The 69191-nt window shown below is 36.0% G+C and overlaps 10 protein-coding genes and 1 pseudogene across 15 annotated transcripts in view; 4 read left to right on the top strand and 7 right to left on the bottom strand.

The window, feature by feature from the left end:
• Positions 1-5848, top strand: part of LOC18607250 (extra-large guanine nucleotide-binding protein 1-like) — a 6074-nt gene extending 226 nt beyond the window's left edge. Inside the window, exons 1-8 of the mRNA XM_018115045.2 lie at positions 1-1582; positions 1716-1853; positions 1939-2043; positions 2131-2295; positions 2959-3136; positions 3701-3942; positions 4352-4512; positions 5038-5848. The exon at positions 1-1582 is cut by the window's left edge and continues 226 nt beyond it. Coding sequence (XP_017970534.2) covers positions 347-1582; positions 1716-1853; positions 1939-2043; positions 2131-2295; positions 2959-3136; positions 3701-3942; positions 4352-4512; positions 5038-5632 — 2820 coding nt within the window. The 5' untranslated portion in view covers positions 1-346 and the 3' untranslated portion in view covers positions 5633-5848. The remainder of the gene's footprint in view (positions 1583-1715; positions 1854-1938; positions 2044-2130; positions 2296-2958; positions 3137-3700; positions 3943-4351; positions 4513-5037) is intronic.
• A 4422-nt stretch (positions 5849-10270) lies between these two features.
• Positions 10271-28039, bottom strand: LOC18607246 (uncharacterized). The gene is made up of 15 exons (XM_007041307.3): positions 27610-28039; positions 22312-27328; positions 22043-22231; positions 21016-21130; positions 19615-20668; positions 18136-18583; positions 17760-17813; positions 14814-17679; positions 14609-14722; positions 14328-14458; positions 13481-13573; positions 13020-13289; positions 12268-12931; positions 11216-11291; positions 10271-11133 (listed from the first exon to the last, which is right to left on the bottom strand). Exons 1-15 carry the CDS (start codon positions 27912-27914, stop codon positions 11034-11036), a joined length of 11496 nt encoding a protein of 3831 aa, XP_007041369.3. The 5' UTR covers positions 27915-28039; the 3' UTR covers positions 10271-11033.
• A 1738-nt stretch (positions 28040-29777) lies between these two features.
• On the top strand, positions 29778-30742 carry LOC18607245 (diphthamide biosynthesis protein 3-like). Of its 2 annotated transcripts, none has more exons than XM_007041306.3 (2): positions 29778-30159; positions 30469-30742. In XM_007041306.3, the coding sequence occupies exon 1, from the start codon at positions 29901-29903 to the stop codon at positions 30147-30149; it is 249 nt and encodes an 82-aa protein (XP_007041368.3). In that variant the 5' UTR covers positions 29778-29900; the 3' UTR covers positions 30150-30159; positions 30469-30742. The 2 variants fall into 2 exon arrangements, with proteins under 2 accessions (XP_007041368.3, XP_007041367.3); XM_007041305.3 differs by having other exon boundaries at positions 29779-30159; positions 30453-30742.
• A 626-nt stretch (positions 30743-31368) lies between these two features.
• On the top strand, positions 31369-34938 carry LOC18607244 (Pentatricopeptide repeat (PPR) superfamily protein). 3 transcript variants are annotated; one of them, XM_007041300.3, is made up of 3 exons: positions 31369-33477; positions 33566-33597; positions 34561-34938. In XM_007041300.3, exon 1 carries the CDS (start codon positions 31513-31515, stop codon positions 33463-33465), a length of 1953 nt encoding a protein of 650 aa, XP_007041362.3. In that variant the 5' UTR covers positions 31369-31512; the 3' UTR covers positions 33466-33477; positions 33566-33597; positions 34561-34938. The 3 variants fall into 3 exon arrangements, with proteins under 3 accessions (XP_007041362.3, XP_017970537.2, XP_088659810.1); XM_018115048.2 differs by having other exon boundaries at positions 34503-34938; XM_088803684.1 differs by lacking the exon at positions 33566-33597.
• A 654-nt stretch (positions 34939-35592) lies between these two features.
• On the top strand, positions 35593-37293 carry LOC18607243 (transmembrane epididymal protein (DUF716)). The gene is made up of 2 exons (XM_007041297.3): positions 35593-35931; positions 36100-37293. Exons 1-2 carry the CDS (start codon positions 35897-35899, stop codon positions 37022-37024), a joined length of 960 nt encoding a protein of 319 aa, XP_007041359.3. The 5' UTR covers positions 35593-35896; the 3' UTR covers positions 37025-37293.
• A 156-nt stretch (positions 37294-37449) lies between these two features.
• Positions 37450-39341, bottom strand: LOC18607242 (strychnine-10-hydroxylase-like). Its single transcript, XM_088803873.1, has 2 exons — positions 38787-39341; positions 37450-38362 (listed from the first exon to the last, which is right to left on the bottom strand). Exons 1-2 carry the CDS (start codon positions 39180-39182, stop codon positions 37739-37741), a joined length of 1020 nt encoding a protein of 339 aa, XP_088659999.1. The 5' UTR covers positions 39183-39341; the 3' UTR covers positions 37450-37738.
• Positions 39339-39731, bottom strand: LOC148763908 (demethylepipodophyllotoxin synthase pseudogene; annotated as a pseudogene).
• Positions 39732-41417: 1686 nt separating this feature from the next.
• Positions 41418-42929, bottom strand: LOC18607240 (xanthotoxin 5-hydroxylase CYP82C4-like). The gene is made up of 2 exons (XM_088803842.1): positions 42636-42929; positions 41418-42449 (listed from the first exon to the last, which is right to left on the bottom strand). Exons 1-2 carry the CDS (start codon positions 42705-42707, stop codon positions 41826-41828), a joined length of 696 nt encoding a protein of 231 aa, XP_088659968.1. The 5' UTR covers positions 42708-42929; the 3' UTR covers positions 41418-41825.
• On the bottom strand, positions 42766-43208 carry LOC148763907 (cytochrome P450 CYP82H23-like). Its single transcript, XM_088803294.1, has 2 exons — positions 42861-43208; positions 42766-42810 (listed from the first exon to the last, which is right to left on the bottom strand). The coding sequence occupies exons 1-2, from the start codon at positions 43206-43208 to the stop codon at positions 42766-42768; spliced, it is 393 nt and encodes a 130-aa protein (XP_088659420.1).
• A 3559-nt stretch (positions 43209-46767) lies between these two features.
• LOC108660423 (cytochrome b6f complex subunit (petM)) lies at positions 46768-47456 on the bottom strand. The gene has a single exon (XM_018114461.2). The coding sequence runs from the start codon at positions 47326-47328 to the stop codon at positions 46963-46965; it is 366 nt and encodes a 121-aa protein (XP_017969950.1). The 5' UTR covers positions 47329-47456; the 3' UTR covers positions 46768-46962.
• Positions 47457-48094: 638 nt separating this feature from the next.
• Positions 48095-51096, bottom strand: LOC18607239 (B3 domain-containing protein REM20-like). 3 transcript variants are annotated; one of them, XM_088803839.1, is made up of 6 exons: positions 50783-51096; positions 50580-50697; positions 49512-50019; positions 49224-49369; positions 48486-48816; positions 48095-48375 (listed from the first exon to the last, which is right to left on the bottom strand). In XM_088803839.1, exons 2-6 carry the CDS (start codon positions 50643-50645, stop codon positions 48347-48349), a joined length of 1080 nt encoding a protein of 359 aa, XP_088659965.1. In that variant the 5' UTR covers positions 50646-50697; positions 50783-51096; the 3' UTR covers positions 48095-48346. The 3 variants fall into 3 exon arrangements, with proteins under 3 accessions (XP_088659965.1, XP_088659963.1, XP_088659964.1); XM_088803837.1 differs by having other exon boundaries at positions 48095-48816; XM_088803838.1 differs by having other exon boundaries at positions 48095-48816; positions 50803-51096.
• Between the last annotated feature and the right edge of the window lie 18095 nt (positions 51097-69191).

Raw genomic sequence — 69191 nt, 5'->3', positions numbered from 1 at the left:
CATCTTCCTTTTTAGTTGTTTTGTCTTTTAGACCACAAAGAAAGAGAAGAACAAAAAAACGGAGGGTCTTTTGTAGGTGATGAAGGGAAAGAAAATAGCTTTATTTGATTGTTTGAATAGGTTGTTAGCAGATTGTAGTTCTGGTGGCTAATGGGTGTTAAAGTTTGATTCTTTTGGTTGTCGGGGGATATGCTTCATGGGTTTCTGATGTAGGCTGTTTTTTCTTCATGGGAATTTGAGGTTTTTTGGTTTGCTTCATGGGTTTTTGAGATAATTGGTTATTTTTCTTGGGTTTATGGGATTGGGATTGGTGACTTGATTCTTGAAATTGAGACTTAAAGAAGCGATGGCTGGCCTTTTAAGGAAAATTCTTCCTGTTGGGAAATCAACTGCTCAAGATGACGATAATGATAACGATAATGTTGAATACTCATTTGCTATTGAGTACCATGGTCCTCCGGTCCCTTATGATATCCCCAAAGCAGTTCCGGTGGACGTTGACCAACTCCCCACTGCTGCCACAGTTTCCTCTTCCTATGTTTTGAATGAGAATTCAGTGCCAGTTATCCAACCAATTGTAAAGGCTAATCCAGTGAAGCAAAAATGGTCCGAAGATAAAAAATTTGGTTCTCGACCTGGCTCAGCTCGAAAATCCATTGATCGTCCTGGTGTGTCCAATGAATCATCAATTCAAGTTGATAGCTTGGATACATTAGGTCAGGGAATTGATGGTGGGTGCAGAACGAAATTATGTGATGGAATGGGAAGTTCTGGTAACCTGGAAATTTCTGTTGTTCATGATAGTTTGCAAAAATCATCAGGAGGGTTGGCAGAGTTGGAGCTTACTGATCATGGTGAGGAAGGCTTAGGGTTGCAGAAGTATATGGATCCTCCTGATTCTGATACAACAGAGTCAGTTTCAAGCTCACCTGTGCTTTCATCATCTGATGTCTCTTTCCAAAAGGGGGAGGATGCTAACAATGAGACTCCTTGCCATGTCAGAAGACCATCCGTTGTAGAGGATGCTAACAATGAGACTCCTTGCCATGTCAGAAGACCATCCGTTGTAACTTTCCTTGATCCTGAATCAGGTGCAATGGTTCAGGAAGATTCCAGCTATTATGAGACAGAAAGCATCGATGCTGCACAACCCATTGCAAGGAACGGGAAAAAGGGGTCATGCTATAGGTGCTTAAAGGGAAACCGGTTTACAGAAAAGGAGATTTGCATTGTTTGTAATGCTAAGTATTGTTATAAGTGTGTACTGAAAGCAATGGGGTCGATGCCAGAGGGAAGAAAATGTGTTACTTGCATCGGTAAGAAGATAAATGAGTCAAGGCGAGAAACTCTTGGAAAATGTTCTCGGCTGCTCAAGCGGCTGCTCAATGAGTTGGAAGTTCAACAGGCAATGAGTTCCGAGAAAACGTGTGAGGCAAACCAGTTACCACCTGAGCTGGTTGTTGTGAATGGAGAGCCACTGAGTCAAGATGAGTTGCATAATTTGCAGATATGCCAAAACCCGCCAAGAAAGCTAAAACCAGGATTCTATTGGTATGATAAATTATCTGGTCTTTGGGGAAAGGTAATAACCAGACTTTGTTCATGTCCTTCCTTTCCTTTTATTTTTTTCTATTTTTTCAAAAAAAAAAGAAGGAACTATTCTAACTTCCAATCTGTTGCATTAACATTGAACTACTGTTCTGTTAAACAATCAGGAAGGACATGGGCCTTGCCAGATTATTACTGCGCAGCTAAATGTTGGAGGTCACCTGAAGGCTAATGCTAGCAATGGAAATGCAAATATAGTTATAAATAATCGAGAGATTACTAAAAAAGAGCTGTGGATGCTGCAGGTTGTTATACTGTACATGATTAAGTTTTTTAAATTATGATTTTTTAGACATGTAAGTTCAATGCCATTTTGTTAAATATTTGCAGTTGGCAGGAGTTCATTGTGAAGGGAAACCTAGCTTTTGGCTAAGTGCAGATGGATCCTACCAGGAAGAGGGTCAGAAGAATGTAAAGGGGCCTATATGGGACAAGGTATATATGCACGTGGATATGCATACAGCAGGCATTATATTTTCCTTATATCATGTACCAATAATAACATTAGGTTTTTATTTTCAGATGGGAGTTAAGCTTTTTTGTGCTCTCTTGTCTTTGCCGGTTCCTCCTGTTACTGTGAATCCTGCTGGAGAAGATGTCAGCCGGGAAACCCTAGAGCAGCAAGTTCTTCACAAACTTCTTCTAGTTGGCTATCAAAAGTCTGGCACAAGTACGATATATAAGCAGGTAATATATCGATGGAGGCAACTCATTTCAACTAACATTTACCCTCATTTTGGTGGCTGTAAATAGAATTTATGTTACTTTTGCTTTTTTAACATATACCTTTCTTCTATCATTCATCCTAAGATGGCGATCTTGGACCTTGAGCTGACTTACCAATGGGCTTTGTCAACCAAAATTGATAGGTCTCATCAGTTCAGCCATGAAAAGAGGCCTTTGACAACAACCTAGATTGTTTAAAGGATTGAGGAGCTTGAACAAGAGTGATGGAATTGGGAAAACACAATGTATAGATTTAATTTTCTGTTTTCTTTAAAAGATAAGTTAAAGTAATTTTTGTCCGTAGATTTACCCTGGAAAATCTAAAAGAAAAAGGAACATATTTGCCTTCATTTCATCGCTAGAAGAAGAGGCCCTGAATTCTAACTTGTTCCAATAACCTTTTGAATTGTTTCTATTTCTTAAGCCATTATAAATGTGTTAAAGTGCAATTGGTGATCAAGAAAGTAAATCAATCCTCATTAATGCTTCTATACTCACAACTATCTTTGATTATGATTTAAAATTTTCTTCATATTTATGACAATTAAATTTGGTTTTGTGACACTGGAAATGCAGAATAGGCTTTCTAAATGAAGCATTAAATTTGTTACTTGCTTATCTCAGGCCAAGATTCTGTATAATATTTCTTTCTCTGAAGATGAGCGCCAAAGCATCAAGTTGATGATCCAAAGCAATTTGTATGGGTATTTCGGCATATTGCTTGAGGGTCAAGAACGGTTCGAAGAAGAAAGCCTACAAGAAACTAGAAAAAGCCAGATTGCTGATGGATCTGGTTCTTCAGGTACAATAAGTAGTGGTTTGTTCAGTACTCAATTTCACCAATTTTTTTTTTCTTTTCTCTGAGAATTTTCTTATTAAATTATAATTCTAAACCTTTTTGACATTAGTTTATAATTTATAGATACATTTTCAAGAAAACCTTTTAAACTTTCTCCCCTGTAATACTTCAATCAGTTGTGATAAGCCTCATAGGTAGCAAGATGATCTGTAAAAGCCTTAGTGGACAGGCTTCAGGTATTTACTTTTAGGTTTTCCCACTATTATTATACATAAAGAACAAGAATGTCAGCAGACTAATAATCAAATGTTTAATAGACAAATTTACCAGTGAAATGGATTTTTATTGGTATCTGTTGTATCTAAATGCCCTTAGTTATATTACTGTTAGTATATTATTTCTTTTTTTTTTTTTTTTTTCTGAAAGTGTAGTAGTAGCTGTGCTCTTGCACTTTAGATGTGTATTATTTGGATTTCTTGTAATATATTGGGCTAGAGGAAACTTGCATTTGGCATAGAATAATTGACTTTATTATGGAATAGAGTTTGAGCTTTCTGTTTACTACAGGCAGTGCAAGCCAGATTGATGGTCAAACAAAATATTCCATTTGCCGAAAACTGAAAGCTTTCTCAGATTGGCTTGTACAAGTGATGGTGTCTGGTAATTTGGAAGCCATCTTCCCAGCTGCTAGTCGTGAATATGCACCGTTTATTGGGGAGCTGTGGAATGATGCAGCCTTTCAGGCCACGTATAGCAGGAGGCATGAACTAGAAATGCTGCCCAGAGTGGCTACTTATTTCCTAGAACGGGTAAGCCCACTCTATGGGGTCCAACTTCTAACCTCCCCTCTCCCTTTTAACTTTTTTTTTCTTTTTTTGTGCTTTTTGGATATTAAAATATGCTTGTCTAATTTGTTTACTGATGCTTTCCTGGTTAGCTATTCTATATACTGTGGTATAAATTTTATAACATGCATAGTTTGCCGTATACTTCAAGTTTGCTGCCACTGCCAGTGAGCAATTTCTTTATCCTGCCAACTAAAACTTTTTGATAAAACTAAATTCGCAGCTGAAATTGCTAGTTTTTTAGTTAATTTGTTGAAGCTTGAAGAAGAAAGGTGCAGGATCTGGCAGCATTGTGACTTCTATGACTACTCTTCACTTTATTGAATTCTGGTTTCTTAGCAACTCTGATAGTTTAAGGCTATCTTCTTCTCAGGCTGTTGAGATCTCAAGCATGGATTATGAGCCCTCTGACATGGACATCTTGTATGCTGAGGGAATTACATCATCCAATGGAATTTCTTGCATGGAATTCTCTTTTCCCACAATAGAACAAGAAAGCTCTATTGATGGTTATCAGCATGACCCATCAGCGAGGTTAGTTATATTCTATTTTATACGTAAATTATTTACTTTTATTTGCTACAAATGCCTTAAAACTTGTTTAGATGCCTTGTGATGTCCCGAGTAAATCTCATCTTGAAAAAGAAAGACCGAGTTGTTGGTGATGTTGATGACTGATCAGCTGCAATCTCAAGCAACTCAAATTATTTTCAACCAAATTACAGTTCATTGCATCTAACACATCCTTAAAGTAGGAAGAGTGCATCATTGGAAGATTTCATGTTCGTCTTTGGTGAATTTAAGCAATCCATTTTCCTATTGTATCAAATAAAGATTTATCTTTCATACAGGCAAAAGTAGGAATCTTTCATAGGGGCCTTTCTGTTATTTAGAAAAAAGGAGGAAAACAAAGGAATGCTCTTTATCTCCGTCTTCATGGTAATGAAAGGAAAGAGAGAGGTTTCCTTCATATGCTTCAAGCCTCAAAGCTGAGCAGATCTACTACTGGGCACTCACATATATTTATGTAGCTTAGCCTTTCATTCTCTGAATCTGCAGGTACCAACTCATTAGACTGCATCCCAGTAGCCTTGGGGAGAACTGCAAGTGGGTGGAAATGTTTGAAGACGTTAACATGGTCCTGTTTTGTGTCTCCTTGACCGACTATGATGAGTTCTCACTAGACAGAAATGGAGTTCTCACAAACAAAATGTTGGCAAGCAAGCAACTTTTTGAATGTATGGTCACCCATCCAACCTTTGAGGGAAAGGACTTCCTTCTAATACTCAACAAAGCTGACCTGCTCGAAGAAAAGATTGAGCAGGTTCCCCTGACTCGATGTGAATGGTTTCATGACTTCAATCCAGTTATCAGCCATAATTACCATAACCAAACAACCAACTGCAGCAGCAGAAATAATCACACCACACTAGGACAGCGTGCCTTCCACTATATCGCTGTGAAGTTCAAGAGATTGTTCAGTGATCTTACTGGTCGTAAGTTGTACGTTTCAATGGTTACCGGCTTGGAGCCTGATTCTGTTGATGAAGCTCTGAGATACACCAGGAACATTCGTAAGTGGAATGACTATGAATATAGCTTTGTTAACAATGAATTGTCCTCTACGGATATTGAGGCAAGCTCAACCTCATGACCCCTTTTTTTTCTCTTTCAAATGGAAAATAGATAAAACCCCACTTGAATATGTCAGATGTAGAGAAATCAGATTCTTAGACCCGAAACCAAGGTTCTTTCTGCCATTAGTGCAGATTCCTTTATTTATTGGTTTTTTTGTTCTAAATCCATATAACTCAATGGTGAAACAGTGTAAGACATGTTGTATGCTTTAAATCACTGTCAATGCTTCAAATTTAACTTGCAGAAGAATACGGTGAGAAGAAATCAGAAAAGCTTTTGACTTTTGTGCCAAGAATTCCTTTGTTCTATGAACAGCTAATCATATACAGAGCTAAGGGTACAAGATAAATGAACATTGCGAAGCAAAGCTGCCATGAACATATTAATGAAACCATATCCACAACAAAACAACTCTAATTACACAAAGCACGATAAGAAACCTTGTTTTTACTTAGAAGCTCGAAAAAAAGTTACAATGGAACTTCTTAATCACTTTTTTTTTTCTCTCAATCACCAAGGCACAAACCGATCCATAAGCAAACAGACAGTAGCTTCTGACATTGTGGTTTCTTTGTTATCTTCTTTAGCTTCCTTCTCTTCAACATGTCCTTCCTTGGCAAACTGCTGGTCTTTTTTGGCACTTGACAAGAATGGCCTTCTTGCTCGGACTTTCTCTTTGAGCTTTGCTAGCTCATCCATCCACCCTCCTACGACTGCAGACATTTTTTCTCACAAAAAATTGAAGAAAAAAGAAAATTTCTTTTTCTCTCTTGGTAATGTGTTCTCTTGCTTTTGCTTTTCCTCTTTTTGTTTGAGGAAAAGAGAGGGGAACTAAATGGGTTTATATAGAAGAAAAATGAGAAAGAGTTGTGGTTTTTATAAAACCACCGAAGTGTTTTATTAGTGGTGTCGAGGATGTGGGCTTTGACTAGTTGGAAAGGAAAAATCAGCGTGTGGTCGGCCCCCAGATACGGTTAAAACTGGTAGAAAAGGATGGGGGACTGGATATTCCCCAGTCCCAGCTATGAATATCTCCTATGTGAAAGTTCTGCCATGTATATGCTCATACCGTCTTCACTATTTAAGAAAACGAGAGATTCTCAATCTCTCCTCTCTCTACAGCTTGACCTTTGATACCTTTCCCGTACGAGGATCAGGCGCCTGATTGGGTACAAGCAAAGTAGACACAAGAAATTCTTCTATAATGTTGTGGGCTGCTGGTGTGGTATCTTTTGTCAGTTTTAGTTAGAGCCCATGTTTTCTTCCTTTCTTTTTTCCTCTGGAAGGTTCAATAGAACAGCCTTTAGTTGTTCACATGGCCAGGGAGGTAAGCAACAAAATAGTTTTCCTTCTCGGAAGGTAGGAAAGTTCAACAAAATACAGTGGCCCTGAGCAATGAGCACGTGGCCCCGGTTTGAAGTAGACTTGCTGTAGTATCCTATCAGGCTGCAGATTCTAGTTTTCCCGAACTCTATTTGGCTACAATTCTGCATTTCTGCTTCAGTCCTCAGGTTTTTGATTAGCCAGGGGAAGTATCACCTTGACAAAATCTGCAGTCTGAACTGAACTGACAGAAGTGACAATGAAATGGGGGAAGTAAGGACACCCTCATACTTACATATTTTTCTTTTAAGTATCGTATCTTGTTACCCTTGTGGAACATAACTTTATCAGAAGTTTGATTTCTATTCACCATGAACTCTACTTAGCAGTCCTGTCTTAGACCACTTGACATTTTAATCAGGTCTGCCGTCTTCCTCCTTGTCCTCAGTCCATTGTTTTTCACTTTTTCTCCTGATTATTTTGTTATATTGATTGACTCACAAACTTGATCACTTCAAAGTGTTATGATGGTATTGGGATTTTCTCCATGATATTCAAAGATGAAGGAATTGGAAGATAAAATTCCATGATTTACTAAATGAAGATAAACTATGGGTTTAAGACAGTTTAATTTATAGTAAAAAAGTAGAACAATTATTAGGCTTAGCGGTGTATTTACACAAGCGAATCATTTCAAAACTTAAAAAAGAAAAAAGAAGAAAAAAAAGAAAAGAAAAGAAAAGAACACCATGAATAAACGATCAAGCTCTGTTTCAAGGGCTAAAGCAATGGACAAGCATGGAAACAGAACCCTCGGAGCACATGACTCGGGTAACAAAAACTTGCATTAACCCATTTGAGCTTCTTTCTTGTTGTTGTTGAACCACCTGGCCAGACTCAACCCCACTGGCAGCGGCAGGGCTTGAACCACTGGAGAAAAGGGTTTGACCCTTTTCACGTAGCTTGGCGAGCTCAGTCCTCCACTTATCCACAAGCCCAGACATGGTTAGCAATCTTCCAACTTAAATGCAAACGCAGACAACAAAGGAACAAGGTTGTTAATGTAAGCAATGAGAGATGGTTTCAAAGTGTTCTTCAGATGTTCAGGCTTTTTTGGGAGATTGATCTTCGAAAGTGTAAACTTGGGGTTGGATTTTTATAACAGGCGATTGATGGGTGGTTTTGTGATTGTTAGTCCACGGCGCCCACCTTCTTCAATGGACGATGTATTCACTGTATGCACCTTGCTGTGTGCTTTAAGATAAAGATGACCAAGAAAAGAATAAAGTATTGTTTTGCTTTAAACTATGTTCTCTCTCTCTCTCTCTCTCTCTCTCTCTGTCTCTGAGAGTCAACTGAACTGAGTCCAGCCCTATTGCTTTAAAGTATTTCTTTTCAGTTACAGAACATAATCGATTGACTTTCACCTTGCCTGTCTGCTTTATGGTCATAAGATTTCATCATGCAATTTCACATACTGATGGCAATGAAATTTTCAAATGCAAGTCCCCAATTCTGTACTTTGCACGTTAAATGCTAATATTAGCATACTTCATCAATCTCATACCATTAAAAAAATATAAATTAAATCGATTTGCAATTAATTTGTTACAATTTATATTGTTTAAGATAGTCTTACTATCTTGTTTTAAAAAATATAAATACATTAAAAGTGATGTGAGTATTTAAATATTTTATCTCATTCTAATACATAATTGATTGATACGATATTTTAACACATAGCCAATGCCGATGGGCATGGCTTAAATTTGGTTTTTTAGCTGAAATTTGGCTTGTTAATCTTGAAAGGCTCTCCATCAATCAAAGCCAAAGCATCTTGAAACAGCAGCACTATTACTTTGTTGTGTATCAGGATTCAGGAGAGAAAGGGGCCGAGACAGAGACAAGGTCTAATTGGGTCTTCTCCTGTTCACAATATGAAGTATATGGCTCAAATGCCATGAAAGTTGAAACTTTTGTTTGGAGGTGTCTTTCACTGCCTAGCTTTTTCAGTTCTCAAACATGCCATGCTCTGGCTCTGCCTCTGTTAATTATGTTGGGCCAGTTTCAGGGTTTGTGAGAACTGGGAAGATATTAATGTTATCCCTGTCATTGTCAAACTAAGTCCGTTTCACTTGTTCCGATCAAGAACCAAGCAGGATTTCATAAATCACATCTTTACACAAAGGGTTTTTATAATGATCAGTAAATAGAAAGCAGACACAAAGAACAAAATACAATCGTGTTATACTTCTTCTTCTTCAAGGGCTAAAGCATTGAACAAGCATGGAAACAGAACCCTCGGAGCAAGGCACTAGAGTTGAGCTGACTCGCATGACTCTGCCGACAAAAGCTCGTGCTACCTCAGTCGAGCTCTTTTCTTGTGATCCTACCACCTGTGTGGACTCAGCAGAAATGGGGCTTGAATCACTAGAGAAAAGGGTTTGACCCTTTTCTCGCAGCTTGCCGAGCTCGTTACTCCATATATCCACAAGCGCGGACATGGCCACACAAAAAAAAGATCTTCCTTGACAACAAAAGGTTAAAGCAAACAAAAAGATATTTGGAAGGGTTTTTTGAGATATTTGAAGATTTTTCTTAGGTTGATATTTTTGAGATGGTGATGGGTAAGAGTTGCTTGATGTTTGTTTATAAAAGGAGGTTGATAGGTGGTTTTGTGGCTGTTTGTCAGCGGCGCACACATTCTTGGGTGGAGGATGAAGTCAAGTGATAAGCATTAGTCCTCTGTATTTGAATCTGTGTGCTTTGGGATAGAGACAAACGACACCATTGGGTCGGTTAAGTCACCCTTTTGTTTTTACAAGAAATTTCGAAACCGCAGCATGCAGATTGTACATCACTTATTTTATGCAGTTTACTCTTGGTCTGAGTCTATTTCAACGTGATATTTTTCGTGGAGGGTTTCACATTATCACTTATTATTACGGATTTATATTTTCCATCTAAAATATCTTTTAAATAAAATAAAATCTTTACTTATAAACTAAAACTTCATTCTATCTCTTATTGATGTGAAATACGTAACCCGTATTTAATCATCATGCTCAATTAGATTCCATATGCACAAGAAATGAAGTTGTTACTAAGAATTAATTGAGAGTATATAACAACTCATTTATAAAAAAAGGCTTATAATTCAAGAACTTTTTTGTTATAAAAATGAATTCCAAGTGCATTGCATTTACGATGACATTGATTTTGTTGATTTAGGAACAAAAGTACCCATCAAATTCAAAGCTTCCCTGTCCACAATTTCTCATATGCTTCTCCAGGTTTTTCCTTCCAAGAGGGTATACATAAAAACATAAACTGATAATAAGGGGATGTGATTGCTGCAGAGACTATAAATAATTTATCAGTATCTGTGATTTTTACATATAAGAAGATAAAGCTATCGTGGTCGTATATACAGTTAAAAACGATTCTATTCTTGGATTTTTTATTCAGTGCCAATATGATACAGAAAAACGAGACATCATCTTCTGAACTATAAAGCAGAGATGGAAATGTCACCGTATTTGCAGCGGGGTGACTGCTGATGGCCACACTCAGGGAAGTCTTGGGCGCTTGATTTGCATTCTGCCCATCTTCAGGAATCATGAAGCTTATCCTCCATGTCGATAAACTATGGCTTCTGTCCTCCAGCTAAACATAACAGGTTATAGACTGGTAATATTGAAGGCTTTCATCGAAGTTCCCCATCTGAATAAACTCGAGCAGAGGCAGAGGAAGCCAAAATAAACTCGAGCTTGAAACCTCAACACAGATATCCACATTTGATGCTATAGCACCTGCTGGTTGAGATATATTCTGAAACAGGGCTGTATATGCCCTTCATCTCAAGGAGTGGCAGTAGGCCAGGCTTTTTTTGAAGCCAAAAGATGCATTGTAGTCGTAGCCGGGGAAATACTTCTGATGGCTCCCTCCCATTAAAGGAAAAATGTTCAAGGTTGAAGCCCAGTCAGCCAACATGACAAGTAATTGGAATACCTGCCAACATACTTGATAGTTGACACCGTCTTGCAAGGATCGTTTGCTATTGATGCTAGAATACAAAGGCTTCATTCGTGATTTCAAATCCATGGCGTCCAACCTTCATACATGCTGCAAAGATTATCAACACTAGTAGCTTGCTTAAGTAGATAATCCACTTGCTCTGCAATGCTAATTTCCCTGAAAGAAGTACAAAAAAGGACTGGCTGTTAATATATGATTCACTTGATACCTATTTGCACTATCAATGGAAAGTAGATACCTTCTCTCCGTAATGTCCTGTCCATCTAACTTCATTTCGACACGTTTTAGGACTGACAGTGCATAAGCATTTTTACCTGCAGGCAAAAATAGTTTACCACAATGGAAGTAAAATTGAAAACTCTAAATTTCTTCGAACAATTTTCTTAAACTAAAAGATCAAAGAGTATCCTGAAGAAAGAGAGAAAGCCAGAAAAGAGGGGGGAGGGCATGGAAAAAAGCCATAGCAAATTTAGAATTTTTCACTAGTTGGTGGAAGAATAATAGTTGGTATTTAATAAAGCCCTTAAAACCAAAGCTATCGAAGAGGCACCTAAATCAATTTAATAAAACCTATGCAAACCAGTAGCATCTTTAAATATTAAAAAAGAGAGGAAAAATAACATAAACAATAACCTATCTTACTGACTTAATATCATGCAATGTATACTTTCACATTGTTCACTCTAATTAATTTTTAATCTACACTTCAATCCAAACAAATGTTTCAATATTTGAGATCTCAAGTTGGATGAAAGCTATTGAAAAGGACCATTTGCAGACGGGTAAAATACGGTGTCAGGTGCAACGGGCATATTAAGGCAATCATGAGGTGCTTTGAGTTTGCAGGGGATGCTAGGTGATTGATGTAGTGCTTAAGATGCTGTGTCCTTTTGCAGCTCATATTCTACCATCAACTCGATCTTCCGAGGATCATAGGACATGTATGATCTGTCACATGAACCTGTGTTGGATTCAAACAGACCAAGAAAAGTGGAGAACCATTCCTATACCTCTAAGCCCCAGCCCCAGACAGTTTCAAAAGTTCTTATCTATACTTACTCAAAACCATTCAGACAATAATACGACATAGGATAGAAAACCCCAGATTTATATTTGATACACCAGCATCTTTGAGGTAAATAATCAACATAAATAATAAGAGGGCAGTTCCTATTCATGGTTCTAAACTATAAAAAGTTCTGTTTCTAGAGTACTCAAATTTTATAGAACATGACAATAAAAGAAAAAGAATACTAATAGATGGTTCAATAAATTAGGTTTTACCCTTACCCCTCGCTATACGACTGGCAGTGTGAGTGTTGGGAACAGGAACTCCATGATCCTCATCACCAAGCTCAACTTTCCTTGATGTGGATACTTCATCCTTTACCCCAAATTTTACATCCAAGTTCTCCTTGTTTGAAGGTTGTGAAGATTCAAGAGGAGCACTTACAGCTTCATCATTGACTGAGGCCACAGCTTTCAGATATTCATTTGGCTCACCAGTTGCTGATTTCACAGAAGAAGTGTCACTGTTGTTCATCTCCATGTTATTGGAACTTCTCTGTCCACTTTGTGAGATTTCATCATAATCGCTTTGTGAAGATGGAACAAAATTTTGACTATCATTAGCCGTTTTGTGATTAGAAACAAGCCAAATCTTTTCCATCACCTCTGCTGGGTCATTAATGCTATCTGAAAGACTAGTACCATTTGAGATAATGCCAGATTCCGCAATGCTACCGCCAATGCTATCTGGAGGTGATATCCACTCTTTATCTTGCAAAGAAAGCCCAGTTAGACCAACAAAATCTTTGGTGCTCCCACTGCCTGATGTGGAGATGCTCTCTCCAGCTCTTTCATCAGATTCAGTGGCATCACCAGCAAGATCTGGCCTTGACAAACTAATGCCCTGTGATTTTACTTCCTGGCTTTCACCTAGTCCTTCAAGAGCCTGAAGAGGGAGAGAGAGCATTATTATTAGTCTTAGTAACACGATATGTCATCCAATCTGAATTATTAATATCAAAACTGGATTTTACTTTATGCAGGTTGCCAGCATGAAGACTGGCAGTTCGTGCAAGTCTGGTCAACAAAGAATGTAATTCCTTCACAGAAAATGCAAGTGATGGCACCGAGGGCTTAAAGGTCTGGCAAGTCTCCCGAATTCTTAAGCCATAAGACTGGTATATGGCTTGGCCATGTATTGGAGATACTTCCATCTTGGTCTCTCTCTCCCTAGCCATGGCTTCAGTCATAGCTGACACATCCTTGGATAAAACTGATTCTAGTGGAAGAAGGATTGCATTTGCCTGGCATAACGTCAAAATAATGAGAAATATAGCTGTCAAACCACACAGAATCTAGATTAACAGAAGTTTGATGAAGTTATGTAATTTCATGAAAGAGAAACTGAATCAAGGCAGCTACACAAAAACACCTATCATTACAAAGAAAGTATGCAGTCAAGCAAACTACAGAGCATGCGCCAAAAGACGAGAACCTTTGAAAGATCTTCCATAAGGGAATGGTGTGCAGCTGCAGCCTCCTTTCCCAGATTGTGAACATCATGCAGATCTTCAGTTATTGCCAAAACCTAAAGAGAAGCTTAATAAAATCAGCCACAAGAGAGCACCAAAGAGAACATAAAAGGAGTTTCTTTAGTTAGATTTAAGAAGAAAATATAACAGCATAAGTTGCAAACAAGAGCAAAAGGGAAAAAAAGAAGAAAACAACTGATGAAAGACTAAGAGTACTTATTGGTGATGGTACTAGCTAAGAAACTAAAAGACACTTAAATCTAAAGCAACACCGCAGATAACAAAAGTTCTTACAATGATTAGCAACTTTTTTTTCTTTTGTCTTTCATAATTATTTGATTTCTTGAGGCAACAAAGTCAGTGCAGAATTTTTCTCAAGTTACAGACAGAAACTAATTGCTTGCATAAATAACCTTGAAATATCTTTCTACTTCTTTGCCTACCATGCCTTAATCAAAGCCATGATAAGTATTCTAACTCCCTACAATTTTTGTAGGCAAAGCTGTACAAAGCATAATATCGTAGACAGCAAAATGCAAACTGATATCACGTTTTGGAATGCACAAAAAAAAAATCCCTCACATCATAATATGTGATTCCAACCACAGTGAAACTACAAAAACACCTTCACCATCAAAGACAGAAAACTACATAAATGAACAATACAATCAATGTTTGTATTTTTCATTCAGTACGCATGGTGAAACATTTTAAACCGAAGTCATTGGTACCAAACTGGTGAAGCTTTATGACCCACCTAGGAAGCATCTCTTAATTGGTATAGACAAAAAGAAACAGTACAAATAATACCTCTTCCAGCATTGAACCAGATTCAGAAGTTAAAGCAGTATGGCCCCTAGATACACGAGCAAATGCAGATAAAGCAACACTGGCTTCACATGCATAATTTCTCATTGCAAGAACAGTGCTTTGTAAATCACCTGCAAAAGATGAATGTTTCAGATGAAGACCATAAATGCATATGCAGAAGCAAAATAGATAGACATGATTATGTTTTTGAGTTTCACTTCACACATGCAAATGCATGCAGATAATTAGATGTCTAGGTTGATGAAGAAAGGAGATATGACCTGAGGCAGATTTTGCTTTAAGAGAGGCAATGCATAGTTCATTAGTTGCAGAATATAAGCCACTGGAAGCAACTTCCATGTTGCTTTGAGCAAGCTTCCATTCTTGTTCAGTACCTATGACAAGCCAAAAGACCATATCACCATCCAATTGGAAGTATCATTCACATTAAAATCATTCAAGCATCCACTAAGATGGGAAACTCACGTGTAAAAGAATGATAGGCAACCTCCAATTTAGTTAGCGCACTAAAGTAAGCTTGTTGCCATGTTCTGCTATCACCACCAGTGCTTAACGCATACACCTCTCTTGGGATCTGAAAAATGCCATCCCGAGATGCCTCAAACTCTAATATTGACATGCAAATTTTGACAATGTTTGATGCCTTTTCTCTTGCTTCCTGTAGCAGATGCCTGCGCCTCATCAGGTGGTCATGGAATTCTGGAGGAATTCCGGAAGCCTTGGATGAAGAATTTCCTGTTCCGCCAGAATTCGGTCCACCACAAGCCCATCCCATTGCTCTCTCAAGCTGCCCTTCTGCTGCAAGAGAAGTGTGCTCACACGATTGTAGGCCCTCTATTGACCTAGCTACTTTTGACACAACAGCTTGCATAGTTTCTAGCAACTTAGGTCTACTGAGGTTTAGAACAATGGGATACAGTTCATCATCACTAGAAAAAAATTTCTGGAACAGGATCCTACAACTGTGTGAATGGGTCAAGCCAACATCATGCATCCATTCCATTTGCACAATCTCTAGTATTGTCTTGCGCAGAGCTTCTTTGAGCTCATTCACTTGCCTTTTCATAAGAGAAGCAGCTGACCTTGCTGCTCTAGCAGTTTCATGTGTGTTGCAGTACTCCTCAAGCATAAGCTGGACCCTTTTAACAGCCATAGCATCCTTCCTTATGTGATCAGTACCAGGTTCCTTAGCTCCCTCTGTCAGTAGCTTCAAATGTTCATTTTCTTTATCTAACCAAGATAGTAAAGCGGGAGCAACTCGTATTTTCAGGTAGCGACCCAGATACTCTTTAAGTTGAATTTCAAGCTTTCTCTTAACTACATTAAAAAGCTGTTCAAATCCTAAATTTTGATCCACTGATGAAGCCACATCATGTATACATGAATCAAGGATAGAATCCAGAACACCTATTTTCCAAATAAAGAAGGAATGGCTGCTCAATAATGTTCCAAAGTTCCAGACAGACTCAGATACTGAGTGTCCAGAACTCATAAAGTCCACCAAATTAGGGATTTCATCCGCACGAGGAGCAACAGAGCTACTCAATGAAGATAATGCTTTATCAACTGATTCTAACTCAGAGAAAGGTTTTACTAAGATGGCTAGTAGTACTTTGCTTCTTGAGTGATGTGACTCTCTAAAGTCTTCACCATTAATTAGAGATTGAAAATGGTTTTCACAAGAAACCAAGGAATTTTTAATCTCAGCTTCTCTCTTTATGAGAGAAGAAGTTCGCATGTCTCTCTGATTCCAAGTTCGATGGAGTTGGTCTAGCTGCACCCTGCAAGCTTCTTCTTGAGAGGCCAGTTCCTCTGCTTCTTCCCAAGATAGATGATCCCTACCCTTCATGGCAGCTTCTTCAAGAGCCAACTGTTGTTCAGTAATGCAGCCAACCTTAACAAAGTAATTTTGTTCTAGTTCAACCAAGGATGCCCTCTCTAATTCAACCTCCACTAGCTGCTCCAGTGCAGTGTCAACAGATCCCCTTATTTGTGAGATTAATCCAAATGCATCCATAACTTCTGTATTGAATGAAACCGCAGATCTCATTACATCCGGTAAAACAACTTCAGTCATTTCCCCAACCAAATTTTTACAGCAAAGTAAAATGGTTTTGAATATGGAAGCCCAGTTGCCTTCAGAATAATACTTTGGATAATAGAGATCTCTATCTACACCCAGCATGTCTCCACCAATTTGCTGCCATAGTTCATTTACAAACCCAGCAACAAGAATGCATTTCTCTACTTGCTCTTCAAACTCAGAGAAGACAGTTCCAAGATCAGATTGTAGCCGACTGTTTTCGTTTTGAGCCCTACCAGTATGACTGTACATGTCAAGTACCCTATGCTTAACATCATCATACAATGACCGCACTGCTGTACTTAGAACAGATAACACCTTGTCCTTCTTCTCTTCCAACTCCCCTCGTGTTCTTGAAGCTCTTGTGCCATCATACTTTGATTCTCCAGATTGCAGAGAAGAATTAGCATCTTCCTTCCTTACAAGACCAGCAGATTGCATGTATCTCATGAAAGCAGACATGAGACGATCCTTAGCTTTTGATTCAGTCTCTGTGCCAATTGAATTAACTAGCTCAGCACACTCTTCCTCAACTTTCTCAATCTCTACCGCATACTTTTCCACTTTAAAGCAAAGATCATCATGACTGCTCTTCATAAACTCAAGATTATCCCCATGTACTTTTGCAATCAGTTCAGCAGCCTGTCTTCTCGCTAAGGAGAGGATGTCAGAAGAAACAGCATTTGCAGATAGTTGCAGTACTTGTCCCCAGCCATGCACTGCACTGGTTGTGAGGTAATTTAAAGGTAGTACTCTTTGTAAAGCCAATGAGTAGGCTTGAAGAGCCATTACTGCAGAAGAGAGTCCACGATCCAACTCAGATATGAGCTGAGAAACTTCCCTATCTATATCATAGCATTGGGCTTGTGTGGGCTCAGGTACTATAGTCAATGGGACACCAGCCACAGGAACGGCAGATGTAAGAGATAGAGCATCTGCCATACCACTAAGATTTATGCAGGCATTTATTTCAGGAATTAAATTGCCTCGTAAAGCATCAAGGATCCTTCCATGCTGCTCAATCCAAGATGCAGCTTGTTGAGCTTTCTCAGCAACCAAATTCTTCGCTTGATTAAACTCTCGAGCTTGAATTTCAAATGATGCACGAGTTTTCTCTGAATTACAAGTTGCTTCAGCAACAATTGACTTTGCAGATGTCTCATGCAGAATAAGATTAGATCTCTCTTGGTCAGCTCGATAAAAAAGAGCAGAGACAAGCTCATATTGATTCAGAACATCTCCAAACCTCTGAAACATAGAAATTCAACAATCAAAACTTCTGGTTCAAAACAAACAAAATGAGATGCATGCAGGTGATGAATCCTTACCTCAAGAGTGGATTCAACAGCTGGCAATGTAACCAACAAAAGATCATGATGTTCCTGAAATAATTGAGAGACGTCAAAAACTGTTAAATCTCTGAATAATTTCCACAATAAGGCCTACTAGATAGGTTCATGCAAGTAAACAATAGAATTACAAGACTGATTACAATCCTAACTCAATGTTAGGATATTAAACATTCAAAACAATGCCTAAAATATGAAATACCACAGGAAAGTCAATTGTGAAGGCATTACACAGTCTAAGTAACCAAGCCAGTAGTAGCAAATACAATCAATCATGCTTCCAAGTCTAGCCAGCATCAAAGAAAAAAAAAATTAAAGACACATGCAAAGTTACAGTATTTTAAGGAATAAGTACCTGCAAGGGAACACGAATTTCTTGCACTCGTGATGCAAATAAACTCAAGCTAACAGCCAGCTCCATGCCTTTTCTTTCTTCACCACCAATTGCAGCATCATCATGAAAATCTCCACGTGTCCATTCTATAAGTGGATCCCATACAAACACTTCCAGTAACATCAAGAGTATATCCTTATTCTTCCTTAGAGCACCAACAACGGCCTCACAATTTGCTCTAAAGGTACCTTCTATGCCTGTCAACCCTAGTGCAGCCTCGATTGTCTGGGTTAGACGGAATGGAACAATCTCTGGGACTTTAAGTCTTTGCCCTTTATCAAAACAAACATTGTAATCAATATGCACCACATCCCCACTACTGAAATCCATAAGGATGTTATCTAAATGTCTATCACCAAGGCCCAAAATGTGACCCACCATACTCATGGCTGCAACACTTCTAGAATACCTACAAGAGAAGAACAAAACATATGTCCAAACGTTTCAAAATTTACCAAAACACTTTATTAAAGTCAAAAAAGAAAATAGAAGCATGCATCATCACCAAGAAAATTATATACAATTTCAAGTCCCAACTTTCACTAATTATATTAGAACCAGTTATACAGTCCAAAAATTGGGAAAAACGAAGAAAGAACAAAAAGCAATACCCAGATGACACATTCGAAATGAACTTGAGATGACAACTATTGATTCAATGAGAAGGGCAATTAAATCACCAAAAGAATAGCATACCAGCAAACTTCAACTTACCATCTATAATCATACCATTCACATAAAGCATGTTGCACGAGCACTACTCTTAACTTCAGAATGACTAATTTGACAATAAATAATAGCAAATTCTTTCATCAACACAATGTTCTCAGATATCTACACTTGTTTTAGTTACTTAACATACATAATGCGATACACCAATTTTGGCCTTCTTAATCCATATAACATCAAGAAGAGATTTTCTATTTTGTTCTCTTTGCTAGAAGACTGCCAGACATACTTTTCAAGCTAACATTGCAAAAACATTAAAATTGATGGTGAAATGCATCTCAATCCTTTTGTGGAATTACAGCACCAGAAAGAACACTTATATTTAGACCAATAAGGCTTTCTGGCCAGAAATTAAACATCCATTGTACTCCATAGGTTGGTGTAATGGCTCAATTATGAGTATCTTATCCACTAGTGTTTATATTTATAATTCTTGTTTTAGAGGTCAATTTATAACAATATAAATTTCACGATTAATGTTCACATAACTATTCATGCAGTGACACTCTGTTCTTCTGTAAATAAGGCTAGCAATAAAAAGTTTCTCGGTCTATGATTTTACGATTTAAAGGGACAGCCTACAAAAGCAGTATTTAGTTTCTTCTTGATATTTTTTAGTTTTTTTTATAAGCTTTTTTAGTATATTTTTAAGAGCAGCCGATTGAAGCTTTCTTGATAGCAAGACATTTAGTGACAGAAAATGAAGAATACCTCTTCAATTTTGAGCTGAAGGCTTTGAACCCTTCACTAGCACACCAAAGTTCTTGATGCAGAAGGTGTTTAGGGACCTCCTTCATAAGGTCCAAAAGAACTTTGCGCTTGACTTCATGAGGCCAGTCTCTTCGGGAAATTACTCTCCTGATGCCTTTCTCTTTGAGTGCGGGAATGATTTTTCCATAGAACATATCACTTGGCCGAGGAACAGGAGGAACAGAATTTTTTGCATTTCCAGCACCCAAAGCAGAAAGTTGTGCAAGCTGGACACGGTTTTGCCAAGACTTAAAGATGCTGTATATGCTTGTTACATTATCTACCCATTGGATGAGACCAGCCCGACCACTAATTGGAGTCACAGAATAGTAGCGAATGCCAAGCAAATTATGATTAGTAGTAGAAGATGAATGCAGAAAACTATTTATTGCTTGCAGCAGCTGCATGATTCTAGCATCAAGACGCAAATCTTCACGCCCTTTCAACAGATATGTGTATGTTTTACCATCTGAACCCAGAATAACAAGCTTCTTTGGTTTCGTTTTAGTTGACAAGATAGTAACCTGTTCTGAGAAAGAAGCAATTGTGACAATCCCTTGTAGAGTTGAAGTGCGACCTCCATCAGATTCAGACGCTGTGACTTGCTTCTCAAGACCAGGCATTGGAACATCAGAGGATGATAACATAGCCAGCTGTGGTGCAACTTCCCCCAAAGAAACTGAAGATTTCCTCTGATAAGATGCTAGGGATGCAGCAATATTGTCAAATGGCCGCCAGACATCTCCCAGTGCAGCAGCAGATGCCGGAGGAGTCTTAAAGCTTAATATGGCAGATTTTAACTGCTCTTTATACTCCTGATGGAACCATAATTCATGAGGTGTCTCAGGCTTTGTAGAAGTTGAAGCTAGACGGCGTTCCAGGGCTACAACAATGGGAGCCATCATGGCTGAGTATTTAGCAGCATTTATCTTGTTCTTCTCACTCTGGTTAAGAGTAGCATTCTCTGCAATTCGTGCAGCTTCCTCTTTCAGAACATTTATGCGCCTCATTACATCTGAAAATAAACTCAGTCAACATGGAGAGAAATAGAACGAGTAAAATAAAAGACAAAAAAATAGGAGCAAAGACCAATAAACATATATGCTAGCAATAACTAAACTGAGAATGGGCTATGTACAACTGACATATTGAATACCAAATTGCATCTAGCTAGATAAACCTTATTTGTCATCTCTACAATTTCAGGATATGCATGTTAAAGACCACCATTCATGTTAAATGTACATGATGAGGCAAAAAGCCTGGCTTCAATTCTTAAACATGATAAAAGTGTAAGAATGCATAGACAAAAAAAAAAAAATGGATTGTGAGCAGAAGAAACCCTGTTGAAGCTAAGCTTACCCATGTGGAGATCTTGAAGAGTGCTAAGCCATAGTTCCTCCCAAAGAACAGTAACATTTCCAAGCTCATTAATCACAAGTTGAACATCCTGGACTAATCTTGGATAAAGCTCTCTCTGCAAGCAGCAAATTTATGCCTTAAATTTTGTATATGACACTTTAATCTAGCAACTCATGGTTCAACAAAACTAAATCAAGGGTAATCAAGCATCAAGATGATCAAAAGTCTTTAGGCATATCAGCAAACGATTAAAAAGAGAACATGCTTAATTTTAAACTAATACATATGCATTTGATCAGCACAGAAGTATGAAGACACTCGAAAGGAAGTGATCTTATTCACTTCTTCAAATCTGAATCATTTCATGCTTCAATTCATTTACATGTGACTTTCAATAGCTAATCCCATTAACACTCACTCAAAACCTTTATCAGATGTTACCATACTGTTGAGTGCAAAACTGTCATAGACATGGCCCCATAAATTTAAATCTCAAGAAAGAAGCATGTTTAATATATAAGTAATTAAAAAAATCTATAAGCCAATATATGCTACAAACAGTAGCACACAGCTTTATTACAAGGCAATCTTAAATAGACACGACAGTCTGAAAGTCAGGGTACTCTTCTGAAGGCAATCTTAATTAGATTATGATTTTAGCCTGCTAAATATATAAATAACTAAGTTACTGAGCTTCTAAGCCACCATGAGAAACAAAAACACTTTGGAGCGACATCTTCATTTACATAAATGTGACTGCATGCAGGATATCACCAGTGAATTGTTAATAATGCAATAAATAGGTAGCTATGATGCACAATAGAAAGGATGAACAAGCAAAAATTTGAAACAGCTTCACATATGGCAAGCAGCAACAATACCATAACTCTGTCTAACATAGATGTCTACCCCTATCACCCAAAATGACAGGTAAAATAAAATAGTTCTGTATCGGAGATCTTGTAGCATAGTAACACAACAGTTTTTGAAATCATGAAATTCGCTAAATGAAAAAATTTTAAATTACCAAACAACCCAGAATGTGTTGCAGCTCCTCAGAGGGCTTCTCTTCATAAGCATTTATATCAACTAGTGTTGGGTAAACTATAGACCAAGGAGAAAGCTTGGCTAACATCACTAATAAGCCCTCTATTTGCTTCCGGACAACTTCCTCAGGATGTGAACTCAAGCGAGCAAATAATTGAGGTGTAACATCCTAAAAAGATAATTACAATGTTAATAGATCATTTTGATGAAAAGGAAGCAGGAAGGGGGAAACAAGAAACAGCTTCTCACCTGCCATGACAACAAAGGAACTGTTGAAAGATCAGGTTCAAGTGTGTCTTTTAACTCCAATCCATAGTTGAGAAGAATATGCAGGACATACAATGTAGCTCTCAGGGTATAGCTGCCAGCTGTTTGTTTCAGGGGCTCACAAACATCACCAGACAACTGACCATCACAAAGCTTGGTAGACGAATGTAAAAGATACTGTATGAAACCATGAGCTGCATACCCAAATAGAGAGACTCTTCTCTTCCTCAACGACCACCAAACATCAATCAACTTATCAATTACATATGTTATATCTGTTTCTTCTACACCAATACTTGCAAGTTGTAAAGAACTTCGCAACTGAGAAGTTAAAGTGGCAGAAAGCCTTTCACCACCAGAATTTTCTGCACCAGGTGCTCCAGCAGCAGCTTCCATCATATCCACCACTTGCTGCACCAAAGCCTTTGAAGGATTGTCAGTTCTCAACATTTCTGCAGGATCAGAACAAAAATTCCACTGTTCTGCTCTATCATCTACATGCTCCATATCATCCCTCTCCTGAAAAAGTGGCATTATAACAGATTCCACTCCTTGGATCTCATCTTCGGTCATCTTGAATCTTTCAGGTGCAAGTTCTGAAACCAGCACGGGAGAAAAAGAGTATAAATGAAGACACTTTTCATGCTGGTTAACAACAGAGCTCTTGGCCTGACTGAAACACCAAGAAGCATAAGAAATCCATGACTTGGCCATTGTAGGGCAAAGTTGAGTGGACAACTTTGTAGCTGTACCCACTATTTCCTCAATAATAACATCTAAGCTTAGTTTAGAGCTTAAGTCCATATCACTGAAACAGTGTCCACCTGTGCCAATGGAAGAAACATTAGCCACATTGAGGTCTGCCAGCATCCTGAGAACAATATTTTCGAAACTCATACTGCAATAATCCCGTCTCAACCAATTTGAAAGTTTCAAGCAAGCCTTTGCCTTCAACTTACCATCATCAACATCATTAACTATCAAAGCAGAAGAACACAAACAAGGACGAAGAAATGACCAAATATTCACAAAAGCATCCTCAATCTTGTTCTCAGCATACAGTAGCAATATTTCCTCATATTGCAAATTCAAAATTAGCAAATTAGGGTATCTCTCCTGGGAGCAACTCAACACATGATCTCTCACATAGCTGTTCAGACAGTTTGCCAACATCAGATTTCCTTGTTTACGAGCCAAACTTGACAAATTCATAGAAAGCTTTAGGGTAACTGGAGAAGTAGGGAAAATGGCTCGATAAACTCGGAGAATTTTCAACCAAGGGTTACAATCTTGATGAATTCCTTTAATTAAAGGCCGCAGGGGCTGCAAATATGAACTTAAAACTGACTGACTCAGTTTGGATTTGCCTTGGCTTGCCATGTGCTCCTGGCATTTCCCTTGGTTGCCTGTGAGTTCATAACCTTCTTCAAATGCAAAGATGCAATGCAACTGTGTGGCACATGCAGCAGCCTCGGCTAATCCATCAAGTGGCAGAACAGACAACATTTCCTCCAGCATTGACTTGGCCTTCTGTAATTCATGTGGCACCTTGTCCACATTTCCCTCAATCTGAAGAAGCAATGCCTGCAAAAGCATCTGCTCACTCCTCTGCAAGGCTAGTTTAGGATCAAGTGTGAGTTCACTGCTAGATTTTGGTGTCAAATCCAGGTATGCCCATGCAGCCTGAAGATCACCCTCATCAAAACGTGCCAATGCATGAATTGCATTCATTTCATTGCCTGCCGTAGTCAAAGCACCAGAATAACTCTTTCCAGCATGCTTAGCGCGAAGTGTTTGCAACTCTAAAAGCCATGATTCCAGGGACTTCCAATCAGATACAGCTGTATAACTCTCAATAATACGTGCAATGGCAAACTGCACACCATCAGAACCCATGGTACTGAGTGACTCCTCAGTCTGTAACAAGTGAGCAAAATGAGAAGCAGCTTTTTCATATTGTCCTTCTGCCTGATATATAAGCCCAGTTATCCACTGGAAAGGTCCAAATATGCCATTGTGATTCATAGACTGATCTTCATCCAAAAGTAGTGGAGAAAAGGTCACTGAAACCCATTTTTGTAGACCAATTAGAGCCTCTGATTGATGATTCCTGCATAGAGCCAATGACATGTGTTGTACAACCCTCAAGATATCTCCAATATATTTCTCCTTCATGTTATGTAGGTTTTCAGTTACCTGAGCCTGGGACTTCTCTTTAAATGCTGACATCACTAGACTTTTAAGCTCCTGGAGCCGCAAAGTGCAGTACTGAATTGTAGCATCATGGCATTGCAATGCCAATCCAGCATTCATCATGGGCTCACATATACGAGAAAACCATTCCTCACATACTTTCTTATTTGCTCGAAAAAACAGTGAACTCTGTCGACTAGCAGATGGTAAAACAGCAGATCCTTCATATGCATTATATACATTTTTCTTTAGGGCCTCAACGAAATCCAACAATAACCTCATTGGCAACAAGTGCGCACCAGAAGAACCTATTATACTTAAGCTTCCATCATTTTGTTCACTATCAAGCTGTAGCACATGTGCAACATCCAAAAGCATCCGCTCCAATGCTGCAAAAGTTTGAGTAGGCCCACCAAGGTTAGTCCGTAGGCGAGTAGAAATACAATATCTGGCTGCCTCATGTATGGCCCACCAAGCACCAGCCAAGTTATTAACAAAGCAAAGTTTTTCTAGAGCATCTTCTTCCACTTTTATATCCATCCATAGATCATTCACACCTAGAATCCCAGTTTCCTCAAGCTGTCCCAAAATGCCATCCTTTGAGCTCCTACACGTATGAATAAGCCGTTGGATCCAAGAAGAAAGAGGCACTTTCCATCTTTGTGAAATGTAACTCAAAATGGAAACAAGTTGCTGTGAGTTAAGTTGCTGAGGCAGCTGCTTTAAGGAAAATACTTGCTTCCAGTACAAGTTTGAATTATTGCCTAACATAAGAGCTCTGGGCCTCGAATTGCTAAATGCTCCAATATGATGAATACCATATATATATATTGTAGTCAACAAGACATGAGACAGAAGCCTAACATATGCATTTCTAATGTCATTATCTGGATCACCAAGTTTTTCTAGGACCACTTCACTTACAGAATTAAAGTACAAGGGGTGCATCAATCTTGCTTGCAAAAGCAGCTCCAAAGCTAATGTGACATGTAACCTGACTTTTGGTTCCCTGTCAAATGCAGCCTCCAAAATAGAGAAAATCGTATTTCCAAATTGAGAAACATATCCAAATTCTTCATAGAAGTTAGTGTCCATCTTTGAATTCTCACAGATGGAAATGAGATTTTCACAGAATCTTTGGACCCATTCCAGAGCTACTACTTTAACTGAGACAGGAGAAGAAACATGGAGAGCTTTACCAAGAAGTGTGCCACACTCCCTCAGATACTCAACAATCATGGCTGAATGAACATCTCGGAAACTATTATCATTAAGGACTTTTTCAGCAGCAACATCCCCAGTAGGTATATGGCCACTTTGATTTCTTATGGAACACTTGCTCAAGAATTTAACCATACTTAACCTATCTAATGTCTTGATAACATTGACTTGCAATTCCACACAAAACTGAATAGGTAAATCAAAAGGGTTCAGCTTCTCAATAATAAAATAAATCAAATTTTCTGACCTCTGAAGATACAAGGTGGCATTCTTTGGTTGGACAATCAAAGTGTTATGTCCACACAAGGAAACAGAAGTTAACAGAACTTTCAAATCAAATTTAATCAATGCAAACAACTCACATTTTGAGTAAGATCTAGTATCTCCGACACTATTAACCCCCTCTCCATGACCTAAAATATTTCCAAGCAAACCCTTCAAGAGCTGCAGCTCTTCAGTTAACAAGGTCATTGCCTGTTGAACTATTTCATCATTCCCATGTTGAAGCAAGAAGACATAAGTAGCTGCAGAACTTCCAGTGACTAAATGATTTGGATGCAAGCGCAGCTGAGATATTGCTGCATCAAAATGAAGAATTTTCTGCACAGAAGAGGGGAGGAGGCCAAGCTTTTGCAAAGATAATAATTGAAGATTAGTTTTTAAGACCCCATGAACTTGAAAGGAGGTGATCTTCCCAGCTCCAACAAGTCGACTAGTACTGTCCAAGTCCAAGCTCTGGAATAATATGTCAACAGCAAGTGAATAAAATGTGGAAAACCTTTCTCGTAATATTTCTGCCAATAGAGTCAAGCACTTCCATGAATCTTCAATCCATTTTGACCATCCAAACTTCTTTCCAACAACAGATAAACATCCCAATAACCGGGGAAGCATTTTGCTTAAAGGTTCACTTATTTGTTCGAGCAGATTCATCTCCAGCAATCCAGATGCAGTAGATTGCAGAACTGTACAAAAACAAGAAAGCAATGCAAGCAACCTTCGAAACTGTTGTGGGGTTCCATGTGTCGCATCCTGAAGCAAAACATCCATATCTCCCAAGAACTTGAACAACAATCCCAGAGAGAACTGCAAATTACCCACCCAATGTTTCTGAAATTGCAAGAAACTATCCATAATAACCTGTCTGTCAGATTCTGCAAGGTCAGGTACCAATGCCCACCCAAGAAGCACATCAACAATGTCAAGAAAATGCGGTTGGAAGGACAATGAAAACTTCAATGAGATCAAAGTCAAAACACCTAAAAGCCGATGCAATAAAGTCAAGGAGGTTCTCTCATCCTCTAGAAGTTCTTGACATGCTTTGAGGATTGATAAAGCATACCTTTCAATCCCACCCACATCACCAACACTAAGAAACTCACGTAGAGCTTCCAGTGCCAGTTCTGTGGTCCCATCCCCGGCACTAATATTACTAAGCAGCGGCAAAGCCCAACCAATGAACCGATCCACCAAACTACCGAGCATAACATGATTTTGCCTTCCACTTGATCCTATAGGAATTGAACACACAACTGCACAAAGAGCACCATATGCAATAGCAGCAGCCTGCCTCACTGAGTATGACCTGACCACAAATTTAACCATGAATTTCACCAGTCTATACATAAATCTAAATTCTAACAATCAGTTTTTTCTTTCTCTTGGAAGCGTGATGTCAGTGATCTGAGTTAAAAATCATAATTGTTTTAAATTGCAAATTTAACATTTTAATGGCTAAGCATACACAAGATTGTTCTCCTTGAAGTCCAACACTGCTAATTCATCAACTATATAGAAAAAAGAAATAAACATTAATAATATTGAAAATAAAAAGTTAAGGAAAGAAAGAGAGAGAGAGAGTTATACTTGTCGGAAAGAAGTTGAGAGAAGCCTTGGGCGAGAAAAGAAGCGGAGTGAGCGACGAGGATAGAGTTAGGAGGGTAACGAATCGCGCGGTGGAGAGAATTAATAGCGGCGAGACGAGCTGAGTCGCTTTCATCGGAGTTGGTTGAAACTGCGGGAGTTGTCGTGGTGGTGGGAGTCGATGTTGAGGGAGTGAAGGAGGAGGAGGATGAGGAAGTGGCGGTAGCGGTGGCGGTGGTGTCTTTGGGGAGAGCAACGGTGAGGAGAGCCGCTAGCTGCTGCTGTTGGTGGTGGAGTCCTTGCATCATTGTTGTATAGATATCTATGGCTTCGCATTTCTTGACCTTTTTCCTTCTTGCGCTTGCTTGCTCCGCCGGGATGCGTTTGAATTAGTTCGGTTGTGGCGTTCCCCCTTTCCATATAGAGGTAGCCGTGTTGTTTTTTTTTTCCCGGCTAGGTTCGGTTAAAGTTGTAAATACGTACGGTACTTTTTTTATTTTTATACAATATAAAAGAAAAGTTAGCTCAATTTAATTAAATACGATTAATTTTTCGTTACTATTAAGAATTTATTTGAACATGAATTAAAATTTAAAAAGATGTTTGGGTATAATTAAAGCAAGAATTTACTTGAAGAATTTAATAAATATTTTTAATTATTTAAGCTAAATCACTTTTGTTAAAAATTAACAAGTTTTTAAGTTGGTAAAAATTAACTTAACCAATAAGATTATGTTAGTTAATTCGATTAAGTTACTTAAGTCGATTCAATGTGATTAAAAAATTTTAAGTTGATTAACGAAATTAAGCCAATTAATCAATTATTTTGATTTATGTAAGAAAGTAGATCAATTCAGTTAAAATATATGAATAAATCGAATAATAGTACTTTTAGATCGATTTAATCGATGAAATGGATTTTTCACTCTTATTTAGATTGAAGTTTTTGACTTATGAGAGAGTTATATAATTTCTTTTAATATTACAATAGGGGGAAATTGAATGATAAATTACAAAATTTTTCATTAGATTAAGGATTTCTTTGGAGATAAATTAAAATTTAAAAAGATGTTTGGATATGATTAAAGTAAGGATTTAATTGAAGAGATGATCATAATGCTTTTGTTAAAAATTAACAACTATTTAAGAAGTAAAAGATAATAATAACTAACCTAATCAACAAAATTAGATTCAATTAATTCGATTAAGAAAGTCAATTAAGTTAATTAAATCAATTCAATTTGATTAACAAAATTAAATTAATTAGTCAATTATTTTGGTTCATGTAAGAAAATCGACCAATTCGATTAAAATATATAACAAATTTAGTAAAATCGATTAATAGTAATTTTAGACCGATTTAATCGACCTAATGAATTACTCATTCCTATTTAGATAAGAGATTTTTTGATTTATAGAGAGTTACAGAATTTTCTTTTTACATGACAATATTTGGGAATAGGGAAATTGAATTATAAATCATAATAAACTATTGAATATGTAAAATGTGAATTGTTTTGTACATAATTTCTATCCTTATCTCATGACCCATTAATAATAGAAAAAAAAGTATAAGCAAATCATATTATTATATCATTGGGAACAATTGGGTTAAAAATTTTTTCAACAAGGATTTGAAAGCAATGAAAAATGGCTTATAATTTAATTTAATTTATATAATCAAGTAAAAAAATGCCTCGAAAACTCAATAGAAAAATTCTAGGCACACAAAAAGAAATACTTAGAACATGAAGAGATGAATTGAAATTTTTTTCAAAATTTTGGGTGTTCCAGCAACACCCAAAACACGAGATTAAAAAGAAAAAGTGTATAATTGAAATAACAATTAATACTCTTTTTGTTCGTTTTCTTTATATTTTTATTTTGAATGTTTTAAAATAATTTTAGTAAAATTTTTAAAGTACTTAATATTTTTATTTTTTTAATATTATAAATTTATTTTTATGATTTTTTATTTTTACATTAAAAAGTATTAAATATATATTATATATTTTCTAAATTTTAATATAAAAGATATTAAAATCAAAATTTCGTCTTAATTTTCATAAAAATATAAATAACATGAAACTCATAAGGACCAAATTGAAATTTCCCAAAGACCATGACCGGCCATATAGTAAACCGACATAAAAGATGGCTATAAAAGCAAACCCTAAAACCCACCTGGTCAAACGTTCTCCGTCTTCTCAAACTCGTCGCTTCAACTCGACGCTGCTTGGCACCTAGAAGAAGAAGAAAAACTTCTAAAAGGCAACTTTGATCATCCAGAAACGATGTCGTACGACGACGTGGAGATAGAGGACATGCAGTGGAGCGACGAGTTGCAGGCATACACTTATCCATGCCCGTGCGGCGATCTTTTCCAAATCACAAAAGAGGAGCTAAAACTCGGCGAGGAAATCGCCCGTTGCCCAAGCTGCTCTCTCTACATCACCGTCATCTACAACGCCGAGGATTTCGCCGATGACAAATCAAAGAGCAACCTCGAGCCTGAAAAACGGCAAGCCGTCGCCGTTGCTTAAGATCCTTTAGGTCATTATTATTTAAATTACGATTTCGTCACTTTTTCTTGTGATTTGCTGGTACAATTTTGTTGACTGTAATCAGTTATCTCATAATTCAGAATTTTGTTGATTCGTTAACCTTAGGTTACTTTATTTTGAAAATTTTAGCTTCTGAAATTTGCTTTATTTTGACGCGAGGGTCATGCCTTTAGTCGAGTTGATCAGTGATAGTCTTTTTCTTCCCTTTCTTCATATTGTTTTACTGTTTGTTTGTGATGTTTTCTTTACAAACTCAAGCTCACTGAATCATAATTCATCCAGATTTTCATCTTAGCAGTTGGCAAAGAACATAACTATACGATTGTTAAGGATGTTTGGTTGGAGATTAATACCTTACGTGATGTGCACTGCTCTGCTAGCATTGATGAGGGAATTTTGGTAATTAACACCAAGAGACTTATTATTTTTTGTTTGTGATATTGATTTTACAGTCATTGTAATGGGTTTTTCTTCTTTATTGGGATTGTATTTTTAAGATTTGAGTGGTGTAAACTATGAATGAACACATGAATTTGATCTCGTCAATACCATACAAGATGCTTGCTTTTCCATTTGATGGTTTGGGAATTTGGGGTTATGACAAGCTTTGTCGCGGCATTCTTTGAATGCATCATCCTTCAAAGAAAGGTTAAGGGTGGTGAATGCAGTTAATTTGGTGGTTGCTTACTTGCTCTTCTAGGTCAAAATTGAAGTATTAAATATATTTGCATTTGATATATTTAAGTAATTATATATCTAAAAAATTGAAATAATTGAAATTGAATTATGTCGGTTATAAGTATTTTGAATGATTTCTTTTAATAAAATTACTAATTTTTATATTTTAATCAGGATGAACTCAGCTTATAAAAATATTAAATGTATGGACATTTGATATATTTTAAACAATATATTATTATAATGATTTATTATTTTAATTATTTTGATTAAAATTCTGAATATTGAAAATCGATTAAATAAATTGAAAAAAAAAATCAATGTTTTAATCTATTTAAAATAAATATAATTTAAATGATCAAATTGAATTAATGGAATTTGATTGGTCCAATCAATTATTTTATTAATATGTCCTTACCTCTTACTGTTTTTACCATTCCAACCATTATAGGGCAGCAAAGCCCGAACAAACCCTTCCGGCCATAATAGGCGGCAGCACGGGCCACGTCACGGCCCAAGTTAAAGCGACGTAGAATGAAAAACAAAACCCTTATAAAGCCCTCTCCTCCTCTGTTCTCCAATGTCATCTTCCTCCTAAAGCCGTCCTCTCGTCGTTCTCGTTGTGCTTTACGGCTAAAGCTCTTTCTTCTTCAAGCCACTCTATATGATTAGAGATTCATCGAAAGCCCTTTTTCCCTCCTTCAATAACATGAAAGCTCACAAAGTCCTCAGCTCTCAAATCCTGAAACGGAAGAAGCTAAAAACAGTTATTCCTCATTCCTCTGCACTTTGCTCTTCAACCTCACAACTAGTCACCTCCGACCAATCCCAAACTGCATCATCACAAATATCCCCGGAGCTCTTGATTGAATCGGTCCGCTCTTCTCAGTGGCATTTCATCAAACACCAATCATCAGACCTCAACCCATCTGTTATATCAACCGTCCTCTTAAATCTCCACAAAACCCCGGAATTAGCCCTCCAGTTCACTTCCCACATCGAATTCCAACGACTCGATGTCAAAACCCGTTGCCTTGCCATTGCAGTTGCCTCACGTCTCCCATCCCCCAAACCCACTTTACAACTATTAAAGCAAACCATTTATAGTGACATTGCTAGTGTTACAGTCATTTTCGATGAGTTGGCACTTGCTCGTGACAGGTTAGGTATTTCAACTACTATTCTTTTTGATTTGTTAATAAGAGCTTGTTGTGAAATGAAGAGGGTTGATGAAGGATTAGAGTGTTTTTATATGATGAAAGACAAGGGTTTAATTCCAAAGATCGAGACTTGTAATGATATGTTAAGTACGTTTTTGAAGTTGAACAGAACTGAGAGTGCTTGGGTTCTGTACGCTGAGATGTTTAAAATGAGGATTAAGTCCAGCATTTACACGTTTAATATAATGATAAATGTGTTGTGCAAGGAAGGGAAGCTGAAGAAAGCAAAGGAATTTGTTAATTTCATGGAGAATTTAGCGGTTAAACCAAATGTTGTTACTTATAATACACTAATTCATGCTTATTGTTCGAGAGGAAGAGTTGAAGGAGCTCGTTTGGTTTTGAATGCAATGAGAAGTAAAGGTATTGAGCTGGATTCTTACACGTATAGTTCTCTTATTAGTGGTATGTGTAAGGAGAAAAGACTTGAGGAGGCATCTGAGATGTTTGAGAAGATGAAAGAAATGGGATTGGTTCCAAGTGCTATCACTTATAATACCCTAATTGATGGTTATTGCAATTATGGGGATTTGGAAAAGGCATTTGGTTATCGAGACGAAATGGTTGAGCGGGGTATATTACCAACTGTCTCAACTTACAATTTGTTAGTTCATGCACTATTTATGGAATGTAAAATGGGTCAGGCCGATGATTTGGTTAAAGAAATGAGAGAAAAGGGGTTGGTTGCTGATGAGATTACGTATAACATCTTAATTAATGGATACTCCAGGTGTGGAAATGTGAAGAAAGCATTCAGTTTTCATGATGAGATGTTAACAAAGGGGATTCAACCTACACAGGTAACTTATACGTCACTTATTTTTGTTTTAAGTAGACGGAATAGAATGAAGGAAGCAGATGACCTGTTTGAAAAGATAATGAGTAAGGGTGTCGCAGTAGATGTTGTAATGTTCAATGCATTGATTGATGGTCACTGTGCCAATGGCAATATGGAGCGTGCATTTTCATTATTGAAGAAAATGGATAAATTGAATGTTTCTCCTGATGACGTGACTTACAATACTTTGATGCAAGGGCATTGTAGGAAGGGAAGAGTCGAAGAAGCTCGTGAGCTTCTTGATGAGATGAAAAGAAGGGGAATTAAACCTGATCACGTTAGTTACAACATTCTAATTAGTGGATATAGCAGGAAAGGGGAAATGAAGGATGCATTGAGAGTTCGTGATGAGATGTTGAGTATAGGTTTTAATCCCACCCTTCTCACTTATAATGCCCTTATTCAAGGGTTTTGCAAAAACCAGGAAGGAGATCTTGCTGAAGATCTTCTAAAGGAGATGGTTAGTAAAGGCATTACCCCTGATGACAGTACTTACTTGTCTTTGATTGAGGGGATGGGGACAATTGATCACTCTGTGGAAAGTTGTAACCCTTGCTGAGGACAAAGAAAGGTGTGTGGGCATGTTTATAACTTGTTTGCATGGTTGTTTCTCCTAAAGCATGCAATTGCATGATGCACTGTGTTTAACACACCTGTAGGGTCATGCAGAATGAAGATGAAGAGATGTCAGGTCAGTTGTCAAATTTCTTCACATGGCTTAGTTATCACATTTATGGCCATTCCATGTGCTGTATTTGATTTTAGCCAAAGTCGTAGTGGGTTTTTTAGGCACAAGATATTCAAATTCTTAGAATGATGGCAAGGATGGTCAAACATGTGAATTTTATGTGCATTCAAACTAGGGCATGTTATATGTCCAAACACTTGTTTACTTCAGGCAAGTGCTTGATCAATAATTTCTTGTAGGAATTTAGGTTTTCATGCAATGAGATAAGACTTCCACTCTGTTGATTTATTAAGATCCTAGTGCTTGATCCAAAGAAATTAATCAATGTGATGGCTTAATCAGTCAACAAGTTCTTGGCCTGAGTCAAACACATGTTACTTCAGACAAGTCCATGATCAATAATTTCTTGTGGGAATATAGGTTCTTAGTTAATGATCGATAATATATCTCCATAAATCTAGGAAATTTTGCTTGCATTGTATTATTTGGTCTACCTACTTGAGCCGATAACATGCGAGATTATGCAGGATTATACACAAAAGATCCTTTTTTGGCTCTTTCTTTACCTCTATCTCTCTTAACTCTAGGAGGTCTTCCTCTGCTACCAGGTTTTTTAGATTATTAATTAATATCCTAGGTTAAACACAAAGTATCCAATGAGATAGATGCATCATTTAACCAATTGTTCTGTATTTCATTCTGCCACTGATGGTAAAATTACATTGCTGCGACAACCTTATCGGAAAGGATTTTCACCAATTGAACTGCTTGAATTTGGAAAATTTTCGTGCTAATTCTACTGCTGGCAAATTTGCTTCTTATACACTGACATTTATATCTGCTTAGAACCATTTTTGGCTTACTAACACTTTGGCATTTCATTGTTGGAACATAAATAACCAAAGCAGATCTCTGCGTTACATGGGCCCTTCTGTGACATGGGCAATGCAATGGTCTTTGTTTCAGGGCTGGAGATGAAACCAGAAGTGAAGCCTGATTCCCTGCTTGGTCACCAGCAACCATGCTTTATTCTCTGAAGTTGCATGCCTTCTTCGGTTAATAAAGAGCAAGCAACAACAAGTCATTTGCAGATAATTTTTTGACTACAGTGCAAGCAGATGTTGGTTTCATTAAGCATTGTTACTCTTTTACTTGAATTTTTTTTCACATTATTGATTTATTTACCAGTTAACAACCCCCTCTGGCCAAAAATCGAAAAGAGGTAAATGTGTATACTAAGGTTGTATCATTCAAAATTCGGAAAACTTGAGTTGATATTTGACTCATGATAGCTATTTGAAGTGATTGTAAATTAAATTGTTGTACAAAACTTCAGATTTTGAAGGATACTTTAAATTGATACATGTAACATCTACAGTTCATTGTATAGTTGGATTTGCATGGTCTTCCATAGATCCATTTGCCTTAGTGCTGGTCGGGGAATTTGGCAATAACTCCCCGGTATTAGATCCAAAGGAAGTGGGGGAATTGAAATATAAAACCTCCAATTCTCCACCCTGGTTGGATACTTAAGCAAGCGGTGAAGAGCCTGGATCACCTCCTAGACATCGTTTGCCTCATATTTTGCTGCAAGTCCATTGCTTGAAAGGGGCCTTTCTTTTTCTCATCCCCGAATTAGTAAATTGCTTTCTTTTGGCATTAATCCCCCTGAATCATGCTCTGCTGCATAATTAGACAACTCATATTCAAATCAACTCGACATGAGACCCTGAATAAACAGTTTCTCTATCCCAGGAGATAGGATTGCTAGTGACTTAATCGCGGACCTGGACCACTAGAAACATACATCTCCTAAATGTCACTCGAATATCCTGATAGGATACCTGGAATATTATCAATCTTTTTTGTCGTTAATTAACTTCTTAGTAGATGAAGTCCCGTGGAGAATTGTATTTCTTGGCTGAGTGGAAACATCTTTGTTCTTCTTTTGGCAGGGTTTTTATATTGGAGACATCTCATTCTCCACTAGACGGTGATTGGAAGAAACATTTGGCCCTCATAATCCCGAAGGGCCATGGCTTTTGTACCTTGCATGAAATTTAGGCTTTCTTTATTTGGTCTTGGTGGTTTTACAGGCGGCCAACCACAACAACCAGCAACAAAGATACATTTTTGCTTGTCTGATCCTGTTTCTTTGACGTATTCCAATAGTTGATCTAGATCATGATCCTTCCAGTATCGAACTCCGATCTCCTGCTCTTGTCAATTTTGGTGGTCTCGAAGTGAAGCAATGAATGTCTTCTTCAAACTTTTACTTTAGTATACAATTGATCTTTTCTTAATGGATGTATCATCCTTCTCATCAACTTTTGAAAGGTTTCAAAGATAAATGGCTGTCTTTTCTTGGCATTTTTGTTTGTGGAAACGTATGCATCATGCACCAATGACCAAACATTTGAATATGATTCCCACCATGATGAACTTTTAGCACGATGCATATACAAGTGTTTCAGGTACTTAAGTTTTTGTTGGGATCAAGTGCAGATACAAGACCCTCCATACCCGAGAGACAGAACCTTCCATGGGCACATTTGTTGGACACTTGGTGCCAGGCCTGGCACTTACCTTTCTTGGCCTATGGCACACCATCAACAATATCAGAAACTATTGTCTCAAGGGCTCTACGAAATTTACAGTAAGGTTTTGGTACCCCTTCAATGGCCCTCTTTCTAGATTCAAACATTTGGAGCTCATTTTTATCCTGTCTTTTTCCCTGTTAGCAATTTTCATGCAAATTTTAGACTACCCTTTTCTTCGATTTGCTTTCGAACTTGATAGCTTCGAGCATGCGAGCATGTTTCTCCACCTTGCCATATTTGCAGGTTTCACTCTTTCTGCTGAATTAACTCAGTCCTCTGAGATTCTATCTGCTGTTCCGGGAATTCTTGTAGCTTCTGTTTTTGGTCAGGAGCTTTTCTTGCTCCATTTCCACTCAGCTGATCATGTTGGACTTGAAGGCCATTACCACTGGCTCTTGCAGCTCATAGTGTCTGTGTCTCTCCTGGCAGCTTTAGCAGCAATGCTTCTACCAACTAGTTTTTCCACGGTTCTTGTTCTTTCGATTTCTGTTGTATTTCAGGGTTGTTGGTTCATGAACATGGGATTTATGCTGTGGACACCTGAGTTTGTTCCACGAGGATGTATTATGCAGTTGGCTGAAAGCAGCAGTGACAGCATGCATGGAGCTGTGACTTGCGAGTCACATGAAGCAGACATGAGGGCCAGAGCATTGGCAAACTTGCAATTCAGTTGGATACTCTCTGGAATTCTGATATTCACAGGATTAACCTGCCTGAAATTCTCCAAAAAATGCACCCTAGGGGCACAATCAACTGAATATGAGCAACTTCAAGTTAAAGGCAGCGATGTCCCCATAACTATTGATAGCTTCAAGCGAGCTGATCCTTAGGTGTTAGTAAATTTTACATGTAACCCTCCATCAATAACAAAGAAATTGGATCAGAAGGCTGATCCTGAAAACTTCTACGCTAGTGAGTAAATATTAAGATGCTCTTGTTCTGGATTTGTCATTGCCAACTCCCTATGTGACATTACTAGTCACTGTCTCTGCTAGCCAGTTGCTGGCAGCTACACCGTTTTGCACTCTCTGCTTCATGCAGTTTATGAATGAAAATCTACTTTTGGCTGAGCAAAATAAAAAAATGCTCTTGTTCTAAATAGTTGCAGCATGTTAACTGTTCTTGAAACCAACATAAATAAATAAATAAATAAATCATCTCGAGTAAGTCAAAACAGAGTAATTAGTCTTTGTGAATTTTTTTATGGGACAAAATTCCAGGATATACGAGGATCGCAAGCTTCCTATGTCAGCCACGGTCATGTTTACCTGAGGAAGCTCCCACTTTCATGGCTGCTACACATACCAGCTTTAAATATGATAGTGAACCAACTAAAATTTTCCCTGGAAAAGAATGAACTGATAATAAAGAACGTAAATACAACATTTTACTTCTATTTTTCATGTTTGTGAATAACTACAAGTAATTGATTTGACAGTCCTTTTTGGCAGACATTTGCATTCAACATAATTGAATTGCGAACCAAGTAATTTGGAATCCGAAGGCAACCTTTTTCTTTCTTTTTTCCATTGCTTAATATTGAATCATCCATAGAGCATGGAAGGCAACCGTGGGGTAAGCGTAACCTCTAATGGTGTAGCTTTAGGAACAGTTAATCCAGGGGTTTCACTCATGTCGATTGCTATGTCCGAGACTGTGCCCCATTCGAATCCATGAAGCAGCCCAGCCAATGCCAAGGGCATGACTTGCAGCGCAAAAGAGATACCCGGACAAATCCTTCTACCAGAACCAAATGGTACAAACTCAAAGTTTTGATCTTTCAGATCTAAGTTAGCATGGTCACTGAGGAACCTCTCAGGCAGGAATTCGGAAGGCTTTTGCCAAATGCTGCGGTCACGCTGCAACTTCCACAGGTTAACCAAAAGGCGAGTACCTGCCGGAACGTGGAAACCAGCTATTGTGCAGTCCTCCATGGCTTCTCTTGGTACTGATAGAGGCACCGCTGTGTGTAACCGCAATGTTTCCTTGACAATGGCTTGCAAGTACACCAAGTTGTTTATGTCTGACTCTTCCACTTTCCTATGCTTTCCAACATGGATGTCAAGTTCATCTTGGGCCCTTTTTAGCACGTGGCGGTTGTTCAATAGCAAGGAGAGTGCCCATGTAAGTGTGATCACATTGGTATCATTGCTACCCAAGATAAGACTCTGCAATCAGCATTCCCTAATCAAATGTTATTTGTTTTCTGATTGATGCTTCAACAATTTTGAGAAAAGGAAAATGAAATTGATGGTAAGGGTAATGTAATTAATTTACTCTTGTTATAGATATTTAGTTATGTTACATCCCTTATAGCAAGAGCGATTAACTGATGACTGATGATTAGAACTTCCATAAGGTCTAGATTTCTGCAATTTACTCTTGTTACAGATATTTAGTTATGTTAAATCCTTTTAATTGCTTGATTCAACTGTCCTTAACATGAATAGACATTGAAACTTATATTTTGATGGTAAGTGAAAAGACTGGGAGAGTCATCATCAGTCATATAGTTTAGCCAGAGTAATACAAACTGATGTTATGAAAATGATGCCTATTATTCTGATAGCAGCTGGATTAACAAGAACATACCAGGCGCGTAGCCTTAATGGTAGTATCTGCCTCTTGAGTTGGAATGTTGCCATCATCCATGACCGACAACATGACATCAATGAAATCTTGTTCCCCTTTGATGCTCTTCCGGAGCCTCCATCTGCGGTGCTCATTTACCAAGCTTCCAAGCACAAGATCCAACTCCTTTGCTGTCTTCTTTATATTGCTTATGCGCCCCATCACAACATCCAGCCAACCAAGAAAAGGAACCGCGTCCGAAACCAAGAATAACCCTGCCAGGTAAAAGAAATCACCCATGGCCTTTTGGCATCGCCTGGATTCATCATCACAGCATCCTTCAATACCAGAGTATCTTTTTCCAGCAACCGTACTCACTATGATGTTCATTGCCAAGTCCCCAATCCTTTCCTTCATTTCCACCACAGCAAGGCCTCCGCTTTTCACAGATTGCTCATATAAGTCCTTTACAAAACAATTGATTTCTGTGTCCCGGACATGCTTGAGTAACTCGAGCCAGCGACTAGAGAAGAGCTCAACCGTTGCCAGTTTCCTTATGTTGCGCCAATATGGTCAATAAGGAACGAAGCCCAACATGCCATGGTCATACCCCATGAGCTTTATGGCTAAAGATTTTGGACGTGTAGGGAAGACCCTATCATTGGTTGTGAAACATTCTTTTGCAACTTCACTGTTACTAACAACAAGAGCTTGATGAATTCCAAGACGGACCAAGAAGGCAGGTCCATACTGGTCAGCCATGTCTCCAAATGTTCTATGTAGCAGCTGATGTTTTCCGAGGAGATGAAGGTGACCGAGAAAGGGTAATGCTCCTGCTGGCTCTGGTGGTCTCCTCTGCCGTTTCTTCTTGCCTTTAACACGGATGGTAACCACCAATATGCTGACGATTATGGTGAAAAGAATTGCAAAAAAACTTTGTTCTTGCAATTGTTTGTAGGATTCCATTGTGAGCCTTCACTGAAATGTACCAATGTGCGAGATTCACAGTGATTCTTTCTGATAGTGAAACTCTTGTGGATCTGTTGCAAATTATTGCTAAAAAAAGGTTTTCCTTGACTAAAAAAACTCGAATAAAAACAAAATTGGAGATGTTAATTCAAGCTCGGCAAGTTCAAGCCATATACTACTATTTAATTTAATCATACGTGGTCCAATAGCTAGTATACCTTTCACTTACAATTGAACTTTCCTAGCAATATTCGGGACTACTCTTTTCTGTCCTTTTTGCTTCTTCTTTTTTGCTACACAGCTACCCTGTGGCATCCATCCCCTATGTCCTCTACCCTTTCAAGAATGAAATCTTTATGAACATTTTATGCTATGAGCTCCTAATTTTTTCCACAGGGATGGATTATGCAGTGGATGAAGGTAGCAGTGACAACATTTCAAGGATCAGTCAGTTTGAGTAGTGAGTCAGACGTGGCAGATTTGAAGGCTAGAAAGCACCGCTCAACTTGCAATACCTTTACTTTCAGCTGGAAAATGAGGAACAGTCTAACTGAATTAGCTGATAGGATGAATCAATAGTAATTAGCTGATAGGCTAGAAGCATAAGCATTTAGCATAAATAATATACCTAATGAGTGAACATGTGGTATCCATGAAGCCAGTACTTTTTTCTAGCTTTAACTAATACCCATAGCGCTAGGAAGGCAACCTTCCAATAGGGTATAACCTCGGGGCCTTCACTCACGTAGCCGAGCCAATGCTAAGTGCAGGACTTGAAGCTGCAAAAGAGATACCTGGACATATCCTTATTCTACCAGAAGCAAATGGTATATACTCGAAATCTTGACCCCATTGCATCAAAATTTGTATTGTTCATTAAGGAACCTGAGAGGCTGGAACTCTGAAAGGCTTTTGCCAAATTCTGGGTCATGCTGCAGCTTCCACAGTTTATCAACTGTTGGAATATTTTGCAAAGTGAAATAAAGAATTAAAAGAATTTATCGATTATATTCGATGAAATAGTCAATTAAATGAAAAATTATGAAGGGTAGTCGACTAAGATGATGTACGGACAAATTGAAAGACTTCAAAAATAAGTAAACAAATAGTCAATTAACGGTAAATAGCTAGCCCGAAAGTTGTAGAAAATTATGGCAAAAAGAAGTTAATAAATAGTCAATTAAAGTAACGATTTAACTGATTTTAACAAGGAAGTGCTTGCACATAAACTTCCATTTATGATTATTTTTGGCTCCATACATCTTTTCTTTTTGTTGAAGAAAGGGAATTAAAGTCCTAACAACGCTATCTTATTCCAAACTCAATTAATTAAAGCTCTCATGAAGAATGGATTGAATTCTTTACTAAATCAAAATTGACTAAACATCTGCTTTATATACACTTTTCTATGCACAATCACCTCAACAATTGACTAAAGTTAAGATTATTGATCTGCTTGTTGAATAGATGCACCAAAGGCCCATATATAATTAGAGGGTAGGTGTGTGTTTACTTTAATTCAAACTCTAACTGTAAATTAACAAACGGAGAAGACCCATTTTTTTTTTTTTTTAGCATTTCTTACTAGAAACAAGGTAGAGGTATAGTTACCAAGGAAACAGGATATTGACAAGCATTTTCATGGAAAATGACTTAAAGATTATTGCCTAGTAAGTTCCCAATGCGACTTGAACGCCTGCCTTTACACTAGGCAGGCAGAAACAAAAGCAAATGTTCGTAAGGGATCAGAGCGTACCTAGAGAGATAACCCATAATCATAAAGTCGTCAGGACAATGTCCTGAATCACCAGGCATCCCTTCTCAAAGAAAGCAAGGAAAGCACAACTCCGGAAATACTAGAACAGATAAGGTGTCTTAGCTCAAAGCAACCTAAACTAGCTAGACAACTAAACAGAAGATCAACACCCAAATACAGATATAATCGGAAGCAAACATAATTTATTAGTTTAGATAACCCAAAATAAGGGTATTTTGCACTGATATGCCATCCTTATTGATCAAAATGTATGGAAGAAAATGGAGTCAACATGCGGCCCCTTGGGAAGCAATGATTTCTCTCTCCAGCGTTGATCAACACGCATAGAGATTGGAAGATAACCTTGGGGTAACGGTGACCTCCAGTGGTGTAGCTTTAGGGAGAGTTAGTGCAGGGCTTTCAGTCATGTCGACTGGTTTATCTGAGACCTTCCCCAATTCGAATCCATGAATCAGCCGAGCCAATGTTAAGTGCAGGATTTGGAGCGCAAAAGTGGCACCTGGACACATCCTTCTCCTAGAACCGAATGGTACAAACTCAAAATCCTGACCCCTCACATCAAACTTGGCATGTTCATTAAGGAACCGCTCAGGCACAAATTCTGAAGGCTTTTCCCAAACGTTGGGGTCTCGCATCATCTTCCATAGGTTGACAATAAGGCGAGTGCCTGCTGGCACATGGAAACCCGCTACGGTACAGTCCTCCATGGCTTCTCGTGGTGAGAGGGGCGCAGCTGGGTATAATCTCAATGCTTCCTTAACAATGGCATGCAAGTATGGGAGGTTTTTCATGTCTGACTCCTCCACTTGCCGATCCCTTCCTACCTGGGTTTCAAGTTCATCCTGAGCCTTCTTTAGCGCATGGCGGTTGTTCAATAGCAAGGAGAGTGCCCATGTAAGTGTAAGCACAGTGGTGTCGTTTCCACCTAAGAGAAGACTCTGCAATCAAATTTGCATGATCATCAGCATAGTTTTGTTTCATTGTGAAGGCCAGAAAGGAAAATTTGCCAAGTCTGCATCTGCAGCTAGACTTCTTTGAGCCCAAATTCTCCTTTGGCATTTCGCTTCTGAATCAAAATAGCTAATTAATGAAAATTTTATCAGAATTTGGTCATCAACATGTACCTGACAAGTAGCCTTGATAGTAATATCTGCCTCTTTAGTTGAAGTCTTGCCATCATCCAAGATAGACAACATGACATCGATGAAGTCTTTGTCGCCTTTGGTATCTCCTGCGAGCCTCCTTTCGCGATGTTCATTCACCCAGCTTCCAAGCACATAATCCAACTCCTTTGCTGTCCTTTTGAATTTGCTTATGGTTCCCGTCAGAACATCAATCCAGCCAAGAACAGGAACTGCATCTGAAACCGTGAATAACCCCGCCAGGTAAAAGAATTCGTTCAAGGCCTTCTGGCATCGCTTGGATTCCTCGTCATTTCTTCCATCAGGGCCGCCATATCTTTTTCCAGTCATCATCTTCACTATAACATTCATTGCCAAGTCCGTAAACTTCTCCCTCATTTGCACCACAGCAACGCCCCCACTTTTCACAGATTCCTCGTATAACTCTTTAAGGAGATTGTTGATTTCTGCTTCCCGGACATGCTTGAGTAACTCGAGTCGACGATTAGAGAGACGCTCAACCGTAGCAATTTTCCTTGTGTGGCGCCAGTAGGGTCCATAAGGAGCTGAACCCATCAAGGTATGGTCATAGCCCATAAGCTTCGCGGCTAAGGTTCTTGGGCGTGTGGGAAAGACCTTGTCGTAGGTAGTGAAGCATTCTTTTATAACTTCCCAGCCACTCACAACTAGTGCTCGATGGATTCCGAGGCTGATCAAGTAAGCAGGTCCATACTCGTCAGCCAAGGACCCAAGTTTTCTATGTATCAGCTGGTTCTTTCCAAAAAATGAAGGTGACCAAGCAGCAGCCTAGCTCCGGCTGGCTCCGGTGGTCGTTTATGTTGTTTCTTGTTGCCTTTGACTCTGACTATAGCCCCAAAGATGAAGATAACTGTAGCGAAAAGAAGTCGAAAAATGATCTGTTCTTGCAACTGTATGGAGAATTCCATAGTGATTAATTGAGATGGAACCGATTGCAAGGTTGAAACTGCAAATATCCTTTTGGAATTTATAGCAAAATGTATTGCTTGATTGAAACTGAAATGAGGAAAAATATCGGGAACAAGGTAGCATCACATGTCAGACTTTATGTATAATAAATTTATATTAATCTAAAATAATAAGCATACGTGCTTTTTGATATATGATTTAATAACACAAAAGATACTTTAATTAGATTAATTGTAATGATTCACTGCATTAGAATTTTCTTCATCCTTTCGTACGTAACTTTCTGATATTTAATATTATTGTAAACAAAAGAGGAGATTTAGCCTCAATCACCCATCATAAGACTTACAAAAATCTACACTTTTAAACTTGCATCTAATATTGGAGTCTAGTATAAAAAAAATAATATTATCTCTTTATTGAGATCAAATTATCTTAATTTAATTTTGATAAAATACAGAAAAAATAAATATAAATCCATGCTTTGAATTTTTTTTAAAAATCTAACGTCACCTACTTTTCAAATATGGAAAAAAAAATCAATGGAGAAGGACAACGATGCCAAATTTCTCAGCTATATTCCCACGTTTTTCTATATGTTCTATTGGCTTCTTTTCTCCCCCTAGAAACCTCTATGACGTAAATTAACATTCATTGCTGGCTCCTGTGGTCTTGGGTTGCTTGTCATGTTAGAATGGAATTGGCAAATAGTTTCTTCTTGCAATTATCCGGAACATGAACCCCTCCCTTGGCTTCTATCCTTGAAGTTGCAGCATGAATCAAATTTGATGGCCTGAGAGTTCTTTCTTTCTACCAACTTGGGGTTGTGGCTGAAGAAGGTATAGAACCAATATTGGTTCGGATTTTCCATATTATGGCTGTTTTTTTGTCCCTTGGAAACGGCTGCCATGGCTGCCGGAGTGCAAATGATGGTTTAATATTAATATATATGATGAAACCAATTCTAAATTGACTAAAATCCAATAACCACCGAAGCTACAGTAACTTTGAGAGCAAATGGTTCTTAATTCTTTAATCATATGTACTATATTGATCTTTGTTTATTGTTCATTGAACAGTCTGTCTAATTTCTTTTCGTACATTATTGAAATCTGTAGTAAGAAATTAAGTTTTAGGTGTTCAAATTGGGATTGCAAAGACCTCAATCTTGTCCTGTGTGAAACCCTGCCTAAAATTAATTTCGGCTATAAATGGCAATGTGCATGCATGCATGAAAACTTGGAAAGAAAAGTGTCACAAGGTTTCCTGTATGAGTTTCTTTCGTCAATGATATTGACTACATAAGATAGCCATGGACCTAGACTTAAATGGATTTGATTGGTTCATTCAGACCATGATGAGTTGATGCATTTGGCTGTGTTCCAACATCATCAGGATCCTGATTGGTCGAGAGGAACCCATGCCAAGATATTTTCTTTAGTGGCCAAGAAAGATGGAAGAGCTTTTGTTGATAGGCACAGTGAACCCAATGCTTGAACAAAAAACCCAAAATGGGGTGGTGAAAACTGCCCGGAAGCCATCTCTGCTGAAAATGAGCACAAACGATGGTGGGGGTCTGTTGACTCACACTTGAGAGCACAGCCCGCCCTTTTTTGACTGCTTTGCAAGCCAATGGGTAGCCAATTTTGCCAGCCTTGTTTCATCTCTTACCAACAGCAACTTTGACTAGCAATTTGCTCTCTAAGCTTAATTGAGAAATCTCTCAAAAAGTGGGAGTGATCTTCCAATGCTGTAATTTATCCTGAGAGGAGGCATTCGTCGAGCCGCAATCTTGGCATCAGTTTGAAAGACTACATTTTCAAACTTTCCTCTTCAAAGCTGATTCTTCACCTTCTTTTCAAAGCTCTATTTTCAGCAACCAATACATCATCTGCTTTTAAATTCTTTTCCATGAGTTTCCCTTGGCAGTTCCCAGCTATCACACCTCGACTTTGAACCAAAAGCACCATCAAAATTTATTACTATGCAGCTTGATTCGGACAGCACCACTTCTTCTCTGCCCCTTTATTCTTTTTTTTTTTGGCTCAGCCAATATAGTGGGTTTCATTAATAATCTGCTTAAAGCAGCAATGAGGTACAGGCAGGGTGCGATCACCCAGTTCTACCCGCATACAAATCAACATGAGATAGCTGGTAAAAACACCCAATAATACAGGCTAAGCTTTACAAAGAGTTTAACTAGATAATTGAGAGAAAAAGGCTGCCACCATGCTAAAAGCATAGCCTAGCTGTCAACTCCATGCTTTGCCCCTTTATTCTTACATGAGCAATTTTCGAAGATTGGATTTCTCCTCTTCAACTTTTAGCTAACTCACCTACCGGGGGGCTTATCCTAGCAATTGAATTAGGAATATTTGCTCAGGCTTCCCGTAAAAAACACCTTTGCACCGGCTTTTCCAATTAAACCAACAAGCGCAAGCTACTTGAATCTTTCTCCTTATCTGCAAATCTTAGTGAACCAAATATTTCAAACAGCCAGTCATTAAAAGTTCTCACTTTTTCTTTGTCAAAATTGAGCCTAAAACAGCCTTCACCATACTCCTCTTCTCCAGTCAGAAAGAAGGATCATGTGCTCCACCATTTCACTGTCTTTATTATAGGAGACTGAGAATGGCCTAGCTAGTACCCTTTTCCTCTAGAAATTGTTACTAGTAAGCTGATGAATGTGTATACATGATTCTCCACAAGAAATTCTTTATTTTGTTGGGAACTTTCAATCACCAAATCTCTTTCCAGACCTTGCTGTCAATGGAGTGAGCTGAAGAAGGCTCTCTGACTGCACATTTGTTCTGCTATGGCAGTATAACTAATTATTATAGACTGTGGAGAGGACCAATATAAGATTCAAAGTGCTTTTTACTTGTAGTGGAAAAGAATGTTTGATTGAATTGATTTTTAACTAAGGAACTAGAAATTATCTAAATAAGACAGTTCAAGATTGCATCGCTAATTATGACCAGAGTGGCAATTCCTCTTTTTCTTTAGAGTTGGTGGACTGGTGGCAATTTCAAGTTATATAGTAACAATGGAAAAGAATTCTGCAAGTCTGTTTTGTTCACTTCTTGAAGAGTCATTTTGTTCTTCTTTTCTTCGTTTTAGTCGTTGATATCAGGAAAAAAATACATAGGCAACTACTTGTCTCCAACATAATTAGAATTGACAAGGATTAAACGGAAATTGTCTTTGTTATTTTATCTGATATAGTTTCAAAAATCGCAACCCAAGATACTTATTTGGTTTTGGAAATTGAAAACAAATCAAGTTCCACATCAATGGAGGAATGAAAGAAAATTAAAAGTGCAAGTTTGCTAAAGAAAAGCAGACATACATGAAAGAAGCAACTTAAAACTCTCTAAAATTCTCAATCAGCCTCTTCCAAAGATGCTTCAATTCGAAGAAGAACAAACCCCACAGCAACCCCGACGAGAACAAGGCCATTCATGATTGCTGCAATCCTGAAAATCTCACCAACTGCGTTGCAGGTTGAAGAGAGGGCACCGCCACCTTTTCCCTTCGATGGAGCTCTGAGTGAGCTCACAACCTTTGCAAAAGATTGCTCGGTGCAAACCGGCAGGCCTAGTGAGACCACATTGTTGTGAGCCTTTAGCCCACCGAAAGCATTCAGCCCTGATATGTACTTCACATTAACGCTCGTTCTCCTCCCGGGACTGATAACAGTGGCAGCAGCAAGTGTGACAGGGGAGAGTGTAGCTGAGGCTGTTGCCATTGCTATACAAAGAAAGAGAAGGCTTACAACTTATGGAAAACAAGAGTTGCAGAGAAATAAAAAATGGGGTTTAATTTGTATGTGGGGAGAGATGATGGATAAGGTACTGTGTGGTTATATGGTTGCGAAGCAGATTAGGTGAGCTTATAGCCTAGGGAGAGAACAAAGATTGTGCACCTTTAATTTCTGACCAAAAGAAATATGAGATACAAGGGGATGCCAATGAAGATTGGCCACTGACTGAAACCAATCTGCACCATTGGAATTGATTTACTTTCACTATCATTAAAGTAGAGTTTATTTGATCAATGCATATATGGACAGGGTAATTTTTTTCCATTTTGAGAAATTTTTATATTAAAGATACATACATTTTATCATTTAGTCGAATACGAAAATGTTAAATATAGTAATTTTTAACTTATCTTTCAAAGTTCACAAATCTTCTTTTATTTCCTGTCATAAACTCAATAACACAAATATTATAAGATATTCATTTATTGGATATGTAAGTATGTCTCATTATATTTTTCTTTGTTCAATATTGTTTATCAAATAAACATAATTTTGATCATTTTTTTAAATATCCTATAAAATTAAAATTTCAAAACGAATATACTTTGCATAGTTTGAAATTCAAAATTTGTAAATTTTACTTTTAAAAATTTTATAACTTTATAATTTTATTAAATTAATGATTAAAATTGACTTTATGTGACAAAAAATAAATAAATAATAAATATAATGAGATGAAAAGAATATTTAATCCAACATTTTGACCGTTTTTACGTAATATTTTTGAAATGACGCATCAGCCCAACCCATAGCCTTAAAAATGAAAAAGTCGGGCCACCAAGCACTTAGGCCTTCCACTATGTGACCTACAAAAGCCCGCAATTAGACTTAGACAGTTCTTCATGGCCTTTCCGATGTTCTATATCAACTTTTTCGCAAGGGAGCTTAGAGACCAAACTCTGAAGTGTTGGTCTGTTTGATCCACGACCATGAGAATTCATGGTTAAACTAGAAGCATCTTGGACTTGATTGCTGTAATAAAGCGTTAAACCTTGACAAGAACGTATATCAGGTTGAATTCAAGGACATAAATCCTGGTATTACACCTTAAATACAAACTATGTTTGAACTACTGGACGGACCTGGCAAAGTCTTGTCGCTATGTTTCTTTTGGTAGTGCTTCAAGGTTGACTTCTGGGATTTGGTATGTTTCCCACGGATAATGTGAACTTTCATGAACTTGGGTTTTTGTTCATTTTCATTTTCAAGCAGGAATTCACAGATGCATACGTCACGCTCCTGATTGACTCTGTTTCGATTGCAGAAACTTCTCCATCCTATTATGCATGTTCGACGATCCTTCCATTTACGAACCTTTCCAATCTTTTTCCGATCATATGGGTCAAGAAACGTAATTTCCTGATTGTCCTCCAGAATCAGATCATAATCTCTTATCACAGTACTTGGAACATACTGAGATCCACACAAAGAATATAGCCAGAAGTTAGTAGAAAACATTCCGGACAAGCTAACTAGCATTCTTGGCATTGGAGCATGTGAAAACATAATATTGGAAAACAGAAAATCAAAGTAATGGAGAAATATCTAATAGCCAAGCAGCATTAATCAACACAGGGACAATTGTCGTAAAAGGTAACTATGTAAATAGTTTCTACTTTCTTAGTAGCAACATTACCAATCCCATATTCCCAATGTTAATAGCTTAAAATAAATGTACATTGAACGCAAGGAACATATTATAATTTTATTATGTAAATAGATTGGGGACTATCGAAGGTCCAGTGCTGTATTTCCTACAAGGACTTGCTCAACCTAAAATGTGGTCAAAGATAAGAAGGAACAAGAATAAAAGACCATACCAATTCATTTCCCCTCCCTAGTCTTGTCCTCGCCACAAAATAAGGATTCAATTCTTGGACATATCTCTCTGGATTAAGCTCCTCATATTCAACCTCCATAGAGGTAGTTTCTTCATCATTCACAGCAGCTAAACCCTCATGCAGCCCTAAACCGAATAAACTTGACGGTTATATTTTGGCACATAACAAACATGCATCATTTTATGAGTTATGAGTGAAGGAAATGGCATGCATATGTCACAATTTCCCACACACACACATGCACTCACATACAAAAATTATAGTTACCACTGTTTCTTTTATTGATCTTTCTCTGGCCTCTTCTATTGGTTAAAGTATCCAATACTTCTTCATTTTCCTCCTCTCTCTTCATCTCCAGGTCACTGTCTTCTCCTTCTTCCAGATAGCCATCATCATCATCATCATCCTCCATCTCCAGCACACTATCTTCTCCTTCTTCCTGATAGCCATAATCTTCTTCTTCATCATCTTCTTGTCCTTGTTCTTCCCCACTTTCTCCCTTCTCAACTAGATATGAAACATTCTTCTCACATCCATCAAACCCATATACTTTCACATCGAACACAGAACATCCAACATAACTGAAAACTAATATATCTTCTTCCTTTATGGAGTTATCATCAATGAATCTTCTCCAACCCTTCTCAAAAAACATCCTGCCATCACATTTGTTCAACTCCACATGCCTGCATTGCCCTTTGCAATTTCTAAGAGTGGCTGTTGCAGGCATAGGCATCAATCCATTTGAACACACAACAGCGGTAGGTGGGATGGACTACAATTACAAAATGCAGCTAGATATCAGGCATAAATCAATTAAGTAAGCAAAACAAAGTCAAGTAACAGAAACTGCATAAACATTTTCCTTCCTTTTCTTTCTACAATTCACTACCATGTGCCGTAAAGAAAATCTGTGTTTTTCTTTCTGACTTGCTAGCTAGTGCTTGTCTTCTGCAATGAGTGGAGAACTTAGGTCCACCGCATTGAAGCACCCTTACATCTATCTTTTTAAACCCCACAAAAAACAGTTAGGGAAAACCAAGGAACCCTGTCTATATTATCTTCTGACATGTCTTATACAAACTAGAGTCCAATAGTAACACATAACCACTATATCTCATCACATTATTGACATAATATATTTTTTTTTGACCCATGAACCAAAAATGGTACAACCTCAACCTTTTTCAGATGTACAAGCCAAATGCAAAATGAAAGAACCAAAACCCGGAAAATGTCCAAAGAAAGTAAGAAACTTGAACAAGTTAAAGCTTGAACTAAAAGACCCAGATGACAAAAACTGAATCTTTGAGAGAGATATAGAGGAAGAGTTACCATTCTTTCAAAGCTTAATTTCGGGAGGTAAACTTTGAAGAAGTTCTTAGCTTCAAAGTTGGACATTTTCAAAGAAATCAGTGGAGTTGGTAGGATAGAGTTGTGAACAGAGCAAGAACTGCAAGGAAAACAAGCAGAATGACGAGCAAAATACAAGCTCCAGAGCGATGAAAGAAAGGTTAACAGAGCGATTGACAGCTGACCCTTATGACAACTTATTTACCCAATTGCAGAAACCTAGTGTCACTCAGTTGTTGGTCGGAGTTGCATTGTTCCGGGCCTCGATTCTCTTTGGCTCCATCTCTGCTTTTTTACTTCTTTCTTTTATATAATCTGTCCGTTTAATTATAGTGCACTCTCTCTCTCTTCCCTTTTCCCTCCATCTTTCCTTCTCTCCTCTGCCGTCGCCGGAACCGGTGTCGCGGCTCTGTGCCTACGCCCTTCTTTTCCCTCTCCCCTCCTCAGTCCTCTCCCTTCTCTTCTTTCCCCTGCATTCCTCGTTATTTTAATTTCGACGTCCACTAATGTCCAAAATAACCTCACAAACTTAAAAAAGTCCATCCGGATCCTATTAGTCACGTGTTGCCTCTAGCTAAATCAATTTGTTAATTTTTATATTAACAAAAAATGTCAGCAAAAACAAAATAAATAAAACAAACAAAAAAGAAGGACAAAAAATTTAATCCAAATACTTTTCAGTCAAAAGCTCAATAGAAAAATCCAATATGCTAACTCTAAAAGGCCAATTGTCAAGTAAATTAATTCTCAAACCCAAAAAAGTAATATGCTTTTTTTTGTTAAAAAAATACTCGTACAATTTATGGATATGAAGTCTGATTAGTGCATCGATAATGTTGGGTAATAAAGGAATAATCATGTTTTATTTCGTAATATCAAAATTAATTATGTAATTCTATATTTGACAAGAATGAAAATTTATTTGATTTTAGAGACTATTAACTAGATTTGTTGCATCTTATCTCAGCTCTGTCACATTTCTTAGGCTATTAGACAATTCTATTGGTCTTTGACGACATTAAAGTTGTATTTGAATATTTCACTTAATGGTAAAAATTTGCATACAAAAACATAAAATATGGTGGCGAAACGCAGAAGACTTTAATACTAATAAATAAATAAAATGTTAATCTTCTCTTATTTTAATTTTAAATATTATAAATATTTAAATATTTAACTCAATAATTAAATAAAAAAAATCTTAAATGTTATAGGTCTTATAGTTTAAAAAAAAAACAAATGTCCTAACTCTGAAAGTCAATGCGAGCACTATCTTGGGCCTTGGGATCCCATTCTCTAATGGGCCATTTTCTGTTCACTAGTTTCTTGAAAGCCCCCTGCCTGGATTAGACCACAAACTTTTTTCTTTTTTTTTTGCCATAGAATATAGACTATATTGATAGAGAAGGATAATGCACAGGTTTCTCAAGATTACAAAATTCACTCAGGAAAAAAAGAGAGAAGGTCTAAACCCCTTTATGCAATATAAAAAATAAATTTAAAGAAAAAAAATTCAATTAACCAAATCCAAAATTCAAATTAATTTTTTTTTGCTTAAAAGTGTATGGATCAGACTAAGCAAATTGATTATAATGATTCTTAAAAGTAATTATTTATATACCATAGGACGTTGTATAAAACCGGAATGAAGCTTAACAAATCAATATTAAAATAAATAAAAAGTTTAGTTGTGCAATCAAAATTTAATTTTTCATGAGAAGCATTTTGACAATAAATCTTGAATGCATTTTAAGTCAACGTGCGAGATTGCATCATTATTAAAAGATAAAATTGAGTCAACACAAATCCTAGCTGACCATATAATAATAATAATAATAATAATAATAATAATAATAATAAATCGAGATGTTAGAGTTTAAAAATGTTGGATTATAACCTCAAGCCGAATCTTTTGTTTGTCTTTTTCTTGTACTTTAAAGTGTTGGACTTAGGACAAAGGTTATAATGTATCATGCCATTGTGCAAAGCAAAAAGCCAGATTTTTACTTTCTTTATTCGTAAACCAACGAAGAAGACCCTTTAATAGATCTATGAGTGAATATTTACAGCAGGAATTAAGGTGTTTTTAATATTAAAATAATAATTTTGATATTCATATGAAAATCTATTAAATATTAAATCACATAAAATTAATTAAATTTTAAAACTCAGAATACGTTATCTGCTACCAAGACATGTGATAAATATATTGAATAAATAAAAAAAGCATTATTAATAAAATTAAAAAAGAAAAATAATAAAACAGTTCAATCGTGGCCTACTTCCTAAATACTTGTTCTATTTATTTGTTCTGATGAGGTCATGATCAATGACTTCGAAATAAAGCTAAGGAATCATTATTCATTAATTAATAAAATAAAATAGGCAAGTTAATTAACATTTATATGTTTAATTAGTAAATATTTAGTATTACCATTTCTCTGGTTTTGCATGAAAAATTTCTAAGTAGTAGTAGTTTTTCCAAATCAAAGTCAATATTAAATTTTGCAATTGGATAAGCATGAGTCTTAGACCCAAGAAATGGAAAAATTACATTGAATGACATTTTCAAGTCACATTTAGCGCATATGATTGGATCATTCAAGTTAGACATAATAACTTTTGCAAATTGAACACTAAACTTATGATTTTATTATAAAAAAAAGTTAACAGTATTTTACGATCCAATGATGAAAAGTATAAGATTTGTGTGATTTTAGTTGACATTTTATGAGTTGTTAAGACAAGAACATAAATTTTATAGGTTATATATATGCATTAAAGTAAAGATGAAATTAATAAAACTAATTAACATACATTCAAGGGCAATTTATCATGGAGAATTGTAGAGTATAACATGCATTGGTGGTCCTTCATTTTGATCACTCATCTTTTAATTAAAATCATTTTTGATTCCAAGCCTTTAAATTGTTACAATTCAATGATATATATATATATATATATAGATTCATTTGAATGTTTCGCTCAAAAATGGATGAAAAGTGGTCATATGAACAACTACCATTTTGACACGTGAATGCTTTCATTTTTTAATGAAATTATTTATTATTTTAAGATATTTGGGATTTAAAGGAAAACAATTGAAAGTTAAGTAACTGTGATTTGAATAGGATAGAGACAAAATGAATTATTTCTGCTAAACATATGCATTGTGCAAACACCATCCTGCCGCCTAGGACTGTGCAGCGGTTGGTTGCAACCGAGCAACCGACTGCTACCGTGGGTTTTTGTAACCGTCGATCATGCTGATCGACCTTGTCGATCGATCGGCTCGACCTTCGGGAGGGATTCCTTCCCCCCCGAGCCGACTGAATAACTGGGCATTGATTGCCTTGGTTTTCCATTGAAGGTGAAAGCACCAAAATACCCCTCATTAAACACTTTCTCTTCTGGCCCCTATAAGGGTAAAAGTGTAAAACCCCCTTCAAAAGACCCTAAACTTTTAAACCAGCAATCAACTTCTGCAAACCTCACAAACCAGCAGTCGTTTGGCCCTTCCCCTGACAGCCCCCTATTTTTTTCGTTCCCTTTTCGCCTCATACAGCCAGCAGTCGTCTCATACAGCCATAGGTGCTTCTCAGTTGCTATCAACTATGTTTCTCAGTTAAAATTGTTGCCATTGCAAGGTAAACAATAGTTTTTATTTTTTAAGTTATTTTGTGAAAATAAGCAGAGAGAGAAAGTTTGAGAGAAAATATGTTAGAGATTATGAGTTTAGGGTGGTTGTTTTTTGCTTGTAAAAATTATGTTTGTTCCATTAAGCTTGCTGTTTGGAATTGTGCTTCCTTGAGTGAATGAATAAATATACAAGGTATCCAGACCTACGTCTCCCTTCATTTGTTTCTTTCCAAACTTGGTCTTCACCCTTTTGCTGCTTTTGTTTGTTCATATTAACTTCTCCCATGTTCCAAATCCTTCCTTTTCTATCGTATTAGAATCCCCACTTGAACTCAATATTTTAAAATTTTAAAATAAGATACTTTTAAACTAAATTAATTTAAATTATACTATAATATCTTTATCAATTGTATATGAAAATTGTTAATTTCGACACTATCATTATTTTCGCGTTTTTCATTTCTCTCAAAATGTTTATTAAATTAATGATCGTCACTGAGATAATTAAATATACACTCAAGTAATTAAACTGATGAAACTGTTGTATGTGCTTGCCAAATCCAGAGGATCATCAAGTAATTAAAATGATGAAAGTCATCCATGTGTTAATTACCTGTTGGGTGGGGAGATATATTATTGAAGGAATTAGAAGAGAGAAAAGATAAGGTATATAAAATTGATTAATCATGGCATTGCCGTTGGGCTAATGCATGCTTAGTCTGCATGCCATTAAGCCATAAGATAAGGCTTTAATTTCCTGCTATACCTTGCTTGTCTAATTTTCGACCCTCCTCTAGCAGTTCACGTTGAATACCATTCTGCATATCTGATATGCAATGCTGTGTCGTAGAAAACTTTGTTTGATGATGGGAAACGTAGAATAAGCGATTTCTTTAAATTAAAACTTGTAATGATCAAATCCAATTCATCATCCTCTGCACTGCTTGTTTAATATTCCTACACGAAACTAACTTTAAGTCATACTGATGTCAACGAGGAAGAGTAAATTGTTTACCTTGCATGTGTTTCACAGGGTTGGCAACTTCAAATTATTATTTGGATTTTTAATTAAAATGATTGACAATATGTTAGAATTAAATATTGAAATTAATATTTGGGTATTTTTTTTTTGTAGATGTCAACTAATGAGGAAACAAATTTTGCAATCAATGAGACACCAACACCAACACCAACACCATCAACATCTACACCTCATGTTACTGCTAGTTCTACCGATCCCAACAAAACGTGTGAAGTTGTAAGCAAGGTGCGGAAGCAAATGGAGCCGTCTCAATCTACATCGATTGTGTGAGATCACTTCACCAAATTTGTTGATAAGAAAGGTAATAAGAAAGCTAAATGTTCTCATTGTGGTAAAGAATTGTGTGCTGATACAAAAAAGAATGAAACATCTTCTTTGAAAAATTATATTAAAGTTTGTCCTAAGTTGAAATTGATGCATGATAGTGAGGAGAAAAGGTAGATGAAATTAGTTTTTGCTTCGGGAGGGGATGGGTTGGGTAGTTGGAAGTTTGATCAAGAGGCAGTTAGGAGGAGTTTAGCTGAGATGATTATTTTAGATGAATTGCCTTTTAAGTTTATGAAAAATAATGGATATAGGAGACACATAAACAAAGCATGTCCTAAATTTCGTATACCTTCACGATGGACTGTTGCTAGGGATTGCTATAAAGTTTATACTGATGAAAAAACTCGAATGAGAAGATTGTTAAGATCATGTCCTGGTAAAATGTGTCTCACTACTAACACATGGACTTCGATTCAAAAAATTAATTATATGTGTCTAACTGCCCATTTTATTAATAATGATTGGAAGTTGCAAAAAAAAATTTTAAATTTTTGTCTGATCACTAGTCACAAAGGTGAGACCATGGGTAAGGCAATTAGTAAATGTTTAGGGGATTGAGAGATCCAAAAGATTTTTTCTATCACTGTTGATAATGCTAGTTCAAATGATGTTGCAGTAGGACATTTGAAGAAAAAATATAATGTTGCTGGAACTAATATTTTAGGTGGTAGATTTTTTCATGTGAGATGCATTGCTCATATTGTAAATCTTGTGGTATCTGATGGATTGAAGGATATGAATACCTCAATTGCTCGTGTTAGAGGGGCAGTGAGATATATTAGACAATCTCCTGCTAGATTAGTCAAGTTTAAGAAGTGAGTTGTTAGTGCAAGAGTTGAGAGCAAGTGTTTATTATGTTTAGATGTGAGCACTAGATGGAATTCTACTTTTTTAATGTTAGATACAGCTTTGAAATTTCAGAGGGCGTTTGCATCATTTGAATTATGTGATAATGGCTACATACCTGAGCTCATAAGGTCAAGAGATGGGGTGCCCGATGACAGAGATTAGGCAAATGTTAGGAGGATTTCTCGTTTTTTGAGAGAATTTTATGATTTGACTTTAAGTGTTTCAGGCACATCTTACATAACTGCTAATGCTTTTTTGGATTCTAATTTTTGATGTGTACACAACTTTGATTGAATGGCAAAATGGTGATGATATTGATTTACAGTATATGACAATTAGGATGAAAGAGAAATATGACAAGTATTGGGGTAATATAGAGAAAATGAATTTGGTGTTATTTATTGCTGCTATACTTGATCCGAGAAAAAAGTTTTCTTATGTTGAATTCACTTTACTAGACATGTATCCTCCAACTAAAGCTTTAATGATGTTTTCTTTGGTGACACAAACAATGGATGAGTTGTTTCATTGTTATAGAAATATGTTCCAACCTTCAACTCGTGATGTTGGTGAAAGTGGTCAATAGTGTCTAACGTCCATGGGTCAAGGCACTAGTGGTGGTTGTAATGATAATGTTGTTTCAACTTTGATTGGCAAGGACATAGAACGAACTAAAAAAAAATTAGATAGGTTCAAGAAGCATCGATTAAACACTGGATCAAAAGAACTGAAAACGGAATTGGAGAAATATTTATTTGAGCCTGTGGATGATGAGGGTTTCGATAATGATGAGTTTGATGTTCTCATGTGGTGGAAACTTAATCAGTTTAGGTTTTCTATACTTGCCGTTATTGCTCGTGATGTTTTGGCTGTTCCCCTATCAACAGTTACTTCAGAATCTGCTTTTAGTACCGGTGGACGTGTGCTTGATGCATATAGGAGTTCTTTGACTCCTAAGGTTGTGCAAGCACTTATTTGTGCTCAAGATTGATTACGTGGAAAGGCACGTGGTGATCCCGATTTGATTGAAGATGATCTAGACGAGTTTGATAAACTTGATTTTGGTAACTATTTTATTTCTTTTTATAGTTTTATTTATAATTTAATTTATTTGATTTGTCAAAAATTAATTTACCATATTTGTTATTTTATTTTTTAGAGTTGGCTACTATTGCATTGGAGAGAATAGCTGAGTCTGAGCTTGAGTCAGATTAACATTTTCAGGTAATGTTATCATTCGATATTATGCAATATTTATATGTTTTTTATAATTCATTTAGGTTATCTTACTACAAAAATTTACACTAATTATATATTTGCTTTTAATCTTTTTAGGAGCATGTTCTGCAAAATCATTAAAATTTGAAGTTGGAGCCTTGGAGATTCATATTTTGAAATTTAGTAATTTATGTCATTAAGCTTTAAGTTGTGGAACTCTTCTTTATTTATTTATTGTATGAAGATTAATGTTAATTTCTTTGAGATCATATTTAATTATAGAACTTTTTAAACTAATGTTTATTTATTCTATAAAGATTAATGTTAATTTATTGCATGAAGATTAATATTATTAATCATTTGAAAAATAAATAAATAGGTCAAAAAGAAGACTTAAAAAAACTCTTTGCAACAAATTATATACAAAAGGCTTATGTCAAACAAAAAAAAGGATCAAATTATTTAACTATATCAAAAGTAAAAATCTTTGTGATTTATATACAAAAAAATATCATTGTTTTAAATTTTGATTTGCCTTGTTTTAGAAAGTGACAATATTTTATCATTGAATTACTACTAGTACTCATGAAAAAATAGATTAAATCTATGAATCTTTTATTATCTATATAAACCTTCACAATCCAAGTTAATTTTATAAAACCTTTACAGTCTAAGTCCAAATCAAATTAAACCTACAGTCTCAAAAATCGAAAGACCGACCTACTTATCCCAAAAATTGACCGAGAAACAGATTTTGGGGGGGTGCGTCAATTAATTTGGCAAAAATTTTTTTGTCGTTTTACGACCGAAAAATTTTTTGTCGGACCGAAACCGAATGAAACCTACTTTGCTCACTCCTACAGTGCTGCAATCCAAGGTGATGGCACTTCTCTTTATTCGGAGAAAAAGGACGAAGGAGAAGAAAAACGAGACAAAAGTCAAAAGTAGCTGTATGACCTCTCCAGTAACTCTTCTCAATTCTTTTGTCCAGTTTAAACGTTTCTTTAAAAATGCCCAAGTGGCCAAAACCCGGCAAGTCCTGGCTTTCCATGGGCTTCTTCCTATATATATACCTCTGTTTGGTGGAGATATGATTCATGAATCACAGACTGAAAGGTTGAGAAGTGCAACTCAAATTACAATCTTAAGGGTTCAGTTTTAAGGAGCAGAAATGGAGGAGATAACCAAACCCAACCTAGCCGGAACTCATACAAGAAAGTTGAGGTTCCGATATCACGGCCACGCCCTCACGGGCGGTAGAACTGTTTTGAGAGTAACGGACGGGATAGGAGGATGGTGGGATTTTCAGTGCGAGGGTCAAGGAGGCAGCTATATCATCTCCGGGAGTCAGTGGACAAATTTTGCAGCTAGCAGAATCAACTCTATGGTCACTCTTTACAAAGAAGATGGTGAGAACTTCTACAAAATTGAAGTAAGGTCATGATCAGCTTGACAAACCTCTAGAAATCAAGGAACCATCCGTTTTATAGGTCCTAAGTTTGTTTGCTTCTTCTTTATTCACGTAAGGGTGTGCTAGGAATATAAGTTTCTATCTGCTTTTCCATCTTTCTTTTTGATGCGTCTTGGGTTCCAATAGTTTTTAACTTCATTGTCGGTCCTTCCGGGAAATGCATGTGTTAATTGTAGACCATCTGTGCATCAAAAAGAAACGTATAAATAAGAGTTTGAAGGATTGTGTTTAAGCTTTTTATTTCTGGATCGTCAAGCTTGTTGCTCTTTTCGCTGCTTGCCCAGGGATCTTCTTTTTTAAGCCTTGGGTTTCAGAGGTTCTTTATCTCATTGTCAGTCCTCCCAGGCAAATGGTTGCAATTATAGACCATCTGTGCATTAAAATGAGACATATAAATAAGAGTTTGAAGGATTGTATTTAAGCTTTTCATTTCTGGAACGTCAGAGATCAGTATGGTGGCTTTATAAACCAAAGAGTTTACAAACTCAATGAGTTAACTAAAGAAAAACAGTGAGTTGATGAAAGCCAACACACGTGAGATAAGAGAAATATCATCGTTTTCTTCAATGCTCTTTCATCTCTGTTTTACAACCTCAAAACAGAGACTTTCATAGTTATCTGAGTGAGTCCTTGTGAAAGAAAACCAAACAGTTTATAAACTCAGTGAGTTAACTCATTAAATAAAAACAGTGAATGAAAGCCAACACACAGTGAGATAAGAGAAGAATTTCACGAAGCCATGCAAAGCCACACCAACCTTTTCATTAAACAAAAAAAAATATATAATTACAAGAGAGAGAAAGTCATAAAATATTAGATGTTGAGAGATAAGTAGATCTGTCAATATGAACCAGCTCGGTTCAGCCCAACCTTAACCTTTGTGGGTTGAAAAAATATAAATCGGGTCGGGTTAACTCATTTTTTATATGGACTGTGAAATCTTCAACCCAGCCCACCCCTTGTTAATCTATGGGCTGAGTTGGGTCAGCTCATTTTTTTTTTAAATTTATTTTTATAATTTTAATTAATAAATTTCTATTAATAAAATTATTTTATGATTAATTTATAAATTAAAATTATTAATTTGATAAGTAAAGATTAAACACATCAAAATATATAAAATAAGTAATATTATTAATAATTAAATTATTAATTTTATATAATTAAATATATAAAATTATTAAATTAATTAAAAATTATTATTATTTGACCCATAGGGCTAGCTCGTCTCAACCCACTCTAACTCAATGATTTGGTGAACTGACTCATCTAGACCCGATTTAAATATGGATATAAATTTTTATGACTCAACTCATCTTATATTAAATAAAAAATGAGTTGACTCATTGAGCTAAGCCCACAGGTATAGAGATAAGGTGACTTTTTCAAAACACTCGTAAGCTATTATGCAATGGTGACCTACAAAGCCAACCACCCACCAAGAAACATCACACAAACTGAAAAAACTAAATTGATAAAGGACTTGACGGTTATAATAATAAAATAGCATAAACTTAAATGAATCACGTGCCTCATCTTCTCCATGCTGCAACAGCTCTTTGGCACGACTAACTTCAGAAATATGTTCTACGGATCTTCAAGTCGAGGCTCACTCTTCAACAGTCCTTCATGCTTGTTTATATCATATTTAAGCTTTTTATTTCTGGATCGTCAAGCTTGTTGCTCTTTTCGCTGCTTGCCCAGGATCTTCTTTTTCAAGCCTTGGGTTCCAAAACTTCTTAACTTCATTATCTGTCCCCCCAGGAAAATGGTTGCAAAAAAAATGGCTAAATAGGTAAATAAGTCTCAAATTATATCACAAAAATCAATTTAATCTTTTTATTGTATTCAAATAAATCTTTAAAATTCAAAACAATTTTTTTTATTATTTTTAACAAAATATATGTGATTTGATTTTGATGATTGTTATAAGTAATTATTTATGTATCGTAAGACATTTTATAAAATCGAAATGAAGGTTAACAAATACAGTAATATTAAATGAAAAGTTTATGTTTCAACGATGATAAATCTTGAATGCACTAAATCAACGTGCAAGAGTGCAAAGAATCTTTGGTTAATCAAATTACCCAAAGAGAAAATTAAGTCCAAACATATCCTTGTTAAGATTTTAAAATTCAAATATCTCTTATTTTAAATAGTTTTAACTTTTAAATTTCACAAAATTAATGTGATAAGTGTTATAATTTTGTTATAATTTTAATGAGATGGTGTGATAACTATCCATTATTAGAAAATTTTAATAATTTTGAGGGAGCATTTTCTCCTTGATGGGAGGAGTTATGCTTATAAAAAGAAAAACGTACCAATCTCCAATTCAGGCAAATTTTTTAGAAAAATAAACACGCTGTTACCTTCATTAAAAATTGCTATTGAGTTGAAAGAACTCGTAAAAGAAAAAAGCTTGAATAACTCGTTTACATGATTTGTTCCGGTGTTAGCATACTTTGATGTTTGTCTATATATGGTCTTTCTTGGGTTAAATTTTTAAGAAAAATTCGAATATCCCTATCCAAATTTGGAGTGGATAGGGATACAATGTTTTATACTTGGTCGTAGCCATGGAAGGTTGATTATGCAGGAATGTGATGATCTGCAGGTTCTATTGGCGTATGTTTACATGATTTGTTCTGGTGTTAGCATACTTTGATGTTTGTCTATATATGGTCTTTCTTGGTGTTGTCATGGGAGAGGGAACAGACTCCCCTATTCTGTTTTCCTTGTTCTGTTAGCGGAATACGTTGCCTGCAGGTTATGTTTTAATATTTACTCTGTAGGGCGTTATGGCGTTTTATTGGCCAAAGGCCTGACTTTCCTTGGCCGTGCCAAGTTTGTATATATTTCGTCTATTAATAAATTGAACCGACTTGGATCGAGTAAAAAAAAATATTTATAATAAAACTGTTTATAGCCTTTCACAGATCTATTAATATTAAAAAAACAATCCGTAAAGCATTCCAAGTCGACTATAGCTACTAGCTAGCAGCAAATTAAGAATGTATATCCTTGATAGATCTGTGCTGATTAGAGAGAGAACTGCTGGCTGGTTTTCTCTGATGCTTATAATAACACTTCTATGCGTTTTTTGTCTGAGATACGTGTGACATGTAATAAAATAAAGAAATTACATGTGTATGCATATATTCATGTACATGTATACATATACACATTATGTGTAAGAATGTGACCTTCACGTACAAACACGTAATTTGTAAGAAATTTAAAAATATCATGCAACAAAATGAAGAGAAAAGTTGTACCTTATCTGCATATTTGGAAACATATAATTATATAGTGAATAATTAGTACTCAAGTCGACTATTCCAACTTATTACACACAACAAGCCATCTAATTCTTTTTATATTTCAAGTTAAATATTATATTATTTCTATTCTTGTTGAGCTCATTATCGGCAGCATTGCAGAACATAAGAGTCAAAAACCTTGATGTGAAACCAAGTATATTAATGAAAAATAATCTTGGCTTATCCAAAACAAAATATTAGATTATTTCTGAGGGAATTGTGGGGGCGTGGGTTCTATATAGCGGCTGGAAGCTTAAAACTTTTATCAGATAGTAAGGGTAAACGCACCAATACCTAGCCAACAAACCTCTTCTCAAAGCCTTCCATACAGAAACAACTGAAAAACCTCTCCATATTGTATACAGCTTGTCAATAATGCACCTGATCTTCACAAAGTTGCTTACTCAGACGGACATCGAGAAAAGGTTGGGAGTCCCAACTGGGTCTTTACGGGAACTAGGGTTTGCCAATGGAAGAGAAGGTTATTATTATGTGGACTTTCTGGTGAAGGATTCAAGTGGAGGAGTGTGGCGGTTCCGCTGCTCAACTCGGTTGACGGGTAATCATCCAAAACCTTATCTATCTTCGGGCTGGCTCCAGTTTGTTCGTACGAAAGGTCTTGGAATCAATGATAGGATTCATTTCTACAAGAAGGAGGACCAAGGTAGTGGAGCTCAGTACAGAATCAAAGTTGAGAGAAACATGTTCCCCTTGTTCGGTCATGCTATTTGGGTTGACGTAGAGCAACTGCAGTGATTAATAAATTAGATGACTATTGTGCTATTATTACTAGGCTTTTCATCACCTAACCGTGTGCTGCTTGTGTTGTTGTTGTCTTCTTTAAGCGGTATTATCCTCAGACCCGTTAAGTTAAAGTAATACGATTTTAACATGATGTTCGAAAAACCTTGTAAATTATAAAAAAATTAAATAAAATTTTATTTTTTATTGTATTCAATTAAATTTTATATTTATATTTTTTATCAAATAAATTTTTATAATTAATATAATTAATTATTATTATTTAAAATGTTACTTTATAATTTATGCTTACATGATACTATTGTGTAAACTATTGTATAAGTGAAAAATATTATATAATCATATCAATATATCACATTAGTATATCATGCCATTGTTCATTTCAATATATCATTATGTTATATCAATATCATGTAACATAGAATGTTTATTTTCTTTACATTTTTTGATTGATTTTTATGCCTTCTTCTGCTTTGTTTTTCTGAAGGTTGTTTTGTGTTTTTGCTTTGTTATTTTCTTTTGTTTCTAAGCAGCTCGATTTCCTCGTCTTGTTTGTATTGTGTTTTCTCAATAGAGTCCATACTTTCCTTTGTGTGTCTCTATTCTTCATTAATAAATATTCCGTCATTCAAAAAAAATTAATTATTAACCATAATAATTTATTTGTTTCAAAATAAAAATATAAAAACTTATTTGATTCAAAATAAAAATACAAGTAATTCAATAAATGTAATAAAAAATAAAAATTTATTTAAAATTTTTAAATAATTTAAGAACTATTTAAATGTCATCCTATCATTCTTTTATAATGTGACGTTCAAGCTTTAAGTATGACAAAAATAATTGACGTAATACTCATGTCAAATGTAATTAATTAGTCGAAGAACAACTTTGTATTACAAGCACCAATTAAAGAAAATAGATTGCCTTTCAAAAAAAATTAAAAAATAGATTAAATAATTCATAATTATCTTCAACCTTTGAAAACTAATGTTTATTATACTAATCAAACAATGGCATTTTCAAATTGAAAAAGAAAGTTGAAACTTCAAACTTCAAAGGATCAGTGAGCAAATTGACATTCCAAACGAACAACATGAACCCAGTCACAATTATAAAATTAACAAGTCTTTATCATGATTGATATATTATTCAAACTGTTTTTTAAGTTCACTAAATCTGTTCATTGTCCATCAATTTGGTTGATATTTTCCTCTTTTTAATAAAAATTTTTAAGTATTAGTGAGATAAAATTATTAATTGATTTCAATATCCAAAATAATTGAAGGCGAAATCCTTGATTACTAAAAAACAATGCTAATTGGCTTGCTACTCTAACCTCTTTTTGGGTAGCCAATTATAATAAATTAGTAAAAAGAAGTAGTGAATAGCTAGAATCATTTTAAACTTAACTTCAAACATATTTGATTTTAAGGAAACAATTTTTCTCTATGAATTTCTTCTTGTGCAAATAAATTTTAATTGAACCTGTCCATCTATTACCAATCGATTTTAAATTAAATATGTTTAAGTGCTATTCAAAAATAAACGTTGTAAGTAAAAATACATGTATTATATTCTTAATATTTTTGAAAATAAAATGATAATAAAATTGAAGAAATCTAGATGATGAAAAGCAAATGTTGGGCCGGGTATTGACCTAACTCCTGAACCAAATTCAGATAAACCCCTTGGGCTTGTACCTTTCTTGGGTCTAGGCCTAAGACTACTATCTTGGGCCCCAATAATATCCCAATCGTTATGCAGGCCTATGCCTGGGTTAGGCCACTATATTGGTAGAGAAGGATATTGCACACATTAGTGTAAAGCAAAAGAATTTGTGTAACTACATATAAATAAAATTCAATTAACCAAATCTTTTTTTTTTAAAACAAGAGTGTATGAATCGGACTATGCGATTTGATTTTGATATTATTAAAAATAATTATTTATACATCATAAGACGTTTTAATTGAAAACTTAACAAATAAATATTAAATGAAAATTTTATAAAATTTTGAAAGAATTAAATCAATGTGAGAGTGTGTCTTTAAAATCATCTGTAGAGATCATTAGATCTATACAAATCCTAATTAACTAATAATAATAATAATAACTCCAAAGATATGAGCCGCCAAATCTGGTTGTTTGTCTTTTTCTTGTTCTTTAAAGTTATGACTTAGGACAAAAGTTCTCTAAATCAACTTTAGGTCTGTCTAAAAAATAACAAACTAATCTATGTATTTTATTTAGAATTGAGTTCAGGAGTACGGTTACGCACAGGAAAGGATTAGCACCCCTATGATGCCTGTTCCACGAACGGTACCATTTAATCATATATTATCCTAACCCATGAATTTTATTCTTATGTTTCATTAATTATTATTTGTTTAATTTATCTTTTATTCTATTAAGAAGTTAAAATATTTTATTTGATTTTATGGGTTTGACATACACGTGATGCAATTATGAAATGTATAGCAAAAAATTCGAATAATGCCAAACGAAACCTTTATTGAGGATATTTCTCAAATTCGCCAATCATACTAGTAGGATCTGAGAATATCCTCTCATCTGGGGAATTATAAAAAAAACTCATCTTCACAAGTTTAATGAGTAAATCCCATCATCGAGGTAGTCGTTGCCAGTAAAAATGATATTTTTTTGTGAATGCAAACTTACTGTGAGCGGAAGCTTTTTATTAAAAATATTCTTTGAACACTCTCATCATATTGGTGGGACTCGGAGATATATTTTCACCTAGAAAATTTTTCAAAGAAACTCGCCTTCGCAAGCTCCTTCAGAAAGTCCCATCATCGGAGCTTATACTCATATACAAAATATGTTTACATGCTATGACATTTAACAATACAATAATGATACGTGATGCACTCATAATTCTAATATTTGTTCCTTATTTTATTATTGCTCTGTGTAAGCATATATATCATGACTAAATATTTTATATTTTCTTATAGTTCCATTTTTATTTTGTTATGTATTTTGCTATGTAAGTACTTATTTATTTTACTGTATGAAATTGTCCAAAATCATATTTTTAGACAAAGTATTTTTTTATTTTATAATTATTATTTATTTATATGTATTTTATCCATTCTTTTTGTATTATTATTATGATTACCGAATTTATTGTTACCATTAATTCTTTATTTCTCTTGTTTGTATATTTTGATTAATTGGTAATTAAGTATGTATAGTTTTATATTTATATAAAATTAAGAACATCAAAATTTCTAATTAAGACCTTCCCATTGTATTGGTGGAGTCTTTAATCAAAATCCCAAACCTAAAAAAATTCATTTAGAATTACGACTTTCGGGTTCCGAATAGACATCCATTATCGGTGTTGTCCAATCTCTCTTTTTTTTATTTAATTTTTTTTCTTTTATTTTATTAATTATTCATTATTAAGAAAGTTGTCTACACTTATCAATCAGAATTTTATTTTTGTAAGAAATACTTTGAAACTAAAATTTTAAATGCATTAAATTGATATTTAAATATGTTAATAAAAAAACTAAGAAAAAATAAATCCCAAACAAGTCTCGAGATATATACAACATTAGCATGTAATATATAAACAAAATAGTTAGAGGTCCCATTTCGACTTTTAAACTGTTAGATTGTAGCCGCAATTTAAGATGTTCGAGTTTCACAGTTGTGGGGCCGAATATTTTCTTTGTCCTTAAGCAGGACAAAAGTTATGACGCAAGACTCATAACATCGTACCATTGTCGCAAGCAACAAAGGTCAGATTTCTACGTTTTATTTGGAAGCCAAGAAAAAGGACCCTTTAACAGTAGGAAGTAAGCTCTTTTCATTATCATAAATAATATAATAATAACTTTAATATACATATAAAATGCTATTAAACCTTAAATCACCTAAAATTAATTAAATTTTTAATACTATTTATTTTTAAATTCAAAATACACCACCTTCTATTACTCACAAACATACGACAAATATATTAAATTAGTCAAAGAAAATATTATTAATACTAAAACTTTTAACTTTTGTACACATTGATTACTTTTTAATATTTTAAACAAATGGAGATAAAAATAGCAACTAAAAGAAATAGATTAAATAAAACGATCAGAACATATCATAATAAATGATAATGTAGCATGTTGATATGACATAATAACATAACTATATGATATTTTTTTACCATTCATATCAATATCATATCAACGTCATTTGTGAATAAAACGACAAATTATATTTTACCTAAATGACAATTAATCAATTATTAATTGTAAAAGCTTATTTGATGTAAAATAAAAATATAAAAATTTAGTTGAACGCAATAAAAGAATAAAGATTTTATCCGTTAAGAGTCAAGCCCTAAAATAAAAAGTCAAGTAGGGTTAGAAACGCTTGCGACTGATAGTTGATCTTTAAAATAAGAATCCAAGTAGAGCCAAAAACAACTACCATACATAACGAATGAAGTCGAGACCTAAAAGTGTAATTAATTTGATTGAACTAAGTGCAAGCAAAAAGATGAAGAAAAAATGAAGAACATCAACTGTGCCCCATCAAATATGAAAGTTAGAGTCCAAAAACTCAACCACGCATGAGAGCAAGCAAAATGAGCAAAATGATAAAGGAATAGTTTAGAGGATCAACAGTGCTCTATGAATTTCAAACCAACAGCAAAAAAATCAACCACGTGTCAGATGATTAATTGAAACCCTAGTAAGACTTTCTTTTAATATAGTTATACATGAGCTGCCAAATCTTTGAATGTTTGACTTAGGACAAAAAGTTATGACGCGATACTCATGACTTCACGCCATCGTCGCAAACAAGAAGGAGAATTAAGCTCTTTTTAATATTATAAATCATATAATAATAATTTCAATATACATATGAAAATCTATTAAACCTTAAATCAAATATGAATTAATTAAATTTTTAAGATTATTCATTTTTAAACTCGAAATACGTTACCTTCTCTCACTCAAAGACATGTGACAAATGTATTGAATTAGTGAAAGAAAAGATTAAACTCAATTAATTAAAATTTTCAAACCCAAATTGACCAAATGTTTACCTTCAATTACTGAAGAAACGCGAGGATAATTGCTTGCTTGCGTCCATGAGCCTAATCAAAGTTTTATTTCAAATACAATATGAGCTGAAAGATTGAAAAGAAAAGGTCGCGCACCTCGTCTTGCCAGCCATTTATTAGTCAAACATGTTTGATTTTATGTGTAAACACTTTTTCTCTTGATTTTCTTCAGCTTTTATCATTTTTTAAACATTATTAAATGTATACATCAAACCTCGCGCTATTAAACCTCAATGGAAGTAGACAGTTCTTAACAGATGACAGCAGAGTTCTAGCACGAAACCTTTCGAATGCAACCCAGTTTGTCAGAGAAGGTTGCTTGACAAGATAATGTGTTGGTATTTTTTATTCGAGTAAGTGTATCAGTTCTGCCTATATAAATAGAGTACTTGCTGTTCTGTCCCAAAAAAACCAAAGTTCTCAAATTCAACAACCTTAATTATCGAAGCTAAGTTTGGCCAAGGATTTGTAACAAGCAGCCATGGCAATTGTCTCAAAGGAGATTGTTGAAGGTGATAAGAAACAACTGACGATTACTGAGAATTTTGATGGAGAACCATTCCCCTTTGCAGCACATGGCGGTAAAATGAGAGTCAGAGACGAACAAGGGACGTTATGGAGGTTCACATACAAGGTTAAATTGACTAACGAACGGGTCTTGTCAGGTCCTTGGGAGCAATTCCTTGAGAACAATAGCGTACGAGTGGGTGATACGGTCGCCATTGACAACAATGACGGGTGGAGCTTTGCAGCAGCAGAGTACAAAATCGAAGTGATCAGAGCAGGCGCTTCTAGACAATAATTATCACTCTTTTAGAATTGATCGATCTTAGTTCAGCTATGGACTCAATAATTTGTT

This window comes from Theobroma cacao, chromosome 2 (genome assembly GCF_053813885.1).
Source record: "Theobroma cacao isolate CCN51 chromosome 2, ASM5381388v1, whole genome shotgun sequence".
NCBI classification, from domain to species: domain Eukaryota; kingdom Viridiplantae; phylum Streptophyta; class Magnoliopsida; order Malvales; family Malvaceae; genus Theobroma; species Theobroma cacao.
The sequence above is the reverse complement of the archived record's forward strand: the minus strand, read 5'-3'. Positions and strand labels throughout refer to the sequence as shown.

Coding starts and splice junctions, on each gene's coding strand:
- LOC18607246 (XM_007041307.3), bottom strand. CDS start 27,914: ATGATGCAAGGACTCCACCACCAACAGCAGCAGCTAGCGGCTCTCCTC. Junction 17,814..18,135: donor AAATTCGTGTTCCCTTGCAG/GTACTTATTCCT, acceptor CAATTATTTCAG/GAACATCATGATCTTTTGTT. Junction 11,134..11,215: donor CAGGACATTACGGAGAGAAG/GTATCTACTTTC, acceptor TACTTCTTTCAG/GGAAATTAGCATTGCAGAGC.
- LOC18607245 (XM_007041306.3), top strand. CDS start 29,901: ATGTCGTACGACGACGTGGAGATAGAGGACATGCAGTGGAGCGACGAG.
- LOC18607244 (XM_088803684.1), top strand. CDS start 31,513: ATGATTAGAGATTCATCGAAAGCCCTTTTTCCCTCCTTCAATAACATG.
- LOC18607243 (XM_007041297.3), top strand. CDS start 35,897: ATGGATGTATCATCCTTCTCATCAACTTTTGAAAG. Junction 35,932..36,099: donor TTCTCATCAACTTTTGAAAG/GTTTCAAAGATA, acceptor GATCAAGTGCAG/ATACAAGACCCTCCATACCC.
- LOC18607242 (XM_088803873.1), bottom strand. CDS start 39,182: ATGAAGGAAAGGATTGGGGACTTGGCAATGAACATCATAGTGAGTACG. Junction 38,363..38,786: donor CCATTAAGGCTACGCGCCTG/GTATGTTCTTGT, acceptor TGCTGATTGCAG/AGTCTTATCTTGGGTAGCAA.
- LOC18607240 (XM_088803842.1), bottom strand. CDS start 42,707: ATGTTGTCTATCTTGGATGATGGCAAGACTTCAACTAAAGAGGCAGAT. Junction 42,450..42,635: donor CTATCAAGGCTACTTGTCAG/GTACATGTTGAT, acceptor ATTTGATTGCAG/AGTCTTCTCTTAGGTGGAAA.
- LOC148763907 (XM_088803294.1), bottom strand. CDS start 43,208: ATGGGTTCAGCTCCTTATGGACCCTACTGGCGCCACACAAGGAAAATT. Junction 42,811..42,860: donor CGGTTTCAGATGCAGTTCCT/GTTCTTGGCTGG, acceptor CAAATTCAAAAG/GACAGCAAAGGAGTTGGATT.
- LOC108660423 (XM_018114461.2), bottom strand. CDS start 47,328: ATGGCAACAGCCTCAGCTACACTCTCCCCTGTCACACTTGCTGCTGCC.
- LOC18607239 (XM_088803837.1), bottom strand. CDS start 50,645: ATGTCCAACTTTGAAGCTAAGAACTTCTTCAAAGTTTACCTCCCGAAA. Junction 50,020..50,579: donor AATTAAGCTTTGAAAGAATG/GTAACTCTTCCT, acceptor TTGTAATTGTAG/TCCATCCCACCTACCGCTGT. Junction 49,370..49,511: donor GATCAATAAAAGAAACAGTG/GTAACTATAATT, acceptor TATTCGGTTTAG/GGCTGCATGAGGGTTTAGCT.